The sequence below is a fragment of the Lineus longissimus genome, chromosome 19 (genome assembly GCF_910592395.1).
Source record: "Lineus longissimus chromosome 19, tnLinLong1.2, whole genome shotgun sequence".
In the NCBI taxonomy this organism is placed as follows: Eukaryota; Metazoa; Nemertea; class Pilidiophora; order Heteronemertea; family Lineidae; genus Lineus; species Lineus longissimus.
In genome coordinates this window covers 5,267,750-5,339,838 of record NC_088326.1, presented here as the reverse complement: position 1 = coordinate 5,339,838, position 72,089 = coordinate 5,267,750, and the positions used below count along the sequence as shown (strand labels likewise).

Genomic DNA, 72,089 nt, shown 5'->3' with positions numbered 1-72,089 from the left:
TACTGCATCAGTCACGACCAACTTCTCATCAGAAAGCGTCACCACCAGCATATTCAATGTTCAGTTCCAACCTGTACCAGTCCAATGCACGCCTGTCATGGTCAGCAGTGGTCAGCTTAGCAAGATATGGAACATTCTTCCGAAACTCAAGCGAGGGAAGTCTGCTCATTAGCCTATCTCGCGCACTGCTCCTTCTTGTCAAACATCGTAGTGAAATCGTGGTACAGTGGGGCGTCCTCGAGGATTGCAGCTGGTCGGACAGACGTGAGGTGGAATGTGGGCGGCTGCACTTCTTCGTTGATGTGCGATGGCAGATAGCACAGTTGTTGGTTGCATGACAGCTGAAAGTGAATGTGATATCATAGAACTGAGGCGTTTGCAATGATATTATAGGTGAAGTAGAAGGAAGGAGTGAAATGGGCCATCTTCCAGTGACTAATATACAGAGTAAGGGCACTGGGTGTTGTTAGATTCAGCATTGAATGTATTCCTCGTACAAGCGTGAATAGTGTGGACATACAGTGAGAGGTGAGAGACCCCTATTGACTACTTCTTGTAACTTTATCTTGGATATTATATTAGTATTGAACTTCTAGCCATGGAATATGAAGAAATTGAAGTTGTAGGCATGGAATATGAAAAATTATTCAACGGTGAAAGACATTATTCCATGAGGCTTTGCCGTGATCGCAAAGGACGCGACGTGATTGGTTCACATGCTAATGAGGTATGACTATGATAATGATAATTACCTCTATAATGCTACTTGGATAGCGACTGTGTCGTTGACTGCAACAGTGGTCAATGTCAATGTGTGCCTGTAATGTCAATGAAGTATGATGAGGTGATGACGATAGTGCAATTATTAAATATTGGCAAGATATCATACTGCAACATAGGTCTTGTTTTTGACAGATGACTGTGCGACATTCCCATTGGGTCTTGTTAGAGTCAGCGCTGCATGTATTCCTTGTACAAGCTTGAATAGTTGTGACGGACTTTGAGGGGTGAGAGACCCCTATCGGCTACTTCGTCTAACTTTATCTTGCCTACCTAGCTGCTAGCAATAGTGCCCCTTTATCAAGACTGAAACCCACTGTGCGGGGCTAAGAAATTACCTTTATAATCCTAGATGGATAACCACTGTATAGATGATTTGAAGAGTGCTCTGTGGATGTGTGCCTGTAATGTCAATGAAAGTATGATGAGGTGATGACGATAGTGGAATGACGAAATATTGGAAAGAGATCTATTCCTAGAAGAACATATGTCCTGTTTTGACTAGGTGGCGCATTTTAGAATCAGCAGTGAGCACTGTGTGTAACATGGTGGAGGCAGCGGAGATAATAACTGTGTCGAAAGTATTGTTATAGGGCCTTCCCTAGGCCCATGGGGTTAAATTTACAATCCACGATTAAAAAGACGTAGTTTGATCGCATTCAACTATAAATACATTGAACAGTTGTGTTCCTTTAGTCAACCGATGACCTTTTGTTGGGCCATGATCGGTAAACTGTAAATGTATTATGGACTGGGAGACGGGGGAAACACAAGTGAAACTGAAATGGACCAAAACAAGTGATTTTGGGGCTTTGGTTTAGACGCATGCCCCACATGCGCCATGCTGGATTATACGGTTCATGTGAACTTGTTGACATCTACATGATCTAGTGCTGTTATTGGTCATGGTACATGGTAGGCCTAATCATCATGGCTATATGTTTCAGGAAAAGCTCGGAGTAAAATGAACTGCCGATGAATAATGATGTTGTTCATGTTTACCATGTTTACTAGTACATAGCCATAGGGTATGCACTGGCCAGTGCACTTTCTGCACGTCGTCATGGTCATGTAGATGTACGTGATACCTTGCATATTTTGTTTTTTGAATGCGCATGCTTTTTGGGCAAAATCACTTGTACCAACACTAATGAATAATGTCTTCTTATCCCTATGACTCCATACACAGTGAGGGCATTGTCCCATTCCCATCAAATGGTAACTTATTGTACCGTATTAGGGTGGAAGTTGGGGAGCAGATACCTACCGTTGCACGCCTGTCATAATCAGTAGTGATGAGCTTAGCGCGATATGGAACATTCTTCAGAAACTCAAGCGAGGGAAGTCTGCTCATTAGCATATCTCGCGCACTGCTCCTTCTTGTCAAACATCGTAGTGAAATCGTAATGGAAAACGTCTGGCTTTGCGCCAGACGTTGAGACTAATAAGTGAAGAACTAATAGGTAAAGAACTTCTACTTGCGCGAGACTGCTCTGATAAAATTATCATTGCAGAGACTACGGTGACGTACACATATATTTTTTACAATCAAAAATGCCCTCAAAAGACGAAATGGAATGATTATTTTATTGATTTTTCCTACTATATGACTTCCAATTATCACTTTATACAAATAGATCGGCGTTAGGTCGCATGCTTTTCTTTCCTGGTGACACTATAAAGCAAAATAGTTGCAACCCCGTAAATGCGCTATAAGTCCAATAATAAGTGACGGTGACCCGTTATAAATGTTTCGCCAGCTTCGCTTTTTTGCCGCTACGCGGCGCGTTGGGCCCTTGCGTCAAGTGCATTTGATAGAAATCAAATTCTAGACAAAATGATCCAATGATCATGTTAACCGCGACTCTAGCGACTTGTTTTCATTTATTTGGCCACCAGTCGACTCTCGAATGACACCGCACGTTTTGACATGCTAGACCCGTATCAGATGAAATCATCACAGGTCTCATTTTCAATGAACACCCCTGAAAACCCCCCTCGACGTGCCTAATCTTGCACGTTTGAAAATGGAAATGAGACAGCTAGCGAAGGGAAGCTGGTCATTATGTTCAAAAGTAGTCCATATTTGGCCACTCTTCGTGCTTTCTACTTCCTTCGTCATTGTGCGACGCCAGGTGTTTTTTGTCCGCCCACGTTTCTGTCTCCCTTGCGAAGTCCATCTGGGGGCCACTTTCGGTAGGCATTCTTGTTGCATTCTGAGTACATGGCCTAACCATTGGATTCTCTTTCGTCTGATATCATTTAGGATACGCTCTGTATTGGTCTTTTTCATACAGGGCCTTGAATTGTTCGATACCTTGTTTGTTCAAACAAAATTTCATGCAGATGTTGCGAAGGCATCCATTATGGAAGAACGCCAGCTTCCCCATGTCTTCTACATGTCTTCTACAGTGGTTCTCCTGCATTCTGAGCGATATAGGAGTACGGAATTGACATTACTGCTACCGATATCGATGGCCTAGAGGTTAAGGCGTCCGCCTCGTGAACGGAAAGTCGAAGATTCGAGGCCCGCTGGTAACCTCTTTCCGATGCGGCCGGTTGGTTAGCCGCCAGCAAGTTAAATATAAGGGACAAACTGCCTTCTCGCCAGGCGTCTGGCATTCGAGATAGGAGTTGGGAGGTAAAGAGTGTCTCATAAGTCAAAAGCTGGCTGGCCCTTTCATTAGGGGTGACACTATAATAAACAAAACTTTACTTCACTATTATAGTTTGGCTTTTGTTCTTATGGAATAGATGGTTCGTAGACTTCCATTTCGGATTCAACTTCAAAAAGGCTGATCTTGCCTTGTTGATTCTACATATAGCTCTGATATCCTTCTGCGTACGGCTGTCCTTGCTGACCGAGCTTCCAAGATAAATGAAGTCGTCGACCTCACCAATTGGCTCTCCATCACTATTATAATTGACGAGTTGCACTTAGCGTTGAACACCTTAATAAGCCTGGTTTTACCTCTACTGTCATCCATTATCAACTGACATGATGTAGTTTTACACAAGTGAGGTTAATAGGTATGTTTGAGTACTTTGAAAAAAGTCATTGCGACAATATCATGCATTTTGTAGTCCAGTTTTCATGACCACATCATGTACAGTAGTTGGTAGTTGCAGTAGTTGTTTGTTGTTGTTGTTAGAAGTATAAGTAAGTAGGGGATTCCGGTAAGGCCGCATCATAGTTTACTGTTAGCAACAACAACAACACTGGAGACATTTTACACAGAAAAACAGTGGACATTTTATTACTCTGAGTAACATATCATCTATCAATATCATTATACCACTGTCGCCATTGACGTAAATATAGATAACGCCCGGAGATTTTACTCACAAACCAGCACCCCATTTACACCAAACCCACAACATACCAGCACCCACACAATCCGATTTTTATACCTCGAACAGCCCGCGCCACGGGTATATGCTAGTCTATAGTAATTGGTGATGGTGATGGTGGGGTGGTGTTGGTGCTCATGTGTTTTGTCTCGAACCAACTATAGGGATGAATTCATGATTTCAAACACCGTTTTTACGGACTTCAAACGGCAACGAATTTACATCTACATGGAGCGCGCCGATCTTTTCAGGCCAAAGGATATCCACCTTGGCCTCGATCAGGTATCGTTACGTAACCTTTCTTTTCAATCTTCTTTTCTAGGTAAAGTGCTTGTCCATGAATGGGCCCATTTTCGTTGGGGAGTGTTCGATGAGTACCCTCACTCTGGCGATCGCCATTTCTACCTCGACCACAGTGACGATGCCCAACCGGTCACGTAAGCTTATATTATTACTCTGTTTTGTTTACGACTGTATATCTGTCTAGTTTATAACTACTAGCATATACCCATGGAGCGGGCAAAGTTGAAATGTAATATATTTATAACTATGATACCACACAATAAGTATGCCCTTGCCTTTGCCGCTGCATGTAAAAGGGAATTTCGCACGACCAACGTTTCTGCCTACTCTTGACATTTTCCCGGGCGGTGAAAATGAACCTTCTCATTTCCTGTTTATAAGTCCGGCGCAGATCAGTAAGCTACAACTCAGCCTAATGAATATGCGGACAATAGGGCCCGCAACAGGGTTCCATTCAGAAACTCGCGTTTGACTTGATGATGAACCAAAGTGAAGCGCGGCAAGGGCATTGGGTGATATGAATAAAGACTAGCAAATGCTTTTACCTAAATCTCCATGTACATTTACACTAGGCCTTCCTGTACAAAACCGGAGTAAAAGCATTTGCTAGTTTTTATTCATATCACCCATTGTATTGCTCGTACTCTAGAAATATTTCTTCTGCATCACATCATATTACCATTGGACAGGTAAGCTTACTGTTGTTACGATTTTATATCCATCCAGAAAATAGTGTGGTTTTTACCGTGATACCACGCAATAATTGATAGTATGACCTTGCCATTTACAACTGCATTTCAAGGTTTGCTTTGAAGGTCTCCATTCGAATATCTAAATCTCTTTTCTGCATTATAAAATTATTTCCTTATGCTGCGTAATTCATTTAATTTACCAGGTGCAGCAGCAGCATAAAAGGCGACTGGAAACATAACGTGAGCAATGATAATTGTGTCCGTGACCCACATACGGGTTATCTGGAGGAGAATTGCCGCTTTGTACTTAAACCTGAGCAAATGACAACAACGGCGTCTTACATGTACAATCAAGCGCTGAAGAATGTAAGTCGGTGTTTGGTGACTTTTTAGGTCTTCACGAAAAAGAACGTCGGCCAAGACATACTCAAGTTTCACTGGTGTAAAAGGAATGGACGTCCTAGGAATGCAGGACCCCATACAATATCTGTGTATTGTCAACGAATGTGGTTAATGGTTTGGTTAGGGTTAGCTACATAATCTTCAACAAAGGAACTCGGCGACTCTATTCACTTTAACAAAATGACCGGACTTAGATTCCGGTGGGACACCGGTTCATTTTGAGTATATGTATAATATGCATTGAACAGCAGGCCAATGTTCCTTGATGCTGATTGGCTGAAACTTGACAGTCCTCAGGTTGTGATAAGTTGAGTGGTTGGCCTTTTTTATTGTCAGCGGTTATGGTGTCTATAAGCCTTGGCGGTCTATTGGCAACGTATCGTAACTAGCAAAGTGAAATCGTTATACCATGAAACTGATGCAAAGACGAATTGCAAAATCGGTGTCGCCCACCCATTATGTCCAACCCGATTGAACAGTGATAAAAGGAAAGAAACCGCAACGCACATCGGCGGGGGCTATTGATTGTTGCTACAGTAATGACATATTCAGAAACGGTCTCAGACGAGTGAGTCGAGGGTATTTGTATCTGACATTCAAAATTCAAGACGAGGAAGTTTTGTAAAGGCGTTCTTGTTGTAGCTTCACGCACAGTATATGTTGCGTCGCCAACATCTGTTGCCTTTTTTAGATTGAAGATTTCTGTGATGAAAAGGGTACCTTCGTCGATGGAAAAAGTATTGAACACAACAAGAAGGCTCCAAGCAGGCAAAATATCATGTGCAAGGGCAAGAGTGTCTGGGAAGTGATGCGGTCGACCGATGACTTTAGGGATGGTGAGTGGTACTTTATTACTGTAACTCTTTTAAATCAAAATAAGGCCACTTCCACTAAATGTTGCTTCATATAAACCACCGTTAGAGAATGGATTCTCTAAGATAAACGTAACAAGACTTCTTCACCAATTGACATTTCTGGGAAGAGAGATAGGCATTGCTGGGAAAAGAGCTAAGCATGCTTACATCTGTTACGGTTAAAACCTATCTACAGTCTCTTAAGCCTTTGATGCATACTCCCAGTTATGTGAGGGTTCTTCATGATGATCAATCTTCCCTCCCCTGGCCTTAAACAGCACCCAATTGAGGAAAGTGATTACGTGAAGAAATAAGACTTGAGTACTAGTATCCAACCCGGCATTTCTTTTTTATTCCAGACAAAAATGCTAAAAATGATGTAGATTTGAACACTTCCCCAAGTTTCAAACTTATTCAGCGAAATGAAACGCCAAAACTTGTTCTTCTGTTTGATGTGTCCGGAAGTATGGCCGTAAGTATTTTGCACATAAAAAGGTTTTCTATACGGAAATCCCAAAGCAACCCTTCTGGTTCCCTTGCATGTCTTTGAAAATTCCCCGATTCGATTACGACCGTAACATTTCCCGGATGTTTCTTTGATATAACACAAATGTATCATAACACTTACTAGGTATTTTTCACTTTTTGACAAGGACTGAAAGGCATTCATGACTAGCCAAATTGCCATCATGATAGGTGTTCGTTGATTTGATTTCAAATCAAATATTTCGATGTGCTCAACAATTGATGTCCACCCTGAAAAAGACTGGTCAAGACCAAAATCTTAGTCCTGTTTCAAACGATTTTAGCCTGAATGCGTCACTACGTCTAGTTTGCACTGGATGACATGTATGCCAGCCTCTATAATATGACATGGATTGATCATAAGGTTATACATTTATATATATTTATATTGGATTCAGGTATTTAAAAGAAACATCAGCTGTGCATTGACTGAGGGTGTTTGCACGGAGGGTAACATCATTGATTCATACAGGGCATTTCATTTATATGGGGGGGGGGGGGGGGGGGGGGTAGTTGCCGTGTATGGCAAGCAGATGTCTTGTTATTCTATCAATCTTTATTTCGTCAATGAAACTTGGTTTAATGGCTGATAAACTAAGTTTATTCGAAAGAAATATTGTGTTTTTAAAACAACCTATATCTTCTCCTAATAAACCAGGATGGTTGATAAAACCTATATTCTTTCCTAATAAACTAGGTTTATGTCCATAAAAGTGAAGTTTCGGAAAGAAACCAGGTTTTATGCCCTAAAATATAAGTTTTTCACCCATCGGTAATAAGCTTGTTTTTTTTTGGAAAAAAATATTGTTTTTCAGCAATAACTTGACAAATGGCGGAGAAACGGATATTTTAGGGTAAAAAACCTAGTTTTTTTTGCAAATAAACGTGGTTTTATTGTAAAAGTATAGTTTTTTTCTGAATTACTGGACAAACGGCATGCGTATGGCAAGCGGAGTGTCCAGTTATTCAATTAACCTAGTGTTGTAGATAATAAAAACATTTTTCGAATTTTGAAAATGGAAATGAGCTGTTAACCAACTTGAGCTTGTCTGATAACCGCTGATTTGGGGTTTTTAAAGTAGATTTCCGCAATATCCGAAATAGAGAAATTCTATGGAGTAAAAGCTATACTTTGTTAATTATATGCATAATTTTAATTTTTTTAATAATCGGCGGTTATACGGACATGCGCTAGGAATGGCTGCGTCCTCTCCAACAGAGTGTGCTTCGATGCGACACAGCATGTTGACATAAAATTGATCAAGGTGATTTTTTTACCTTCCCAAAAAAGTAATTTTTCTGGATAATTCAGAAATACGATCCAGTTATTTAGGGGAGAGTTCACTAAGATGTTTCATACGTTACGTATCGTACCATGATTTTTTTAAAATCATTGTTATCAATGAATTATCACGAGTTGAATTTGGGCAGTTTTGCGCCTCGCGTGGGTATAGATCGACCTTAATTAGTCATGTTAGTGGTTTTGAATAAGTGGTGCCGCAGCGATAGAAATTAAGATCATCTAGGGTGACAGTGATCTTACCAGTCCGATTACTTGGGCACGCAACTTCTGGGCGCAGTTCAACGCTGAACTTAAATGTTTGCGTTTTATGTAATTCATTTTATGGTGAACGTAAAATAACTTATGTTGAAGGTAAATTGCAGGGCGTAATTCATCATGATTTTAGTTACCCTTTGGAGATGATGCTTTGGTGATTTTATGACGTCATATTCTGTGACCTTACCGTGTCACCACCCTCATTTAAGTACAGGTTTGGGTTTTTTTTAATCGCATGGTGCTCATACCTGTTGCAAGGATTCCTAGCCATTTGCAGGGGTTGCTCTTTAAGATAAGACCATTACGAACAAATTGATACCTCTCACATCGTCATACTCTAATGGTAATATCGGTCATGCACAAAAGGAAAAAAAGTATTGAAATCTTTATATTCTCAATTTTCTTAGTTGGTCACACATATGGGCATTTGCCTTTTTTCTCCAAAAAAATAATTTACACATTGTTTGCTTGGAACTTTATAATGTATGATGTTGTGATATTATACCTAAGGCAAAAGCAATCCGATGAGTTCAAAGGTCAATGAATAAGAGTTAATTTAATCACAAAATACCCTATGTAAAAGATCAGAATCAGAATTAAGTACTAGTCCATCTATCATCAAATGCTAGTTAAACATTTTTCTTAAACATGTTTAAGATGTTTAATCCACACTTGATATCATCAACAATTGTTTTTTTAATCTTAGCCGCAGTTGAGTAGGCAGGGGATTTTGCATTTATTTTTGTTTCTTGTCTTTCTTACTTTTCGAGGGTGATCCTATAAAAATGATGTCGCAGGCAGCAACCAACTTCATCAACCAACTTATCAAGAATGGCACTTACCTTGGCATGGTAAGTTTCAGTACGATGGCACATACCTTGCTAAACATGACGATGATCAAGGCAAATGACAGAACATTTGCGACAGATCGCATTCCAACAACAGCCTCAGGATTAACTGGTATTGGAACTGGAATGCAGCATGCCATGAATGTAAGTTACGTTTTTTTCCATGATTGCCCGCTCTGCAGCTCGACTGCGCACGCATGAAAGGGAAGTTGAGAACAGCGACTTAACAAGGATCCTTATACGAATTTTCTGTTCATTTTTATTCGTATGCGTATACGCATCCGTGATCAGTCCATGACCTCAACCTCCCTGATGCTGCCGCGGCGGTAGTATTTGTCAGCAAAGAGTATTTGATTGGCTAAAACTCGCTCACGATATGTACTGTAATTAACATGATTAAGCGGTTTCCATTGCTTTTTTTCTCGGTTTACGAAATACTTGAGAATATAAAAGCAGCTCAGTACAGGAAATAAAGCCTGTAATGTTTGGCACTTCGTACAGAAGATTTGATGCGTAAGATAAATCGCGCAATTTCGCCTCAACAGAAATACAACTATGTAGTTCTGTACAATCACTACTATAATGGACGTAGAGCTGAAATAGTTTGTCACACATCTCCTCCGTCAGTTCAGATCGGATGACCTCGAAACGTTTCCTGAAGTCGTGGTTGATATGGAGATGGTCCTCGCCGGGTTAAATGGGTAAACTTTGAAGCGATCTCGGAGAAATAGCATTTTTGTTCTTTCTATATGTGGGCATACTCATTAACATAAGGGGCCATTTCAGCAGGTCTGGTTTGCATATGGGACCATCTATTACATCAAAAGTGCGGGATTATACAAAAATAAGCCGGGAAAGCATTGGGGCCACTGTATGTTTATAGCATTCATCCATCTCCGCAATTTTCCCCCTTTATTTTGGTCGTACTCTTTCACCTTACATTGTTAATCGCTCTTGATTTTTCGAAGTACCGTATGGGAATTCATCACGTGATACACGTCACATAATAACAAACCGCCTCACCTGACCCAAGCACTTGGCGCAAAGTAGCGTACAGCTCCCTATATGAATACCCAGGGCAAATATAAAATATAATATAAAATCCCGATTAACATTTCTTCACTGCAATAAAAACAGGCTAACCACTGCAGATTAACAAATAAGTGAGTGTTCCGGAACGAGTGGAGTCCGTGCGGAGGGTGTCGAAAAAACCCTAGGCGAACTACTTCCTCCGTCTGGTGCTGCCACCCACTATGCTCGCGGCATTCGTTGTACTAAGTTCGTAACTTCACGCCATTGCCTCTTCACCATTCGCGAAATAGTTCGTCAAAATGGAGTGGAGTTAGATTTTTTCGGTCACAACCCCTCAGACCAATCAACCCATATCACCCAGATTGTCCCAATCATCAAAATCAAGACAACATCACAACCCCCAGACATATAATTTCATTTCAACCAAATTGCCCCAACCCCACAGTAAGCCAGTACCCTAAAACAACCCGCGCCACGGGTATTATGCTAGTGTATTCAATGGAAGCCAACTTGAAAGCTCGGTTGAACTGGCTCTGGTTTAGTGATTAAAAAAACGTTACAGTAACAAACATGACAAATAACATACAACTTTGTTTGAAAATATGATGAAAACGGACTAAGAAATGCTGCCTATTTATCAATACCTAAACCGGGATCTAAACGAATGCCTAAATCATACACTTTTAGGTTCTAAATCGGACGTTAGCTGGTGACAAAGACTGGCCGGCAAGAGGCGCACATGTCATCCTTCTGACCGATGGCAAGCACAATACTGGTGTTCCTCCATCGTTGAAAATCAATTCGTCAAAGGAATTGGGAATTACTTTCCATACCATTGGATATAGCAGCGATGCCGATCCAGTTCTCGAAGAAATAGCCGAACAAACGGGAGGACACTATTTCTTCTCGACAGACGTTGCCAATAAATCGCATGCCCTTTTCAATGCATTTTCTGGCATTGCAGAAAGCATGTACGGGGGATGCTCGGAAAATGCCAGTTCTTTGCCAGTAACGGTAGGCTATCTATTCATATCATTAGCCGTCTCCGGCGATCTGTGAATTCGTTACCAGCCTGCACCATCGCAGCTTTTCGAGGACTCTCGTAAAATCGAGAGGGCCAGTGTGTATTTTTATTGTTTAATTGCTTTTTTGGCCCTTACAAATGTCACTTTATCGCAAAACCTTCTCTGTGCAAAATGATTATCGTTTCTCTAAACAGAAGCAAATGGTAAGCAGATTCCAAATTTTTTGAACTCCAGCTAGAGCAATACTTTTTTCATGGTAGTAATACCTTTTGAAAGTTGGTAAAATTCCCGATCTTTTTCATTGAAACTGGCAGCCATTAGTATATTTTGATGACGTCACGAAGAATGACGCCGGGCTGAATGGGACCAATATTTTCATTGGAGCATTTTCAAATTGTTTCCAATTTGCATATTGTCTGTTGCAATAAGTATGTTTTGGGTCTGTTAATCCATATCCGGTAGGATGATTTCTCGAGTTATCGAGATTCTTTGATAACCTAGATGGTGCAGACTGTCTATATACTCCCAATTTACAGAAAAAATAATTTGCCACTGTGCTCAAGCGCTACCTCAAATGCTCAAGTATTGGCCAATTAGAAGACATATACATAAAACCATGCTTCTCCGGCGCAGAAAGCATTCCCATGATTATCTAGATGATTCTGATTTGCCATTATACGACTCGATATACCAAAGCCTGCTTGGGGAAATTTGCAAATTAGCGAATCAAATGTGTCAAAATATTTCTTTCTTTAGGTCAAGAGCTCTGTAGAAGTTGTGACAAGAATTGGGAATTATACCATTCAGGGGAATTTTGCTATTGACAACACTACTGGTAAAGACACTACCATTACGTTCAACTACATGTACATGTATATGTCCCAGCAACCTTGTTTGGTTGAGATTCGTCTCCAGAAACCTGATGGATCGGTTATCGACAAGAATGACACAGAAAACTATCAAGCTAACAATGAAAGTCAGATCATTCAGATAGACATCCCTGGAATAGCATTGGTAAGCATTTTCCTTTTATTGCAGCTCAACCATTAGTCCGATCGGTTGACAAATTAAAGAGAGTTGCCATGCTTAAAGCATGCGCACCCCACCCACAAGCAAGACGCACGACATGTGGCTTGAATCACATGGGACGATGCGTAGCAGTGGCTTGTTTGCGGGGCGCTTTACCTACAGCATGCCAGTTGTTCAAAGCCTGGGTACAGTTAAGGGACTGCTAAGTTCTAGTTACCACTACTAAACTTAGCGGTGCCCAATGGCAGAGCCTTTGAGGTTCCGATAAATTAGCGGTAACATAGGGGTAGCTGAACCTACGGCACAAACTTGCCGGCTCGCGAAGATATCGGTGAGCCACCGCAGGCAGGCACATAGCGGAGCTTTAAACAACTTTGCCTTGGCCTCACACGGTAAGTGGTCGCCTAAATCCCATCCTGAGTTAAGGTACATATCCCACGATCCCAATCAAGGCAGCTAAGCGTGAAACTAGTATCCATTGCGCGCAGAGTAGGATAATGAAGAACTACCGTGGTTGGTATTGATAGGTTTTCTTCAACCGTATTCAACCTGAGTTTCGGTCTTGTGGCTTACATCTACGTTGAGAGGGGGGTGTGATCGACCGCGAAGGGAAATTACCTTGGACATGCCCACATTGTTTAATAGTTCTTTGGACTGATAATGAATGCATGCTATCATGATCAGCGATGAGAAATGCCTTTTTGGTGATTAAAGGACAATAGTTTGGGCTTTTCAAGAAGTGTCCCTAGACGAAACAAGTCCATCATGTATTCGTGGTCGAGACTATGTCTTTAAATAAACCAAATCATTTTGAATTAGTGCACCTACATTTTGTATTTTGGTTTTGAATACGGTATTCCCATAAAGGGCAGGTACATATTCTAAGAGGATTATAATTCCGTACGGGCAAAGGTGTATTTGGCTTGATGTGACATTGTCTTCAAGTAAATCAGACCGTTTTAAATAACTTCTTCGAAAGGGGTATTCCAAACAGGGCAGGTGTTTATTCTAGGTTAATATGACATTGTCTTCAAGTATATCAACCACACTTTCTATTAAATGTAATACAACACAAACCAGGACAGTGGTTATTCTGGTTAGATGTGACAAGTCTTGAAGTAAACCGAACTGTCCGTACGGGGCACGCGTATTCTTGTCGGATGTGACATTGGGTGATATGAATAAAGGCTAGCAAACGCTTTTACTTCAATTTTGTACAGAAAGGCCAAGTGTAAATGTACATGGAGTTTTATATAAAAGCATTTACTACTCTTTATTCATATCACTCATTGTCTCAAGTAAATCAAACCTTTAACATCTTCAAATGCGATATTCCAAACAGGGCAGGTGTATTCTAGGCGGCTGTGACATTGTCTTCAATTATGTCAATGTCTTCTTATATCATATATCTTATATCATTGTCTTCAATTATATCAAACCACTTTCTATAAAGTAGGCCTATATTAAAATATGGTATTACATGTACACCACCAACCAGGATAGTTTGTATTCTGGTTGGATGTGACAAGTCTTGAGCAAACTGTGCGACTTCGAAGACGGTATTTCCGTAGGGGGCTGGTGTATTCTCAAAAGCAGCGATAGGATTCAAGCATAGCGTAGGACCGCTTCACCACACTACTAATATCACTACTATCCACTGCGCGCCGGAGAATCCTAATCCGTAAACAGGGGATCGGACCAGGAGAGGAAAAACTGAAAAACAGGGAAACACAATGCCGACTCGACGGCAGTGAATGTCAATCCTAAAGCCTCCTTCTTTCACCGCCGACACAATAGTGCGGGAAATCTGTCAGATTCACACACACACGGGTGACAATGAAATTGCTCGACACAAAGTAATTGAATGACGGCCTGAATTGATAGTACCAACCTCAGGATCAGGTTACCCTTCTTCTATATGCAGCATGCCGCGTGCATTTTGGTCAGGTCAGCATCCCTTGAACACCTCGTCTTCCATTATTATGGCTTTTAGTGCGTGTCTCGTACGACAACCACGAGTGAGTGTAATGTTAGTCTTGTCGCGACATGGACGCGTGGCAAAGGTAGGGAATGCAGGGAGATCTCCGACAAAAGTAACGGATCTGACGGCCAAACGGGGGGGGGGGGGGGGTTATCGGCGGTGTAGGATGGATATTTTGACAATATCGACGGTCGCTCGGCATGGGAAACACCCACAGATGATGTGATATTTCTAATCTAGACTCTCATATTTTTAAAGTAAGATTTCCACTTTAGGAAGGCGAGTGGAATTACACGATTTTCTGTCCCTGCAACACGTCAGTCCTGGTTAACGTACTCTCGAAACCAATTGGTGACAAGGAGGCAATAAGAGTTCAACCTTGGTTCGGAGACAAGAATTCTTCCCTTGAATCTAATCCAGGTGCAGAAAAGTCTATCTATGCTAAGGTTAGTAAAATGGTCGACCCTGGTGTTAAATTAGAAAGCATGTTACACTCTCAGAAAAAAAGGTTTTTCAGCTTTTAAAAAACCTTTAGTAATTTTTAGTGGTTATTGGCAAACACAATTGTGTACCCCGTAGAGGAGGTTTTTCAGCAAAACGAAAAACCGTTTTGTTGTTTTTTATTTTGCCAAAAAAGCCTCGACGGGTTGCATATTTGTGTTGGCCGAAAAACCTTTAGTGGTTTCTCAGAAGATCGAAAGTATCCGGCGGATTTAGTGCTGCTAAAAGTACTGAATTTCAAATCATAAATATTTCGATTGAGTTGACCGTAAATCTAGGGGTGAGTGACCCTGTGTTGGGGTGTACTACTATGGTTGACATTACTGGTTTTTCACTAATTTGATTAGCGTGTCGGAGTCTCAACTTTTCCGATGACTCTCCTGATCTGGGTCGTGTTAGATGCAGTGCGTCACAGTAATGGAAGACAGTGCAGCTCCTATCTACATACTCTAAATGGTGGGAAGATGTTAGCAAACTAAGTCCTAGACGATCGCATTTGCTCGAACAGCCTGGTTGAGTTTTGTGTCTAGAATCGCATTAAAAAATGTATTTTTGGTGCGCTTTTTTTAGTTAAGTCTGGTCAGTTCACATTTCACATTTTCATGATATATGGCATTTCAACCCGTAGGTATCGCAAGGTTACACCCCAGTCATTGGCCTGAAAGTTACTGGAGTTATAGAAGGCAGCACTAAGGAAGGCTTTAAGACGATATATGTTGACCTACAAGACAACGGAATTGGTAAGCTCTAGCTCACACCGGCTATTCAGACCTCCAAACTGACGAGCAATTCCCATTCTAATGAGCTGCCAATGCCAGATTATGTGCACCCAGTGATGATTTTCCAGTATAGCACCATAAAATCACTTTCTACGTCAAGAAGAATTGCCTGACCGCGAAAAAGTAATGCCTCTCTTCGGATCTCCGAACATTAACCAAGAGATTGACAATTGACACATAACATTTGATTCAATTATAAAGGTAGATTAAGGCAAAAAGCATACTCGCATTAAACGATCGATAATACTTATTTGTTTACTTTTGAATCGGCAAAATCCACGATCATTTGAATGATTCACAATTCAGCGCCACACGGCGTGAAAGTCAAGATACTGATGACGCGCTTACATGCCACCAAAATGGTGTGAAATCATCAAATAGACACAAAAAGGTACATTTCCTCCCGGCACTTTTACCGAATCACCTCTCGGCCACTCATTCTAAGAGAATTTCATTAGTCTGTTCATTCATCATGTACTCAATTTTCCTTCCCCAGCGACTGACTTGCTTGCAAATGATGGCATATATTCCGCCAAGTTTGGCCGGTTTGTTGTTAACGATGAGGGCCGATACAGTGTCACGATCCAGGTTGACAATCCTAACAACACCGCCAAGATTGCCAAGTATTCATACATCATGGTATCCGGTGCAGCGAGTATTGGAACAGGTAGGAAATATAGTAGTGAATTTGTCGAACAAATTTATGTTCACGTACTGTTACTGCTTGAATGAGAGATATAGGCTGGAGTTATGGTGTTCACATTTAATTGTCATGTTCAACTTGCCACGAATTGGCTGACTTAGTCTTCAAACACGATGTGGGGGTAAAAAGGGACGTCGTGAATCGTATATAGCCCGGTCTTTAGAAATGACGTATTCGTTTTTCATGTCACGCATGAAATGTAAACAGTATACATGTGACACTTGTCCATGGAGCTAAAATATTGGCCAAAACAATTGGCTACGCCTCGGTTTTCGTCTACATTTTAGCTCCACCCTCGCGGTTTGGGTGGGACAACCAATAGGCCTACCTCCAGTTCGGTATAAATTCCTTAAACCTAAGTCAGTTTACAAATGTACTCTTGACAAGCGTGGACTGAAACGTGAAGAATAACAATTGACAACGTGAATCATGTGATGGGAGATTTGTTAGATTTTCACAGAGACAAAAAGGAGTCCAGTCGGACAATGGCTTATCCACCGCAGGATCCTTAAAAATTATCTGACTGAACTAGACGAACGTAGCAGTAGGCCTGACTAAAATACGACAACACATCATTTTAAACTTGGCAGTTTTAGATGACAGGCTTGGAAATATAAACGAACATGCTTCTTTTCGACAGAACCTGTTAAACCTATTGCAACATACCAAGCTGTTGGACCAATACAGCGTGTTTCGGCCGCTGGGGAACTGAGGGTTGAACGTCCAGATTACGCCATTCCAGTGGATGTCATTCCCCCGCCAAGGATTAGAGACCTGCAGCTCGTCCGTCTTGATATTGAAGAGGCCAAGGTGACTCTGAAATGGACTGCTGTTGGCGACGACGTCAGCCATAGTAGCAGTAAGTGAACTTCCTTATCCCTCGTTACCATAGGTTATACATTGTTTTCAAGATAACTGAAACCTGATCGAGCATGACAGTTTCATCCAAACTATACACTTACCAGCTGTGAGTACGAAATATTGTATTTCAGTTGGTTAGAATTAGGTTATCCACAAGCACAGCGGTTTACAGAGGGCTAATATCAACTTTTAAACATCATATACAGCGTTAGTCCAGTTTGCAAACAAGTCGAAACAGGGAATGATTTTGATGAGCTTACTTGGTTGCAGGTAGTTGCGCTATTTATATATCTCTCTATTTTTCATTATGGTATTTGTGATAAATGTAATAGTAGACCGCACAGCCTAGAACAATACTTATACCTTACGTTATACATTATGTAAAATACACTTCTCATTTTAATATCATTGGAACTACACAGTTACTATTTGAGAATGATGACGTCATTAGAGTGGTAACCAACCAGGGCCCGGTTGTTCAAAGGCACATAGTCGGTTGTGTTAAGTATCCTCAAGGACGTTATCTCTTTCAGTTCAACCCACTAAAATGTTCATGTTAAGATTTAACGTCTCCGTTAAAGCTAACGTTGTATCGAAAAACTCACAGTCCTGATGTTTAGTAGTTATTCCGAGTCATAGACACCCAGCACATCACAAATAACGTTCATTTATTATTAATAGTTACCATCAAAACTTGACCGTCAAAGTAATTGACACCGTGTGGCAGGAAAATTTGGATAAAAATAGGATGATGCTTCTTTAACGGGACAATAGGCAGCAGCTAGGCAGGCAAATAAAGTTACATGAAATCGCCAATAGGGGGTCTCTCACATCTCACAGTAGGTCGAAATGATTCACGCTTGTACGAGGAATAGGTTTAGTGCTGAATCTGACATGATCGACCCAGGGCCCTTACTCTGCATATAGTCACCTGAAGATGGCCAAATTAGCCCCATCTGCGCCTGCATATAGTCCTCCTTTTTATGAATAACCCGACATTCGATGTTTTTCTTTTAATATTTCCTTCTTCCCTGAAATAACAGTGATTCCCTGGCGAATTGGCAATATAAATATAATCATATTGTCGTGCATTTTTTACCCGATTTTTACTACTAAACTTGTTTTATTATCAACCAAGTTATTTTTTGTAGACACAAAATATGACCTCCGCTTGGGAACGTTTGAAGAGGTCAGTGAGAGGTTCGAAAACAGCTCTCAGATCCATTTGCCGGTTACCCCAAGGAAAGCTGGTGAAGGAGAGGAGCAAGAGATAGACATGGCAGACTACAACAAGACCGCAACCTACTTCTTAGCCATCCGTGCCATAGATGCGGCGGGCAATAAGGGCGATCCATCTAACATCATCAGTCTCTCAATGACTCTTCCAACCAGGTTTTCTAATGGGGATCCAATTGTAACTAAATTGCCTAAATTGCCACGGGCCGTAACACCACCGCTGCAGATGATGATCATACTCGCTTGTGTGGGTGCTGGTGCAGTCATTCTTATGTCCGTGAACGTTGGGGTTGTCTATTACTACAAGAAGAGGAGGAATTTGAAGACAACTCCAGCCGGCATGGCCGGGGAGCAACGGGATGTCATCAACGCTGAGAAGGGTGGATCGGCTGCAAACTCTCCACAGGCTGATCAGAAAGGACAGGAAGCGCCTATTTACCATGTAGGGCAGGAAGGAATTGCACCACGACCGTCTGCCTATGACAACATGGGTTTCGGAAAGGTTGCTAATCTCGTGAAGCAGTTTGAGGTGTTGTAATGCGACCCACAGCCATGTACATAATGTAAACACTATAGTACAATGTCAATGCACGTGTCATATATCATGCAACTATATACATGTAGAGCTAAGCAGTCGACCATGAATTGGGAGCAGCTCCCATTAAGTTTTTTACTCACTTTATAATTGACGCATAGCCTATATAGCCGTTTCGTACATGAACATGATTTTTTTCGTACGATTTGAACGATTAGACAGGAAAAATGTTTTATTTATTATAATTAGGAACATCCCAGGAAAGTTTGCAAGTAAACTATTGCGTTTATGCATATGCAAAATGCCGTTAGTGCAAGTGGAAAGCTGAGAAAACAATCTGTCCAATCATATCACCCAGTGTACGATTGCTGTTGTAACAGAAAAGCATACGCAATTTTTTTTTGGCAGTCCTGAGCAAAAGTAGCCGAGCATAGATTATTCTTTCACTATTTAGACAGTGTTTTTAAAGTTGGGAACTTTTTATAGGTGAACTTTTTAAAGTTGAACTTTGGAACTTTGGAACTTTAAAATCTAGCTGAAATTGTTCCAAAGTGTTGTGGCGAAACTGAATCATCTTCGTTGCTTACATTTCTATCTAGGACGACGAGGTCCTCATTGAGTTTTATTCACTTTTGCTACTGGCCAAGTGTTTTCTAGTGTTTACCTGATTATCGGCATTACTGCACATGCTCAGTAGGTTTTCGCCACCTGGGTACAGGTAGCAGACTGACTTACTAGCAACTGGGCATGCTCAGTCTAGTTCGTAGGGTTACAATGCTTTAGGTTTCGCCGCAGTGCCCCAGGCCAGAGCTTGCCGAGTCAACAGAGAAAAGATCACTCGCTAGCTGTATTGTTTTCTTCTGGTTGAAAAGTGACCAGAACGACTCCCTTTTAGCACTCCGGACAGGATGATACCCGAACTCTCAAAAAAATCCCGAAGTTTTCGCTTCTCAACTGGCTACAATGCTTCTTCACCCCATACAGATGGCGGTTGTGTTGTTTTAACAGTGAGGCATTCAGAGAACTACTAAACGGCTGGAGGGGTATTTCGGGCCGAAAAGGTGATATAGTACTTCTCTCATGGATCGCTGACTTACAACTATCATTTATGCATAGCGTTTCTCCACAGATCCTTAGCATCAAACATTTATGACATCATGTTTTTAACTGAGATATGTGTGTGTACAAGTACAGTTTAGTCATTCATGACCTGAAGGCAATCCGCGCAGGATCATTGCAGAAACTTGGTGCATAAACCATTGTTAAGTCAACAATCTATACAAGATATTCTAATAATTAGATATAACTACTGATAGAGTTTTATTATCGCCACAAATTTATTGGTAAAATAAGACTTGCTATAAGATATCAATAACAAGAATCTTATAAAATCTTAGAAATAAGTTTTTAATTCGTCGAAGTATGAACTTGTACGACAAAAGGCTACCGGTATGAAAAAAAGTAATTAGAATAACGCAATATTTTCAAAGATTAACATAGACTAACGTAAGAATGATGTACTCCCCCTTGAAATAGAAACTGGTCGTTTCAGTGGCACATCACCTGCACTTCGTATTTGTAAACTCTGTAATTTAAACACTTGTGAAGGCTAACAGCACTTTCCGTGTTCCTGTTCACGGTTTAACGCATTGAGGTTTACGTTTTTTAATTCCATTAGTTTTTCACACCATGAATTTGTAACAATGATCGAGGAGGCCAAACTAATTTTTTTTTTGTACAAATAGACAAATCCAAACCTCAAAACTCATATCGGAAGCATAAAAAGTACGAACTTATATTTTGTTTAAATAACGGTAATAACATTTATTCCCGTCATATTGTGTATTTTTCCTGAATTGTATTTGTTTTGGACATTCAAATCATTATGTATAATCTCGATCAGTTTGAAGTGACAAGCCAAGGAGGGCAGGGTGTATAGTTACTCTGTTTTGTGTTGTATGTACCGTTGTTTACTTGTCCCTACAATAAATGAATTAAACTAAACTAAACTCTACGATACAATGTATTTGTAATGCTGTCTTACTTTATATCGTTCAAGGAATATCTGAGTAATATCAAGTATGGATTAAAGAAGAATGTTTAACTAGCTATTGGTTAAATAGTTAGACTAGCACCTATTCTGATTTTGAATATAGGGCGCTTTTGTAATTAAATTTGCTCTAATTCATTAAACGTTGAACTTATCGGATTGCTTCTGCCTGAACTTCCAACCCTGTACTAAAAAATCGGTTTATCGGGCTAATCAAAAATTGAAACTTTTGAAGAAGAAAAATGGCTGATTGACCATCTACATGTACGTGATCTATGAAGATAATAGAGTATACAAATTTGCAAAGTTTTGCCCTTGCACAAAAGTCAAAGTAGCTCAGTTATCAAAGCAAGTATGAAGATGACGGAGGATCAATTTGTTCATAACTGGCATTCCTTTAATCGGAACAATTACAAATGGTTTGGGGATCAATTGCAATTTGGCACTCAGCGATTTTAAAAAAAGCACATTTCTTTTTTATTGGGTTATTATAAGTTGTTCATTCTTCTCTAATCGATACTTGGTACATTTTGGAAGCTTATTGCCAAAAGTGTGACCCATCATTATCAGAATGCTGTTTTAAATCATGCAACTGGCATAGTGTTATAGCTATTCAATATCTTCTGTATCAATCGTATCAAAACAAAATACAGCTAAGTTGAACAAATCATGAACTTTGGTTGCTCGCTTCAAACAATGCAATACGACACATCATTTTAGAGCGCCTTTTCAGCATATGCACGAACTGAATATTCTGATACTGGCATTTTTGACGTGGCATTATAATCCCCAAGCCACAACAAAGCCGTGTGTATATGTGTATGGTAAGTATGTCACTATTACAGTGCATCTATTTGTGCACGCTGAATACATGCCAATACACTAAATAGACTGCGGTCGTTTGAAAATGTCAGTAGGCCTTGTTGGCATGAATACGGCAATTATCATAATTATATGCTGTCTCGCGCAGTTCTCATGATTCATTTAGTTTTCGAGCCGACGAGGAAGAGCTTCGAAACTACTTTCTTCCATGCTCCCTTGACGACGTTAAATCCTGCCTTTCCATCTTGTGACACGTCCTGTGCCAACTCCTTCCACGGTCCGGTCACGTCGTACTGCCCGGCGACCTTTGCTACCAGCCAATCAAAACATTCGTTGATGCCCTCACCGGTGTCGACAACTACGGGGAAAACCTCTGAAATACAAGGAGAGTTAAATCAAGTTAAATTCTACCGGTAAAACACCTGGATTTAGCATGAACCGCACTTGAACTGCGCTAATGAAGCCTCGTCTTGAATTCAGCGGTTATGTTTAGGCAACCATAACCGCTTGGGATGGCGCAAAATATGGAAGCAGTCGAAAGCATTTAAACCCACATCATTCGTCATTTGATTTGTGAGGTTTTAGAATATAGTTATCTGTCTACACACAACGGCAGTGCTGACATTTATATTCAGTAGGTATTTACACAATTTGAAAATTTTCAAATGTAATCACAAATTTCAAACTTTTAACGAACGACGTTTGCCTTTAAAGCCGGACGAAGAAATAAAATCACACTTACTTATTGGGCTTACTTGGTGGCGTTCGTTGATGATTTCTTCAAGCTGTTTAGGCGACTTGGCGTCAGGGTTGTCCTGTTTGGTCGCTATGGCGATGATAAGGACATCCTTTAGGTTCCTGTGTCTACGGTACGCAGCAAGTTCAAATTCTGCACGTTCAACTTCCTGGCTATCGCTGCTGTCGATAACGTACACCACTGCCATGGCGTTCCTAAAGAAATCGTGCAAATAAATTCGCTGAAAAAAAGGATTCGAAACATTCGTGAACCAACTTCATACCTACGACAGCTGTAGTAAAAATACAGTTGATATCAGGCGGCCAAATAAAGGTAGTGCACCGAACGTGCTCGGCCGTTTTGATGCAGATATGGGTGATTTGGGGTGATTTTGAGGAATTCCAAGGCATTCAGTGCCTTCAGCTTTATTTATTCATCAATTATAGTTCCTTATGTGAAGATTCTGGCGTCTGTAAGCGCATATAGCTGTAGGATTGATGAAAAATGACCATAGACCTGCAGCGTCTCTCGCGTTGTACATTCATATGTTAACTATGTGACTATGTTTTTACAAAGTAAACTCTTATCCACAGCGGGTTTCGTATTTTTTTCATTTTTTCAGCAGTTTTCAGTCATTTTGGCCAATGTTCCACCACATAATAGTTTTTTTTTTGTTTATTCAGTTTTAAAAGCCCAGGTAACCTACTTCTCCTGTCATGAGAAAATAGCCAAGAATCGAAAAATCCACAATGTATAATTTTCCCCCCAAGTCGTCAACGGTTAAGCCCTCGATGATTTTCCCCAAAAATCGTCAATGGTTACGTGGAGGCCTTCGATGTCAACTCCCTGATTACCCTATTTGATCCTCAAGTGCTATATATATATCTGTTTATTCCTCCTATATAGAAGATTACAAAAAATTCAAAGCAACATATAACAACTAATGTACACTATTTACATACTTCTAGCTGTTGTCAAAAAATATGTAGTCTTAGGCAAGGAAAACATTTTAGATAATTAGCCTAAACATTCCAGCACTGTGCTGTGATCCGAAAAAATGCTACATTTTCTTCATAATCAAAAGCGGAAAGTTGTTTCCCGAGCAATGTTTCTGTGAGTTCATCGTCGCACATGTTCCACAATGCTGTGCTGAGTTCAACTGGGCATTCATTTTCAATTTGTTCCCAAAATTTCTCACGTTGGGAGGAAAAACCTGAACATCCACAGAAAAAATGAAGTTGCGGATCGGTATAACATTGAGTACATCGATTGCACTTTGTTTCTGTGATAGTTTCTGGTAGTGTGTTTAGCTTAGCTAGGAAGGCATAGTTGCTTTTGTGTTTCCGATCAGTTTGAGCGGTTGTCCATATTAAGGACGGACAGTCCAGAGACTTTTCAATGTTCAATATTCTGAAAAGATTATTGCGTGTACATTCTGCTCTGAAGTTTAAGTTTTCTTGGTTGAGAACAGATTCTTGAACTAAAGACTTCCAGGGGGTACCAGTTGGCACACTTAGTTGACCACTTTCAGTGAACTCTTTTAGGGAGTTTGAAAGGTTATACCTGTCCATTACTGTCATTAAGTTTGGCACATACCCGAGACAAGTTTCGGAACTATTTGTTCTGTTCAACATTGAGCGGAGCCGAAAATTGAAAACACGCCTGGGGAGTAGGTGCTCAGGCATTCTTGCTAACTGTCCAAAGAATAGAAGACATTGTTTATCGATGAGTGCTTTTAGGCTTATACTTCCTATCATGGCTTGTGTTGTTACAGTTCGAGTGATTTTGCTAAATCCTTTGCATTCGTTTGAGACAAAATCTGTGTGCACGCTCTAAGATCATTAAGTCACGTTCAGACATATTCGACGATAGTTCACTGCCGTAAAGTGCCTTCGGAAGGCATATTCTACAGTAGATATGGTAACTGGAGATGGGATTAAATTTGTTGGGTTGCATCCCCGGACCTAGTATGCACATGAGAGTTTTCTTTAGCTTTTGAGCGGCGGAAATTGCTGTTGTCGTTGTTCGGCTGTATTTGTTCTGTATTACACCAAGGTCTATGTGCGAAGCGGCTTCCTTAACCGGTTTGTCTCCAAGTGCTATAACTGTGGTTCATATCGTTGGTAGAGAAAATACTCGACGTGGTACCGAAAAATATTTCCCCCTAAAAATGTTTCTACGTTTGATTGGCTGCTTTAAATATGACGTCATCATCTTTAAGTTATCGTTTTTGTAGTGTTAACTGCTATCATAAGTGTTAGTGGACCCCCGTTAGGAACCGCACACTCACGTGTACCTAATGCTTTAATGCGCTAAAGCTCTGTACACACTGACAACATTTTGGGAAACATGTTGGCCAACATGTTGTCCAGGTGCGATGTTATCGAAAATTTTGCCCTGTATACACATGACAACATTCGACAACATGTTGGGCAACTTGTTGTCGAATGTTTCCGAGAAATGAGGATTTTTGAGGGAATATTTTTGAGGGAAATTCATAAACAATCGAAGATTCCAAGAAAAGAAGATGTATTGTCGGTGGCTCTGCCATAATTTTACGTATCCTGATTGAAAGACGGCGAAGAAGACGTAAAGATGAGAAAATCCGCGTTTTATAACAGCCGAGAAACGAGTGTGGACAAGACCATGGATTTATATGAGACACCAGCATGGGGCAAATTTTGTAGCTATTTCTAGAATAGCAGCTTTCTTTTTGTTCTTGTCTTTATATTCCCTGGATGTTACATCCCATAAACAGGCACAACTTTCTCATACTGCAATAAGTTGTTCAACTTCACTCATTAACCATTCCTTGCTTGAGGCTGCCATTTTGACTACATCACATGGCTTAAGGTAGATCATGTGATTTGTGGCCTATTTCTGATTGGATAAAACTCGACAACATCATTAGCATCTCGGCAACAAAATTGATTTTGTATTATTTCGACAACATTTGAGCAACATTTGGCCAACATGTTACCGAATGTTTCTGAACTGTACACACTGCCAACATTTTCGATAACATCGCACCTGGACAACATGTTGGCCAACATGTTTCCCAAAATGTTGTCAGTGTGTACAGAGCTTTAGACACTGCATTCACGACAGATCACCGTGTGATGAGGAGATGATTGAACTTTAGATTTTGACCCCTTAACTAGGACTAAGGGATATGAAAGGGGCACAAACGTGTGAGTAAGAATCCGTATTTCGCTATTTGTGATTTGGACTATCAGTTTCGATCAGATATTCAGACCAATTGTTCTTTTATGCAGATCAGACCAACGAACCCTACTCGATGATGCCAGAAGCTCAAAGCAGATGTTTATGTTGGACTCGATATTAAAGACCCCACTTTAACACACCTTTTCATCGTCTTCCGTGTGTTCATCCCTGAGTTTGAAGGCTAAGCCATCCACACTGATACGTTTAGAAGACGATGAGCAAGCTGACGAAACCAAGAAGTCTACAGTTTTGATGTAAAAGTACCGTGAGTTAGTCCGATTTCTGAAGATTTCGACATTGCCGAGTCCCCGATTCCTGGAACCGAGGTTGTTGCCGTATTGATATTACGTACAACACACTGCCGCGTCATTGAATTTTGTGACCTGGAGACGAGGTTGCCTGCCAGCCACACCTGCAAAACTACGCCGCTATAACAGTGAGGCTCCAAAAGGGGATTCCCGTCCAAGATGAGTGGAAAAGAGAATCGAAATACAAGCGCGGGAAATGATGATGGCGCTGAAGATGAGTTCCATTTAGGTGACGAACCAAATCAAGATGAGTTTGAAGAGGACGATCAACATCCTAGTGAAGATAAAAGACAGTTAAGGAGTGGTTTCTCAGCCCAGATGAAAGGAGTTGAGTTGAAGCAGCTCGGTCGTAGCAGATCCGCTTTGACCGGCCGAATTACTGCTAAGAAGAATTGTTTATCAAGACTAATGGAAGGTACCGATACCGATAAGGTGAAAACAATATTGCGGCCAATGAAAGAGCTGATGGACAAGTTTCTTGGCTGTCATAATGAGTATCAAGCACGACTTCCTGTGAAAGAGAGAGAACGGGACCAGGCCTACTGCGACACCAGATTGGACGATTATGAACAGTTTGAAGCCGAATTATCGGGTTGGTTGGATACATAGGGATTGACTCAACCTGAAACTTCGAGAGGAGTATTTGGCCGAATTGACGTCCGTGCGTCGCCGTTTACACCAGCACATCAGTCAACGAGAATGTCGGATCCGTTACCACCAGATCTTACACTGATTTCAAATGTAACACAAGCTACCGAACGAGCACTTTCAGCAATTGCTGACACGCAAAGGGATCTGACGAAACAAATGAGGATTCCTAGAGCCGAACCAGAGATATTTGATGGAGATGAGACCAAGTTCCGTGAGTTCTTCATTGACCTCCAAGAGTACGTAGCCAAATGGACCGACACGGACAGAGAGAGGCTAACACAGTTACGAGCATACACGTCAGGAACACCGCATGAATTAGTGCGTGGCTGTGTCCATCTGAGACCTGAAGAAGGGTACGCAGAGGCTCTTAGACTACTAGAAACAAGATACGGAGCACCGTACGACACCAGCAGAGCATATATCAGGAAAATATCAGCCTGGCCGAAGTTGAGTATGAAGGCTGCAGAAGATATGGATCGATTTGCGATTTTACTACGGGATAGCCTAAATGCATTGACTGGACTTGGGCGACTGACTGAACTGGAACATCCGTCCATGATGGCCCAGATTGTGGATAAACTATCTGACTGCTTAAGATATAAGTGGATTAGGCAGGATACAGAAATTTTTACGAAAACTGGTAATCCGGCTAATTACCAGAACTTGGTTAAGTTTATTGAAGCACAGGCCAAGGTAGTTATGAACCCCAGGTATGGCACCAGACAAAGGACCGAAGAGGGACCAAAACCATCTCAAGGAGAAAGAAAACAAGACAAGTCACGATCAAATCCGGGAAAGCAAGCACCGTCCAAAGCTGCTTTTAGAGTAACATCCAGCAGTGAAAGGTCCAATGACAAGCCAGGAGAAAGAGAAGATCATTGCAGTTACTGTAAGGAATTGCATAAAATCCAAGATTGTATGAAGCTTAAGAAGTTGCCAAGACCTGAGAGAGGTGAATTTCTGAAGAAGACCGGGCGTTGTTTTAAGTGCTTGGAGCGGGGCCATATTGCTAAAGACCATGGCAATCAGTCAACCAGCCAGACAGTTGTGAAACCTGAGACCCCCAGTTCTGTAAACAAATCAGAAGCTGTAAAGTCAGGAGAAGCCGTGAAAACTGTGAAAACAGAAGAAGTAACTTCAAGAAGAATTGGAACCACTGGGAGAATTGCAATGGCAGTCTTACCAGTCAAGCTGAGAAGTTTGGATAATGGAGTAGAAGTTACTACGAATGTATTCTTAGACAATGGAGCCGGAGCGAGTTTCATCACTGATGGATTGGCGACCAAGATGGGACTTACAGGCCAGTCTGTGAAAGTTGACCTATCCACGATGCTCCAGAGCTGTGCTAGTGTTGATTCAAGAAAAATCCAGAGACTTGAAGTCAAAGGCCTTTCCAAGGGAGATGAGTAGATCAAATTGAATGAACTCTTCACACACAGTACGATTCCCATCAAGCCTTGGGAGATTCCCACAGAGAGTGATGTTAGGAAATACCCAGAGTTAAAGAAAGTTGATCTGAAAGTTGTCGATCACCCAGTTGAGATACTCTTTGGAGCTAATCAACCAGAAGTCACACGGCCAGTAGAAATCATTCCCACAAAAGAAGATGGACCCTACGCTATGCGGACCAAGATCGGCTGGACGCTACTCGGACCTGTTCAGAGGGGCCGGATGAATATTGCTTGAAGGCCTCTCCACAGACTTACCGTTGAAGAACTGAACAACAACATGAATGCTCACTTCAGCAGAGAATTTATGACGGACCACAGGGCGAAGAGATTCGTATGTCCAGAGAGGAAGAACGCTTCATGACTAAGCTGCGAGGAACCACCGCCTACACTGGAGAACGATATCAGGTTCGCTTACCGCTGAAGGATCAACTTCCAGCAGTTCCAGAGAGCAGACCAATGGCTGAACGTAGATTATCTGCAGTGTTGAAACGAATGAAAAGAGACAAGAACTATGCGACTGCTTATCAGAGCCAGATGAATGACCTTAAGAAAAAGAGATACATCGAACGTGTTCCAGAGAATGAACTTGATGTAAAAATCAGATGGTATCTACCACATCATGGTGTAATCAGCGAGAGAAAGCAGTCCAAGTTGCGAATCGTGTTTGATGGTTCAGCTGAAATTGATGGAATTTCAATCAACAACCTGTTGATGAAAGGGCCAGACCTGACAAACAGGCTAGACGGAGTACTACTAAGGTTCAGAGAGTACCCAGTTGCCGTTAGCAGTGACATTCAAGCCATGTTCCACCAGATACAAGTACCGCCAGAAGATCGAAATTGGTACCGATTTTTATGGGTCGATGACCAAGGCCAGATTGAAGATTGGAGGTGGACAGTACATCCTTTCGGATCGAAACCTTCACCAGCCATAGCATGCCATGCGTTGAACCACGGGTTGGAAGAACAGGCTGATGACAGAACAAGGGAGAGTTGTATCGCTGCTAAACAGACATTTTACGTTGATGATCATCTCGACAGCTTCATAGACACTGAAAGGGCAGCAAAAAACGTTAAATGTGATGACGAGACATGCCAACGCTCAGGATTTCTGTTGAGAAAATATGCCAGTAATCATCCAGAGATCATCAACTGTATACCGCAGGATCGCCACGTTGAAATTGGGAGTGAAGTTAGCCTAACAGAAGATTGTAAAGAGATGCCAACACTTGGTATGAACTGGAAGCCTGAGAGTGACAAGTTGACCTACCGAGCTCCAGATCTCAAGGAAGTTAAAACCAGACGCGAGCTTTTGTCAAACATGACGAAGCTGTTTGATCCGTTGGGGTTGGTGTCACCATGGATACTCAACTGTAAATTGATTGTACAGAACCTGTCAAGGCTGAAGCTAAATTGGGATGACCCTGTACCAGAAGATGAACTTCGAAAGTGGATCAACTGGAGAGATGGAACTCATGCAGTCACGGAGATAGAGTTTGAGAGATGTGTGACCACTTATACACCTGGACCACACGATGAACATCAGCTACACGTGTTCGGCGATGCATCCAAAAGAGCACATGGTGTAGCAGCTTACATTAGCACCCAGAGTGAGGATGAGATTGACTCCAAGCTGATCTACGCTAGATCCAGAGTAAATCCGCAAAAAGGAGAAACCATGCCAAGAGCGGAGTTGGTTGCAGCTACGTTGGGAGCAAAGACTACTGCAAAGTTGAAAAAAGAACTACGACTACCGCTGCAGAAAAGTGTTAATTGGACAGATAGCACGATTGTCCTTGAATACCTCCGAAATGAGACCATTCAAACCTCAGTCTTTGTCAGAAACCGAGTTGGGACAATTTTGACTCTCACCAGAGTCGAGGATTGGAGGCATGTACAAGGCAGAGAAAACCCAGCTGATATTGCATCAAGGGGCGGGACAGCCCGGGATCTAAGATCAAGCCTATGGCAACATGGGCCAGAGTTCCTGCGACTGCCTGAGGAGATTTCAGTAAATCGCATAGAGGGACAATCAGCAGCAGACAAAGGAGCAGATCACACCATTTCAGTACTGAATAGACTATCCGATTGGGAAAGGATCCTAAACATTGTCCAGTGTATGCTGAAGCCTTTCAACCCTGAGGATGAGGTTTCAACAGCTGATGCAAGAATTCATGCCAATGTTGCAGTCCTGAGAACCATTCAACGAATGTACTACAGTGCGGAGTTACAGAGTATGCGTGAGAAATTGACAACTCCAAGATGCAGCAAAATTCGTAAGTTATGCCCAGAGATCGACAAAGATGGCTTACTTCGCGTCGGGGGAAGATTGAACAACAGTCTGCTACCACATGAGGGAAGACGACCAATCATACTGCCAGGTAGAGAGCCATTGGTCCGAAAACTCATCCGCAGGATCCATTGGATGGAAGGCCACGTCGGAAGAAGTCATGTGATCTCATCACTGCGAGAACGATACTGGGTCACGGATGTCACAGTAGCTGTCAAGCAGGTTTTAAAGGATTGCGTGTTATGCAAGAAATACCAAGCAAGACTCCAGACTCAGAAAATGGGAAACCTACCTATCGACAGAATATCTGCCACAAGAGCTTTCGAGAATTCGGGAGTCGACTACTTCGGACCGTTGGAGGTGAAGATATCAGGTCGTTTGTACAAACGGTACGGAGTACTCTTTTCATGCAACTATACAAGAGCCATTCACTTGGAGCTGACTCGAAAGTTGGACACTCAGTCGTGTCTCTTGGCAATCAGCCGATTCACGAACCGCCGGGGGAGACCAAGGAAACTCAGATCCGATAATGGAAGTAATTTGGTTGGAGCTTCCAAGGAGCTGAAACAGGACTTACTTAAATTGAACAAGGAGTTGCGGCTCCAAGAAAAACTAGCAAAGGAGGAGATTGACTGGGCATTCAACCCCCCTCTTGCAAGTCACTTTGGAGGACACTATGAACGGCAGATAAGATCGGTCAGAAAGATTCTATATGGACTAATGAACAAACAACGATTGGATGAGGAGGAGATGCAGACAGTTATGGTGAAAGCAGAGTGGATCATGAATAGCAGACCACTAACCGCATGCAGCGCTGCTGACACTTCGGTCGTCGCAATAACTCCGAATCATTTAATGGGATTGAACACGGTGGAAACAGACACTAGTGTAACTGAGGAAAGTGACATGTACCGAGGAAGATGGAAACGCGTGAATTACGTGACTGACCAAATCTTGAAGCAGTTTAACAAACTGTATGTTTCATCATTGCAGGAGCGAAACAAGTGGCAGAATGCAAAATCAGACATGCAACAGGACGATATCGTTGTGCTACAGGACACTTCAGTTGGTAGAGCCTATTGGCCAGTTGGTAGGATCGTGAACATTCACAAAGGAAGTGACGGTCATGTTAGATCATGTGAAGTTCGCACTCAGAATGGAACCTACCGTAGACCAATCACCAAGTTAGCCAAACTGCTAGAAGCAGAGGACTAAGTTCAGGTTATGGAAAGATACAGTGACTTTGTGTAGAATTCGATTACTTCGTTCGTTGCGCTTTAGAACCTAACGTGTACTATCGCATTAATTCTTTGGACTGAAAATTCAAGGAGTTCTAGTTGTGTTGATGAGCAAAATCAGATGCGCTATTAAGTTCAGGAGATTTCTTATTTATGTGTTTCATAGTTCGCGTTAATATTCTATTTAGAGAATCCGTTAAATATAGTTAGTTACTAGTCTTCGTACACTCTTTTGGACTTGTAAATCCAAACGCAGTCGGATTTAAGGGGCCGGTGTTAGTGGACCCCCGTTAGGAACCGCACACTCACGTGTACCTAATGCTTTAATGCGCTAAGACACTGCATTCACGACAGATCACCGTGTGATGAGGAGATGATTGAACTTTAGATTTTGACCCCTAAACTAGGACTAAGGGATATGAAAGGGGCACAAACGTGTGAGTATAATCCGTATTTCGCTATTTGTGATTTGGACTATCAGTTTCGATCAGATATTCAGACCAATTGTTCTTTTATGCAGATCAGACCAACGAACCCTACTCGATGATGCCAGAAGCTCAAAGCAGATGTTTATGTTGGACTCGATATTAAAGACCCCACTTTAACACACCTTTTCATCGTCTTCCGTGTGTTCATCCCTGAGTTTGATGGCTAAGCCATCCACAATAAGGATCACTGACTTACCTAACTGAAATGTTCATTTTCAAATTTGGGATAGATTGATGCACAAGGCGACAGTTTGCAATAAAAGAGGATTTATTTCAACATAAATTTCATGGTTTTGAGACCTTTAGAAACACAGCAATCAGGATATTTCTTTCAATGACGTCATATTGATGACTGACACATAATCAAGCGTTAGTTTTTTCACCTTGCCTAGGTTTACCAGACGTCTGGTAGTTGGAATATTGTACTCACAATGCTGGTTTACCGCAGACCTTTTAGTGTAGCGGACATATTTCAGATTGACATTATTGGATAAAAAACTTTTTCTAGGTATTTAGTTTTTGATTGTTATTTTGTTTCTTAATGTAGTCGGTCCAATGTAACGTATAGACACATAATAACTGTACCACTAATGGAAAAACTCATTGTTTCTTTTCACTATCTTGAGGAGTTTATCGTGGCGATGCTCGTGGAATGTTTCAACATGCAAATCTCCTACTATTTACCATTCGTTTTTGGGTTTGAGCAAGACAAAAGAAATTGATTAGATCAATTTCAATTAACTGTTTTACTCTAATTATTGTTTTGGCCATGGTGTCATCCATGCAAGTTTCAGAAAAACTGCCCGATAGTTTTTTCCTACAATTACAATCCAAGGGATGGATACTTAAGCACTTAGCCCCTTTCTGCCATGTAAGGCCAAAATGGTGACCATTCCTTGACATGAATTTTTAAATTGCCATAGTGTGTCATATCTTTTAAATTTTAGCTTGATATTTTATGTCTTTGAAATACATGTCAACATTTTCGAAATGTTGTTTGATAACTTATTAAGGGGGACTATAGACAGGAGCAGAGGGGCTAATTTGGCCATCTTCAGGTCACTAATATATACACAATAAGTGCAATTGGTCATGTCAGATTCAGCACTAAATCCATTCCTCGTATTGCAAACTGTTGCCTTGTGCATCAATCTATCCCAAATTTGAAAATGAACATTTCAGTTAGGCAAGTCAGTGATCCTTATGATAGCAGTTAACACAACAAAAACGATAACTTAAAGATGATGACGTCATATTTAAAGCAGCCAATCAAACGTCGAAACATTTTTAGGGGGAAATATTTTTCGGTACCACGTCGAGTATTTTCTCTACCAACGATATGAACCACAGTTATAGCACTTGAGGATCAAATAGGGTAATCAGGGAGTTGACATCGAAGGCCTCCACGTAACAATTGACGATTTTTGGGGAAAATCATCGAGGGCTTAACCGTTGACGACTTGGGGGGAAAATTATACATTGTGGATTTTTCGATTCTTGGCTAAATTCATGAATCATTTCAACTTACTGTGAGATGTGAGAGACCCCTATTGGCGACTTTGTGTAACTTTATCTTGCCTGCTTAGCTGCTGCCTATATCGTCCCTTTAAATCACAATTTTCAGCCTAAACTATGTGTACTGAATGTACACACACTGTACAGTGTTTTTATTATACCCTGGCCTACAGGAAACTGAATGTTGGAACTCACATCACTCAATCGACCACCTGCAGTTATTCCTGGGGGATACCACACGTAAACACCCTTGTAAGAGATGCTCTTCTCCTCAATATCAAAACGCCTGTAAGGACTTTGTAACAACTCTATTTGGTCCTCGCCTTTCTTCAACCAATCAAGAATTTCGGACTCTTCACCATTTTGACTGCCTTCAAGAAGAGAAAAAAAACTGGTATAAAGCGTTATCATGTAAGGAGCGTTTCTTAAAAAGCATGCTTGGCTGAAAAGGTGATATTTTGGCATTAACTGTGATAAAGCATATCAATCACCAAAGTTTTAATTCTTTGATAAGTTATAAAGGAACAGACGAGAATAAAGTGTTGGTCGTGGAAACAAAAGTTTCGTTTTTTTAATGTGACTTGTGTTATTGCAAAAACATTTCATTATCCCAATAACATTTTATAAAACATACCACTGAGGCCTAGCACATACTACATCGCCATCTATTAAACTCGTTTTATAATATTTTCGGGAATTTGCAATGATGACGTCTTTCCCGTTGTCGTGAACAAACGAGCATGCTACATTTCCCGGAAGTAGAGTGCATTGATCACATAATTATGTTACGAAAGGGTTTTTCAATACGAATCGGCTATTTTTCAATAAGCTTATACCCGGTCAGCATTTATATATACCCTTGCCCACCCTATACAACAACGAATTGGGCCATTGGAATATACTTCCTGTTAACAGGCTCTGCTTATGACGCGCTTGTACACAGTGTTTCCTTGTGATGTGCACCATCCTGACGCGAACCATTACATACCTTAAAGGGACAACTTGGGCATGAGGTATTTTTATGTTGGTTTTTCATACAAAAATGGATTCCAATAGGACCGTGACCTCTCTCAACATGTTAACAGAACAATTGAAATATCATTGAACTGCAATGAATACAGCACAATAACAGGCTGTACTAAACCATATAGGCCTGCATGAAATTGGCAATCCTATGTCCAAAACTGCATTGCAACACTGGCGAAAGATTAGTATTGGGATCAGCATTCGTGTGATACAACAAGTGGCGGCACATGGTGGCAAACAGGGGTATTATCCTCCTGGCCAGGTATAGCCCACGCCGAAGTTGTCCCTTTAATTACGATGATCACAATCTCAGAATATACAGCCTAAACAACTTCAGAGAACGTCTGTAACATCTAAAGGGTTTATTTGAATTATATATACATACCGGTATTATGGCTCAAATATGGATCATTATAAAATACATACCTAGAAGCAGGATTTGCTCCCGCCTTGGTTCAGGATGTTTCTTACTCTTGCCCATGTTCTACCGTTACACAATGTCCGCAACTGATGTGTCAAAACCGGAGAGAATCCGTGGTAAGCCTTGAATGATAGTCGACTGCGTATTAACTGCGTACAACATCCATTTATACCAAGCGATTGGCAATAGTTATTTATAACCACTGGTTACACATGACGCAAGCTTGCATCTGGTTTTCCCGGGAATACCAGTTCCATCTGATGGTACAGGTACGAACCAATCTGCTATACACAGTGCATTCACCAAATATCGAGAGGCGGAGTATAGGCCTATTTAAAACAACTGGTTATGTCAGGATGCCGCTCGTGTGCCACTACCTGACAGTTGATTTTTTTTTAGAGTCCCGACCAGTTACACATCACTGCCACTGCAACTGCGAAAGGTGATCAAAGAGAGTCCTCCCAAATCATGCGGTTTGGACCCTTTGCCTACTTGGCTACTCAGGGATGATGTTGTGCTGGATGCAATTTTGCCACTGTTGGTTCGTTGTGTAAATGAATCGATTGGGACCGGTCAGGTACAGGACTGCTTAAAGAATGCCTTTGTGACACCACTGCTAAAGAAGTCAGGTTTGGATTGCAATATCCTCAAAAACTATCGCCCTGTGTCCAATCTTCCTTTTCTATCAAAAGTCATTGAAAAGGTGGTGGCGAAGCAGCTCGTGTTGCATATGAAGGTGCATGGCCTGTATGATCCGTTACAATCTGCTTATAGAGTTGGACACAGCACGGAGACGGCATTACTGCGTATCAAGGCAGACATCGATGTGGCTCTTGACAGGGGGCAGGGTGTGATTTTGATCCTCCTTGATATGTCTGCTGCTTTTGATACTATCAGCCATAAGCTTCTGATCTCACAACTTGAGGACAAGCTTGGTATCAGGGGGACAGCCTTGGAGTGGTTTAAATCCTACCTCAGCTCGAGAACTCAGTCGGTGCTCGTTCAAGGGCAAAAGTCTGACAAAATGCCTCTCCTCTCTGGGGTGCCACAGGGCTCCGTGCTTGGCCCTATACTCTTCTCTATATACATCAAACCCCTTGCGGCAATCATTGAAAATCATGACATGTGTCGTCATGGCTTCGCGGACGACATACAATTATATGATACGTTCGATGTCACACCAGAAGGGCTCCGCCTTGCCATTAAAAAGGCTGAATCATGTGTAGCAGATGTTCGGGAGTGGCTTGGCCCCAATCACTTGAAGGGCAATGATGATAAAACTGAATTCCTCATCATTGCGTCGAAGAGAAAGCTGTCAAGACTTGAGCCACTTCCTTCAATCCAGATCGGATCATCCTCTGTTACTCCCTCATCTCAGGTTCGAAATCTTGGTGCTGTTTTTGATGCAAACATGTCTATGTCACAACAGGTGTCCCAAGTGGTGAGGGGGGTTTACTATCAGATCCATAGAATAGCAAAGATCAGACGATACCTGGACAATACCACCTGTGCCAGAGTAATAAATGCGCTAATAACATCTCGCCTGGATTTCCAAAACGGTCTTTTGCTCGGATTACCGGGCTGTGAAATCCAGCGCCTTCAAAAAGCACAAAATGCTAGTGCTCGCCTCTTAACCAGGTCCAAAAAGAGAGAGCACATAACCCCTATTTTAAAATCTCTTCATTGGTTGCCGGTGACATCACGTATCGACTACAAAGTTCTTCTCACAACCCACAAGGTCATCCATCATGAGGAGAGCCCACAGTATATGAAGGAACTTCTCAGTCTCCGTGCGCCCGGCCGCAGACTTCGGTCCTCGGATGACCCTTGGCTCCTTGCCATCCCACGTTCAAATGGGGTCTTCGGGGATCGATCTCTGTGTGTCCGGGCCGCGGGGCTGTGGAACGCCCTTCCAAGCTGGTTACGTGATGTCACTGTGCTAAACACTTTTAAGAGTAAACTCAAAACTCATCTTTTTATCCTAACATATTCAGAGTAGGCCATACATGTTTTAAATATTGATATTTTCCGGATGTTTTTAAACTGTTTTTTATCCTCATGAAATCACCACTTTTAATGTACTCATTTAATATTATGTACAGTGCTTAGAAAATGTATGCACCATTATTTTAGCACTTTAAATCAAATAAATTATTATTATTATTTATTATTATAGGAAAATAAATTCAAATACCGCTGTCTCCCAATGAAAAGGCAATTACTGCCAAAACGTACAGTGTAGCTATCTATACGTCCACATGCTTGGAAATATCAGAATGAAATAGCAACAACATCCATTCTTATAACATGTAGGAAATGAACAGTGAGCAGGATATCAATCAAGAAAATACACAGCTCAGCATACACTATTTCAAATCCTATAGCCAGCTGAGTATCCAAAACAGACTATATGCTACAGTGCGATCTATCTATGCGGCGCGTACCACTTCACATGCTCGCAAATGTCAACGAGAATAGAATGGCAAAGTACAAGATGCGTGGTAAAAAGACACTGAGAGAAATTGACAGGCAGGCGAGAATACATAGTGGAATATCCTGTGGTAGAATCGAGAAGCAGCTTCCCACTCCAATCCGCTGAAATGTCGGCACATTCCACGGTAAGTCAAGTAAATCCCTGCCTCAACAAACATGGGTACAAAATGGCCGGGGAACATTGGGAAATCGATCCAGCCTCGTGCAGTGACATGACAACCTTGATAAAATACCCAGTTATTTATGTAGCGCATACACACTTGTGAGTATATACATTATGCATATTGAATTACATGACTGCAGCCTGTTCATTTTCCCATAACTGGACATGACATCACGTAATGTTTGTGGGTCAATATGTTGCAGTGCTATGACGTCAAAGTGCCCACATCCTGAGATACAGGTTTTTGATACTCCTACCTCGTATACTTAGATGTTATCATTGAGCAGAGCCGTATCAGTCAGAGAGCCCGTATCAGCCAGAGAGCGTGGCCCGAGGGCTGATACGGGTTCGATAAAATAAAAATCTATTTGAAAGACTCTGCAATACCCTACAACAGTATCTTAACCAAGGGTAATTCTTTTAGTAGGATCGAAGTGGGATCTCTCTCAACTCCTTCTGATTGCATGCGTTCCTTGAAATTTCAAGCCCTTCTTAGTCCCGATAGTCCTTTACAACCTCAATACAAGGGCAAAGACAGACCTGTCAAGGTGTCAAATGCATGCAACCTGTCGAATTTCCGCATGAAATTCCCGGGAAAACCCATATCCGTATTTGGTGTGTAACATGTCGTTGTTTAATTTCAAGATGGCCCCCTGGCGGCCATTTTGGTTGTCAGATTTGACTGCAGTTCAGTTATGTTGTGGACAGTAAATAGTATAATCATATAAAATTTGGTTGCAATCCGAGTAATAGGACTTTGTTTAATTTACAAGCGAGCGAGCCAAGTTTTTGGGGTAGAGATTCCCTAGATACATGTCCACGCAAGTTTAGATGATTTATGTTCTAGACCATAATTCCTGTTCAGTGATTGGTTGATTAATGATCTAGAGCAGGATTTCTGTACTCTAATTGGCTGATTTATGTTCTAGACCATAATTCCTGTTCAGTGATTGGTCAATTAATGGTCAAGAACATAATTCCTGTACTCTAATTGGCTGATTTATGTTCTTGACCATTATTCCTGGTCAGTTATCGGTCGATTAATGGTCAAGATCAGAATTCCTGTACTGTAATTGGCTGATTTATGTTCTGGACCATAATTCCTGTTCAGTGATTGGTCAATTAATGGTCAAGAACAGAATTCATGTACTCTTAATTGGCTGATTTATGTTCTAGATCATAATTCCTCTTCAGTGATTGGTCAATTAATGGTCAAGAACAGAATTCCTGTACTGTATAATTGGCTGATTTATGTTCTGGACCATTATTCCTGGTCAGTTATCGGTCGATTAATGGTCAAGAACAGAATTCCTGAACTGGGATTGTCTGATTTATGTTCTAGACCATTATTCTTGGTCAGTGATTGGTCAATTCATGGTCAAGAACAGAATTCCTGTACTGTAATTGGCTGATTTTTGTTCTGGACCATTATTCCTGGTCAGTTATTGGTCGATTAATGGTCAATAACTGAATTCCTGAACTGGGATTGTCTGATTTATGTTCTAGTCTATTATTCTTGGTCAGTGATTGGTCAATTAATGGTCAAGAACAGGATTCCTGTACTCTAATTGGCAGTTTTGTGTACTAGAACAATATTCCTGTTCTCCTATTGGTCAGTCGGACGCCACGAGGTGAGTCAAAAAAACGCCATTTAGTTGGGAAACCATTCGCCACTGCCGCCTGGTAGATGGCAGGACAGGGAAAAAATTGATCAGAGATAGCTCAATAAGATTTTTGCAGTACACGTTGCCCGAGGCCAAAGCTTGCTGAGTCAAAAGAGAAGAGATCCCTGTGCTACCTACATATGTAGCGTTTTTCATTTTTTGGGGGTTTAAACGCGACAAAAAGTCAGCAGGACCCCTTTTTCAGCAACCCCCGACCCCCTAAAAAAGACCTCTCGAAGTTAGAATCGCTTCACAACTGGCTTCAAGGCATATCTGAGTCTTCTCTTCATCACCCTGAAGATGGGCGTTTGTAATGTTTTACTGAAAAGCGGCTTGAGGGGATATTTTTGGCGGAAGAAGTGATATTCGATCTACGTCGGATGGCGCTGGAAAGTACTACACTGAAGTGTTTTAAAAGTCTCTTGAAGAAAAGATGTCTTATGGATTGTTGACTTTTTACTATCATCTTTGCAGAGCGTTTCTGCTCGGGTTCTTGGCATCAAACATTCATTGCATCATGTTCATTAAGATATGTGTGTTTAAGTCAAACGTGCCTTTCAGTGATTCGTGATCTGAAGACCCTTCGAGAAGGATCCTTGCAGAAACATGGGTGTATAAACCATAGTCAAGTCAACAATCTATACAGAACATTCAAAAAATTAGATAACTACTCATAAGGTTAATTATCACCATACATTTATTGGTAAAAAAATTTGCAAATATATCGATTACAAGAATCCTATAAAATCTTAGAATTTGTTTCGAAGTATGAACTTGTACGACAAAAAGGCTACCGGTATGAAAAAAAAAACTAATTAGAATCACACAATATCTTTTTAATATTAACATTGGTAAGAATGTAAATAAAAGAGTATCGTTACAAGATACAATCATCGTTATAAGATACAATTGTCTTACTTTTTTTCATTCAAGGTATATCTGAGTTATTTCGGAAGCTAAGTGCCAAAAGTGTACCCCATCACAGCTACCATGATCAGAAGGATTTTTAAATGATGCAACTGTCATCTGGTTATATCTATTCAATGTTAGTTTATGTATAGTTGTATAGAAAGAAAAAAAAAGAAGCTTTGTTGGACAAAGTATGAACTTTGGTTGCTCGACTTAAACAATGCAATAGGAATCATCATTTTAAAGCGCCTTTTCAGCATATGCACGAACTGAATATTCTGATACTGGCATTTTTGACATGACAATCGACCATTCATTAGTTATCCTATTACAATCTCCAAGCCACAACAAAGCCGTGTGTATATTTGTATGGTAAGTATGTCACTATAACAGCGCATCTATTTGTACACGCTGAATACATGCCAATATACTAAATAGACTGTGGTCGTTTGTAAATGTCAGTAGGCCTTGTTGGCATGAATACGGCAATTATCATAATTATATGCTTTCTCGCACAGTTCTCATGATTCATTTAGTTTTCGAGCCGACGCGGTAAAACTTCGAAACTACTTTCTTCCATGCTTCTTTGACGACGTTAAATCCTGCATTTCCACCCTGTGACACATCCTTTGCCAACTCCTTCCACGGTCCTGTCACATCGTACTTCCCGGCGACCTTTTCTATCACCCAATCAAAACACTCGTTGATGCCCTCACCGGTGTCGACAATTACGGGGAAAACCTCTGAAATACAAGGAGAGTTAAATCAAATTACATTTTACCGCTAAAGCACCTGTATTCAGTACTTATTTACACAATTTGAAGTTTTCAAATTTAATCACAAATTTCAAACTTTTAACGAACGGCGTTTGCCTTTAAAGCCGGACGAAGAAGTACAAACACACTTACTTATTGGGCTCGCTTGGTGGCCTTCGTTGAGGATTTCTTCAAGCTCTTTAGGCGACTTTGCATCAGGGTTGTCCTGTTTGGTCGCTATGGCGATGATAAGGACATCCTTTAAGTTCTTGTCTCCACGGTAATCAGCAAGTTCAAATTCTGCACGTTTAACTGCCTGGCTATCGCTACTGTTGATAACGTACACCACTGCCATGGCGTTCCTAAAGAACATGGGCATAAACATTCGCTGAAAAAAGGATTCGAAACATTCGTAAACAAACTACTAATAATACAGTTTATATCTGGTGGCCCAAAGCTAGGTAGTGCACCGAACTTTAAAATGAAAACCAAAATATAGCTTTTCATGTTTTTTCTTTTGTCATTGACAGTTAATTAACCTACTTGTCTTGTCATGAGAAAACAGGCACCAATCGAAAAAATCCACAAGGGATGACTTTCCCCAAAAATCGTCAATGGTTAGGCCCGCGATGATTTTCCCCGGAATCATCAATGGTTACATGTAGGCCCTCGATGTCAACTCCCTGATTACCCTAATTGATCCTCAAGTGCTATTACTGTGGTTCATATCGTACTCGACGTGGTACCGAAAAACGTTTCCCCTAAACATGTTTCGACATTTGATTGGCTGCTTTAAATATGGCGTCGACAATTTCAAGTTATCGTTTGTGTAGTGTATGTAACGGCTATCATAAGGATCACTGACTTACCTAACTGAAATTTTCATTCTCAAATTTGAGATAAATGTATGCACATGTCAACAGTTTGCAATAAAAGGGGATTCATTTCAACCGAAAATATCTTTTTTTTATGAACTTCCTATTATCATGCTTAAAAACACAGGACAGCCTAAAAACTATGTGTACTGAATGAACACACAATGTACAGGGTTTTTATTACAATACCCTGGCCCCTACACGAAAAAGTAAATGTCGTGACTCACATCACTGCATCGACCACCTGATGATAATCCTGGGGGATGCCACACGTAAACCCCATTGTAGGAAATGCTCTTCTCCTGAACATAACGCCAGTAATGACCTTGTAACTCTATTTCGTCCTCGCCGTTCTTCAGCCAATCAAGAATTTCGGACTCGTCACCATTTTGACTACCTACAAGAAGCAAAAAAAGCTGGTATGAAACGTTAGCATGTAAGGAGCATTGTCGAAACATCCTTGGCTCGAAAGATTTGGCAAAAACAGTGATATAAGATATTAATCACCAATGAAAGAAGTTTTAATTCTTTGATCAGTTATAAAGGAACAGACGAGAATAAATTGTTTGTCGTGGAAACAAAAGGTTTCGTTTTTTTAATGTGACTTGTATTATTGCAAAAACATTTTATTATCCCAACAACATTTTATAAAACTAGCATTGCAATGAAAGTTATGAACGGGTATTTCAATGCGAATCGGCTATTTTTCAATAAGCTTATACCCCGTCGGCATTAATATGTGCACTTGTCCACCCTATGCAAAAACGAATTGGCAGGCTATGCTTGTGACGCGCTTGTTCACAGTGTTTCCTTGTGATGTGCACCATCCTGATGCGAACCATTACATATTTTAAAGGGACAACTTGGGCATGAGTTATGTTGGTTTTTCATCCAAAAGATTATTCCAGCAGAAACAGGACAATTGAAATATCACTGACCTGCAATGAATACAGCACAAAAGCAGGCAGTAACCATAGGCTTGCATGAAATTAACAATTCCATGTCCAAAAACTGCATTGCAACCCTTGCGAAAGATTAGTATTTGAGATCAGCATTCGTGTGATACAAGTGGCGGCACATGGTGGCAAGCAGGGGTATTATCCTCCTGGCCAGGTATAGCCCACGCCCAAGTTGTCCCTTTAATTACGATGATCACAATCTCTGAATATACAGCCTAAACAATTTCGGAGAACGTCTGTAACATCTAAAGGGTTTAATTCATAATGTATACAGTGGAACCTCAATTAAGGACAACCTCTCAATTAAGGACACTAGTTTTGATCCTAAATTGGTGGTTTCCATTCTCGCCGCATCGTTCAAATGCGTAATTATTTATAGAGTATAGGGTAACCCCGGTATACCTTCGGTGTCTAAAGACCAATTACTAGTACCACGCCCTGCATGCACCACTGTGCGACTGGTTATAGGTTTGCGTCTACGAGCTCGTATAATACATTTCGTGAGTTCATCGTAAGTGTCCTCTGCAGGGTATTCGAAAACCCTCCTCTGCATGTGCATGCACAATATTCAACTGCGACTTTTTTTCAGGTGAAAGGATTGTGTTGCAGAATGTCATAAGTTTTTGTCACTTTATATAATACGTTTATATTCAAGAAATAGCACGCTTTGTTTCTGTCGGTACAAAAAATAACAAAAACCCGTGTTAGAAAACAATCATTTGTTTCAGGCAAACGAAGCCCATAAATTGTTGTTAGATACGAGGAAAAGGCATCTAAGGCACTTAAATTAGACTCCCCGCTCAAAACGCGCCTTTGGCGCATGTACTCGTATCCAGCAAAGCTGGATTTGCCCTTAAAGATGGATCATAAACATATACATACCTAAAACAAGGATTTGCTCCCGCTTTGGTTCAGGATGTTTCTTACTCTTGCCCATCCTCTATCGTTACACAATGTCCGCAACGAATGTGTCAAAACCGGAGAGAATCAGTGGTAATCAATGCTGTTAGCTGATGCCTGCCGCCTCGAATGATAGCCAACTGCTTACAATAACCATTTATACGAGGTGATTGGTAAGAGTTATTTATAACCACTGGTTGTTCATGACGCATGCTTTTATATATAGTTTTCCGGGAATATATTGCCAGCACAGTCCGATCACAGTTCCAACTGACGGTACAGTTAGGAACCAATCTGCTGTACACACTGTGCATGTCAAGAATCCTGTCACAGGTAACTACTCAGTACTCACCGAACTTTGACCGTTTCTGATGCATTGACGTTCGATACCACTGAGCATTGTTCTAAATTTGGGATGGACAATGAGTGGGTGACACCAATTTGTCTAATGGTTATGTTCGCCATTGTTTCCAATGCAAACCACTGTCAATCAATTTACCACATCCAGAAGACCGACAAGTGACTCAAATTATCACGAAAACGAAAACATATTTTCGATTGGTTTCGTCGCAGAGGGTCTTGGAAAACTGGCCCATCGTCATTGATTACCTCTATAATACGACTACTGTGGCAATTTTGATGTTTTTCATTGCATATCTGCCGGATCAGTGCATTTAGAGTATATGATAGACATGTAGTACTAACTAATATGTATATTGTCTGCAGGTCGTACTATCGGGCTGACGTAGGCGGACCTCTGGACACACTGTGTTTGACCGCGTCGCGTCAAATAATGCGTATGGTTTTGAATCTGTAATTTGGATAATATTCTGAACAGTCTGTCGGGTAACTAATGGTATAGTTGGTCACACTGATAATTAGCCAAGCGGACCAGTTGGAGAGACGTTGATATTTCGACTCGTTACAGCCAACCTGAAGAAAAGTATGCTGCCAAATGAAAATAATTGTTTTCACGAAATCTTAGAAAAACCACAGGAAATATATTTTAAATACCTCTCCAAATATGGACTTAATTGTTTAATAAATCTAATTTCGCATCTAATTGATAAGTCTACCGCAAACATATGAATATATTTAGTGGTGGACGTCTCGTGCTCTATCTAAGAGTTCAAACAAAATTGGAAGACTTTCAGAACAAAAATACGAACAAAACAAGCGAATAACAAATTAACAGAGAAAACTATATCTTTATTTAGTCATGCAGGAACCGTGGAAAAGTTGAACAACTTTACCTTTCGTGACAGAACTAATCTTCTAGTCATGTTGATCAAAAGATGCGCCTGTGGTATCGTCTCGCGCTGACAAGCACTTCGAGATTGGCATCATTAGAGAGGAGAGGTTTACCTACTATTGACGAGTTCCACCTGCTAGTTTAATGACAGCAAAACTCGCCAACTAGTGAAGAGTGACACCTGCTGGTTATGACACAAAAACACGCCAAGGAACGAGCCGTGCCATGGTAAAAGACAATAATGAGGACGCTCAATCGCTTGGTATATTGCTTTAATTCCTTCACATTTTATTAGTTATTCATACTATTTTACGGTTTTACGAACAAAGGGACAGGGCAGAATTTCCCATTTGCCTTTAACCCTGCTAAAAATACCATTGTGGAAGAAGTTATTTGTGGCTCTAACATCTTACCTTGGTTTGGGGGAGAAGGTTAGTTAATTATTTTGGTCGTTTAAACGCATCTTCTTGCAAACAGGGCCTAGAACATGACTCCTCCTTTCGCATGTTTCCGATGAGGAAGTAAGTATGTATCGACTGCATGAATAGGCCTGATGTCTTGGGATGTTTTAAAGCAGCTCAATAAGAATTGCGTTTCTTGAAACAATCAGAAGTAGATTGGCTGCCTTTTAGCACTGCAGGGCTCGATCATGCGACGTGTAAAAAGATACAAGAACAACTACGACAGCATTACAGGTCTTTTGATTATACATATAGTTAAAACGAGGTCGTTGGCCTCTTTTTTAGGTATGCCTTAACATTTGGTAATGCTTGCACAGTTGCCCTATTCTTCTGGATCGTCTTTGACATGGCCGCTACAGCATCTTCTGGCAGCTGGTCCAATACACTGAGAAGGTACAGATCGGCATAGGAAAGCTGTAATGACATTGATAACAATGATGTTAGCCAAATAAAATTAATAACAAATGATGTAGCCCAACGAAATGTATAATGAAATACATATCAAGCCGAATGATATGGTTAAGAAAATGATCAATGCCAGATTTAATCATTTAAAAAATACGGTAAGGCCAGTGTTGTATACATTCGAGATTATTTGTTTTTTTAGCCAGTGTCAACGTCACACGGAGGAAGTACATTTTACTATCTACCTTGGTGAAGATCAATATTTGTCTAGCACTCATTTCAAGATTACATCTAAATAACTTGGCTGTTTTAACACTTTCGCTGCGGGTGACATGTACACTACCTCATGTTCATGGTATTTGCTGTGCAGATGACGTGTATACCACGTCATGCCGTTCTATGATATTTATTCACCAGCACTAAACGCGCTCGGGAATAATTAGTTTCATCCTAATAGTTTAGGTGGCGACACTTTCAAATAGTTTCGACCGTTCACAGTTGAAAATTAGCTCCACTATTTGTTATTGGTATCAAGTGCTAGCGCCGGGCGGCGCACTAGCCGAAAATGGCTGCCGCAGCGAAAGAGTTAATTAAATATACTTGATGTTAATCAAATGATGATGATATCATAGGCACTTATCAACCGAGGGGGCTAAGTGTTTCAATAACAACCAAGTACAGCTGAAGTTCCTGAATGAATCGCCCTACAACAGCAGCAGTGTATGACCGGTCATACACTGCTGCTAACGGGGATTGCTCTTCATCATACGCACCTTATCCCCAACGATGAATCCAGACGTTGACTTGTTACGTGCAAAGACCTTCTCGATATTTTCCACCATTTTTGGTAAAGTATCTTTTTTGAATTGGGCGAGAGCCTCAGCCTAAAGGAAGAATAAAGCTTAAAAGAGTAAGTAAAGGCCCTGGATAAAAATATAGCAATTAAGCAACAAGAAAAAGAAAAGACATGGGCAACCTAATGATTGCTTTATGTTCAGATGTGGCGGAGTCGTGGTACTTTACGTTTTTGGCCCCTTTCCTCGGAGTACGGGCCATGACTGACTGACTCCACTACACAATATGTATAAGGGTGTGCTCAAAAAGCATGGCACTTTTCCACATGTAACCGTCAACTAAGTCTGTGAGAAAACGTCCAAACTGCGACAATTTTCAGCCGCAGTAAAATAGGACATTCACTTTTCGGTACGAAATTGAAAACAATTTTATATCTAGGACAATTTCATATATCATTTCAGTTGGTTAACGTCGTATCTTACAAATAGGAAGCAGAGAGTTGTGATTAATGGCTCGGAGTCATCACTTTTAGATGTACTGTCTGGTGTGCCGCAAGGGTCAATTTTAGGCCCTCTTTTATTCTTATTGTACGCAAATGATATTGCTGAGGTCGTTAGTGACGGTACTGCCATGGATCTTTTTGCTGATGATTCCAAAATGTGTAGGGAGATAGAGTCTGTAACCGACTGTCTGCTACTTCAGACCGACCTTGATAAATTGTACGCTTGGAGTAAACGGTGGGGCATGACATTTAGCCCAAGCAAATGCATGGTCATGAGTGTTACTAGGAAGTTAAATCCGACACACTTCTTTTACAATATCAATGGTTTTGCATTGTGTCGGGTTGATAAATTCAAGGATCTTGGTATTGTCTTTTCTTCGGACCTGTCATGGTCATCTCATGTCAATGGTATTGCAAGCAGTGCAAGTAGAATGTGGGGTATGATCAGGCGTGTATGCGGGCGTACTGCAGACGTTAATTTGAATATCATGTTGTATAAATCACTTGTGCGTAGTCGCCTTGAATATGGTACGGTGGTATTCGACACACATGTGCGACGTGATCTTGAAACTTTAGAGCGTGTCCAGCGGAGGGTGACTCGTCACATTTTAGGCCCTGATATGCCATATGTGGAGCGTCTGCGAGCGTTGTCTCTGCTGCCCCTGTCGTACCGTCGGGAAATCAAGGATCTAGTTTTTATGCACGATTCTTATTATAATGTCCTGGATTTTAATGCACGTTTTTATATAACCCCGGCTGTAAGGGGCGACGGTTTACGACTGGCGCAGCCGAGATTCCACTCGGAGACGTTCGGTGCCTAATACTGGGTGAGGACACCGAAGCTGTGGAACAGCCTCCCGGTCCAATTACATAATTTGAAAAAAATGCATTTTAAATCGTCCCTTAATGTTTATTATTTTGACAGGTTGGATCGTTTGGATGTCGACGACATGTGCACTTTCGTCACTTTCTGCCGTTGTGCAAACTGTCGGCCCACTTAGTGCGCATGTCGCCGGCACCCCGACGACACAACCCATATTATCTGGTGCCATATAATAGGTCTCGACCTACATGGTTACCAGTGTAATGCATGTACGTTTTATTTTGTTCATAATCCAATGTCTTGTCATGTTATATCAAATATTGTACATGTATTTTACACGAATAAATAAATAAATAAAATATAGCGATGTGAGCGCTTTTGAAGACTGCCTTCCTAGTTTGAAAGCCTCTTGATTCAAGCTGTTAAAACTTTCAGGAGTACACAAGATTAGTTTAGCGAAAATTTCTGATATCTCTTTCACTCACCTTTTTTGATTCTTCTGTGAACATGACTTTGATATGAGCTTCGAATAGTTCTTGAACAAGCTCTGCCGCTTCATCGACGCATAATTTATCCGTCCCAGATTTACCAGCTAAACCTAAAAAAAGGAAAATTCAAAATGTGTTCGAAATGATTTACTTTAAAACTACTTCTTTTTTCGAAAGAAGCATGCGCACATGATAAACTGTTATCTCACGCCTTGAAGCACATGCTCAGTATGAATTGAGCCCGAAAGCCCTCGCGCCAGGCCCGACTAGTAACTTTAGGGTAAACTAGTTTTAAAAGAATGACCAGACACACTACCGGGTATGCGTAAATTACAAAAACTTCTCACTAACATTATTGAACAATTTTTTCACATTCTAATATCAATTTCTTCCAACAGCTATTCTATGTTTGCAAAAAAAACTACAGCCTGATGCAATAAACACATTTGTGTATTTCGAAAAGCCGGCATTTACAGGATCGTTTGTCATCTTTTCTCAAAAGTCACGTGCGGTGGCAATTTTAAGCCGAAATAACCCACTCCCAGGGTCGCTCCATCACTTCGGCCTGGGGCGAGATGATCGGAGGCGCCAGCACCAAAAAGAACGAACTTGCGCTTACTCCCGCAAGCGCCGCGCTAGTAATCGAACATGCTCAAGATAAGCCTTTTTGTACAGGCAGCCCTTTACCGGTTTAATAGTGTCGACACAGAATCTAATTCATTTGTTATGCAGCACACATACACAGCAACAGCTATACACAACGCCATGGTCTTTGATTGCTGTTAGTATCTTAAAGGAAACCTATCTCAAAACCCTTATAAAAGTTGGGAAATTTGAACGGCCGAGCTAAAACTTATGGCGGGAGTAAGCTTCCAATGATAAATCTTACCAGTTTCAATCTCCCCTCAGGTACACGTAGTTGATTATTTGAGCTGGGCGTCTGTGTAACATTGCATACGTTGCACAGTTATTTTTTCTACACATTCAGCTAGTCCAGAGTCTTTCAAATTTGAAAGACTCTGTGGCTAGTCTAAATAAAGATTTAGTGCCACGATGATTTAATGAAATTAGCTCGCGTCTCTTCTTGGCGACTAATAACATGCTACAGTTTTTTTATTCCAGTTAATTACTAAGTATGAACGCCAGATTTTGCTGCGTTGTCGTTATCAAAGTACAGCCCATCATTTTCTTACCGCCTAGGAATTCTATCTGCTTGACACGATTTTTACATGTAGTATACTATCACTATCATCAGGTTACAAAGGAAATAAATCGAATTGAAACTTACCAAAAGTGTCGGCGAGGTACCTGGCGATGGACATACTCTGCGCAAACTGCTGACCGTCAACCACTAGGACAGGCAAGCTTCCAAATGGCGTAGCTGGAGACAGAATTAGAATCAATAGCACATTTTCTTAGGAGTTGGTAAGAGGGTTTTTTTTATTGGTGAGGTCTTGCTAAGCCCCGAAACAGGAGCGCGAACATTGCCGACGCTTGTGTCATTCATTGTTGTGATGTTGTGATCTGAAGGTCGAACAGTGGGGACCAGAAAAGCCGACCAGAAGTTTGACCACAGAGCCCCAATCGTGGCGGGCAAAACGTTTACGAATAGACCTTTGGATAAAGGCGGAGTTTCAACAATTTTAATTCGTATATTGGGTCACTTATGGGTGTTATCCATGATGTTATATTCAATCATGATCATCTACTGGATTTCTTTCTCCGTAGAAAAGTTTAAAGAGGAGACAGGGGCGGATCCAAGGGGGGGACTCGGCAACGTCACCTCCCCTTATTTCTGCCGACTTGAAAAAAAGAAGGTGAAAAGTAAAAAGCTTGAAAAAGGTGCTCTTATAGTGTTCATGCTGTGCCCTAAGCGCAACGCCCCCCCCCCCCCCCCCGGGAGACATCAGTCCTTACTTCGTCAGGTGTTATGGACGTACTGTAGTCAAAATTATTATTGTTTTGGACGCGTATAAAGTAGTCAACATAAATCAACTATTATATCAACTATTTTTCGCGCAAAAAGCCGTTGAGGCGAATTTATTTTTAGCTAATTTTCGCATAAATTTGTCGAAAACGTCATTGGACGGTTCGAAAAGAAGTGCTCAGTGACACGTAGGAATAGGATTCTATATGCTGCGAGTCCTCTATCCACATTAGGTGATTTATACCAACCTACCTGCGCATGACCGGAACTATTCATATCAATGTCGTTCCGTCCTTGCTTGAAAATCTGAATATAGTGAAATATTCAGATACATTCAGAAATATTCAGAAATATTCATCCACGAAACTACAAGACTTTTTGTGGGTTTTTTTATTCCAAAAATTCAAACAGGGTTGTCATTTTGCATTTTATGTCGTTGTCTGAAAAACAATCCTCCTTAAACAAAGGTGTTTATGCGCACTATTTTGGTAGCATATAGAAAATAGCTGTTTAATCAGGTTTGTTTGTGCAGACGATGATTTGTATCGAGGTCAGTTTGGCCCTTGAACAGTTTTAATTGCCTCAAAATGGAAATGAATGTTCACTTTAGTAATATTAAACAGGGTTATTATTACAGCAGCGGATTCGAAGATCTTTTAGTAAATCTCCACATTTACAGCATTTTGTTCGAGCATTCTTGCTGCGTACCGAAATCTTCGTAACATCGCCGACGAAAAGTGGTCCATAAAGTGACCCCTTGGACGGAAAACACCGCTGAATAGTTCAGACAAGCGAGCGTTGTATAAGATCATAGACTTATATTACATAGAATCAGCATTGGGACATTTGCCTGTTTAAACAGGTCCTGTCGATTTGGAAATGCTTAAGCTAATATATAAATAAAACTAAGCTAATATATAAATAAAACCGTATAACGTTAAGCCTTTATTAAAACCCGTGAATAATTGTTTTTTTTCAGACCCTGGAGACATTATCAATACTAGCATAATACCCGTGTTTTAGGGTGTGGGCTTACTGTGGGGTTGGGGCAATTTGGGTGAAATGAAATGACATGTCTTGGGGTTGTGATGTTGTCTTGATTTTGATGATTGGGACAATCTGGGAGATAAGGGTTGATTGGTCTGAGGGGTTGTGACTTTGTCTTCTGATGATGATTGAGGCAATCACGGTATATGTATTGATAGGTGGGGGGGGGGGGGGGATTTGTCTTCATTGGCTTTGGTTTGGAGGTGGGGTCGAGTATGGTATGGAGCAAAACGACCGGAAAAATCAAACTCCACCACTCTTCAAAGTGGTCCCGAATTATTTTGACGAACTATTTTGCGAATGGTGAAGAGGCAATGACGTGTTACGAACTTAGTACAACAAATGCCGCGAGCATAGTGGGTGGCAGCACCAGACGGAGGAAGTAGTTCGCCTAGGGTTTTTTCGACACCCGCATGGACTCCACTCGTTCTGGAATACTCACTTACTTCTTAATCTGCAGTGGTTAGCCTGTTTTTATTGCAGTAAAGAAATGTTAATCGGGATTTTATATTATATTTTATATTTGCCCCGGGTATTCATATAGGGAGTTGTGCGCTACTTTGCGCCCAGTGCTTGGGTCGGGTGAGGCGGTTTTGTTATTATGTGACGTGTATCACGTGATGAATTCCCATACGGTACTTAGAAAAATTAAGAGCGATTAACAACGTAAGGTGAAAGAGTAGGCCCTACGACCAAAATAAAGGGGGAAAATTCCGGAAATGGATGAATGCTTTAAACATATAGTGGCCCCAATGCTTTCCCGGCTTATTTTTGTATAATCCTACACTTTTGATTTAATAGATGGCCCCATATGCAAATCAGACCTGCTGAAAATGTCCTCTTATGTTAATGAGTACGCCCATATAAAGAAAGAACAAAAAATGCTATTTCTCCGAGATCGCTGCAAAGTTTACCCATTTAACCCGGCGAGGACTATCTCCATATCAACCACGACTTCAGGAAAAGTTTCGAGGTCATCCGATCTGAACTGACGGAGGAGATGTGTGACAAACTATTTCAGCTCTACGTCCATTATAGTATTGAAGAGCAAATTCCATTATTAGCTTTCATGCATTGTTATAGCAGACCGTCACAAATAAAAATTATGTAAGATAGGCTAAAGTACAGTCCAGGGCAGTTAACTTGAATTTGTTGAATATATTAAAACGTTGGGACATGATGTAAATATCAATTTGAGGTAGGTTTGATGAAAATCCGATAGCAATTGTGAAAGTGAGAGAGATATGCAACATTTCTGAACATCTTGAACCGAACTATACATAGCAAATAGCAGTTTTTTGTTCAGCTCGTTGTCACGCTTTACATAATATTATGTCGTGTGTATCACTTTAATCGATATTGACGTAAACGCCTGAGTTTACTTTGATAGTCAGAGCAGTAAAATAATCTTTTTAGATACCATTAAATAGGTTAGCCACAAAAAGTTCCAGATACCATTAGGCGTAACGATAGCCGTCGGTGTGCTTCTGCCATTTGCTAGAGGGAATCAACAATCATGATGAAAATGAAAACGACTTACTTGATTTTATCTTCGGCCAGTCTTCCCCGTCGATCCGTTGGTCTTCAAAAGCAACACCTGCTGCGGCAAAGATCAAACGAGAGACCTCGGCCCTCCCTCGTCCATCAAAGTATTGAAGGGTGTACTTAGGCATTTTGTTGAGGAACTGCTGGTACATGTACGCGCTGAGAACGGAACTTTGGGTGGAATGAGAAGGTCGATTGGCTAATTCCCTTTTTATGTCGAGGGTCGTGGAATATTTTGTCGAGTCACGAATGCTAACATTGCACGTATACGAAGGCCAAGCAAAATAGAAAAACATTTTCTCAGTGTAAGGCCCCACTTCGTCACAGAAAGGGCAGCCAGAGTCACTGTGTTGGATTATTATGGTTGTGTTTTTTGTCTTCAGTTATTCTAGACTTTAAAATTGTATACTCTAAATCGCCGAATTTTCGCTTATTTCCCTAATAAGCTCGATTTGCCAGAAAATATAAGTCTCAGTTTTCTCAAATAATGCTGAATGTATATATGTATATGCTGTGTCGTGGAGCTGCGGTAGTCGGAGAAAAACCCACGGTCTAATTCATTGCTTCACTGTCGTGCTCGCCCACCCGGGGTTTGGGAGATGTATAGCGAGGTACGTATAGTGCCTTAAATGAAACGGCCAGGGGCCATTGTGCTCACCGTAAGTATTTTTAGTAGACAGTTACAGAAAGTGCTACAGTATGTAGGCCTCTCATAATTTATACATGCATCTGTGACCAGTTCAGAGCCGGCCCTGGCCAAGGGGTGAATCCGAGACTTGTGGTTCCAAGCTTGTAGAGTCTAGGTGAAAATAATAGTGAAGAAACGTGCCACTCCATGACAATGGTGAATATATTTTTAACTTTGACCTCAGTGACCCTGACAGGTAGGTCAAATAACAAACCAGGGTGATATGTGATGTAGATACATCCATCTGACCATAACAATTTCATCACTGGTTACACTACAGCAATCGGCAAAAAACGATTTCCAAGATGGCCGCCTAATTAAATCTATGGCACCAAATAAATCAAAAAATGAAGAAAATGTAAGATAGAACTCAGAAAAGAAAAAAGGAAAAGATGAAAAATAAAAATATTTTTGGCTGTCCTTGACCGGGGTTTGAACTCACGACCTTTGGATTGCCACAATACGAGGAAAAACCCACAAAACATGCAATTTCGGCCATATTTGAATTCCGATCTGGCTGAAACTTGGCATACAAATAGTAGCTTCTTAGATGCATCATTACACAAAATTAAAACTCTTTACATTGAACAACGACAAAACGTACCAAGAACGGTAAAGTTTTCAACTTTGACCTCTGTGAACTTGAAAGGTGGGTCAAATCAAAAACCCGTAAGATATGTGATGTATCCTTGCTGGGAGTACCTACCATGAAACTTTTATCAAAAACAAATCAGTAATAAGCGAGAAATCACACTTTTTGAGTTTTGAGTTTGGGCCCCCTGGTGGCCAAGTCAATAATCAGACCGAACCAAAATTCAGTGTAAAAGGTCAACTGACCTAGGGGGTCATTTGTTTAAAGTTTCAAGTTCATAACTGTTGCGGTTGAGAAACGTGCCATAGTTACACTCAAACGGCAAATTTACGCCATTTGACCTCTGCGACCTTAAAAAGTAGGTCAAATCCGAAAAATCGTGCAACATCTGAGGTAACCTTGCTAGGGGTCACTGCCATAAAAATTTCATCAAAAACAATTTGCTAATAAGCAGGCTATTGCACTTCTTACTTTTTCTGTTTTGGCCCCCTGGTGGCAAAGTCAAGAATCAGATCTGGCTGAAATTCAGCACCAGAGGTTATCTGATATAGAGGGTTATATGTACCAAGTTTCAAGCTCATAGCTTTGGTGGTTGAGAAACGTGCCATAGTTACACTCAAACGGCCAATTCACGCCATTTGACCTCTGCGACCTTGAAAAGTAGATCAAATTAAAAACCCGTAAGATATATGATGTATCCTCGCTATGAGTACCGACCACAAAAGTTTTATCGAAAACAAGTCATTAATAAGCGAGATATCACACTTTTTAGATATCCACATTTGGCCCCCTGGTGGCCAAGTAGAGAATCAGATCGGACAGAAATTTAGTGTCACGGGTCATCTGACCTAGGGGGTCATGTGGACAAAGTTTTAAGTTCATAGGCCTAGCGGTTAAAAAACGTGCCACTGTTTTTGAACAAGGATACGACGGACGACGACGACGACGACGACGACGACGACGACGACGACGACGACGACGACGACGGACGACGACGGACGACGGACACTGCGGTATCGTATAGACTCTCCTACGGTGAGCCAAAAATGAAAACCAACGTATATAACATGAACTGGTTTAAGAATTGCTAGACATTTAAGAAATACTAGTATATTCATGATATTTTAGAAAATTCATATGAAGGTAGAAATTACGCCTCTAATTATTTCGCCATTTACCCACATTTCTGGGTTCTTTGCAGCGCCTGGTTATTTTCACACGGAACACCCCCTCTTATTGTATGGGAATCATTCAGCTGGTCTAATACGGGTCTTATACAGTACAATGCCAAGGTAAGCATTTTGGTACCAGCCAACTCGCGCGCTACACGGCGCAAATCCCCGTGAGTGCGTGTGCGACGTGAGTTACAATCATTCACTGATCGAACCAGATTTTGAGCTGTCCACAACTGTTATTCATTCCTATTGGTTTCTAACCGACGGTTATGCCACCATTTCGAAATCGCCTATGACGTCTAAACGTTTTGTTCATGATATATTACATGTTCTGCAAAAATCAACTACCACTACATTTTGAACCGATACTAAAATGTCACATAGAATTACGTGCTGGTTATGTATGCAATTCAATTGTGCATACATTTTGTGTGTATTGCGTACACATACTAGTATACATATTTACCAGACTTAAAACCAGACAAAAGAAACTCCTGTAGGCCCATTTCATACTTTCATACCTTACTGACAAGACAAAACTGGGAGTGTAATCAAATCCCAACGATTCTAAAGCTGTGTTCTCACTGAATCCGATCTGAAGTCGTTCTCCGTAAAACGTCCGACGGAAAACGTTTAAGCAAAAACGCACAGGCCACACTAGATTTTAAAAGCGTTCTCAAAGCGTCTTCAAAACGTTTTTTTAGCGGGTCACACTGTAGTCATTTTTGTAAGTTGACTGGCCTGCCATCTATAAACAACATAATAAACTACTATTCAAGATGGATGAACGAGAACGAGAACGAGAAAGTGGTATTGTCTCCCGGACACAAGACCACTAATGAATATTCATAGGTTGGAGGGTCGAGGCCTATCAATTAGACGAGTGAATGTTTTTAACTCTCAAGTACATATTTGGAGAGGTATTGAAAAAATATTTGCTGTGGCAAGTCTACAGATATAAAGAAATTATTTGATGAAAAAATTAATTTCGAATTTTGCTAACTAGGTAATAGGGGGCGTGTTTTGAGTTTTTTCTGCCAGTTGGCTGAAAAGAGTGGAAATATCAAAGTCTGTCTAATTTGTCGATTATCAAAAAATTTCCGTGGTCAATCACCAGTTTATTTTTCACCATTTACTTGCCCGACTGTCCGGAATAACATAATCTAAATCTAAATTTCAGATTCGCAACCGCACGCAGTATTTGATGCGTCGCGGTCAAACATTGACAATTCAACTGCTAAAAGACTTAAAAAATAAATTGTGGTCTTGCCTCACCGCGAACAAAATGAGCTTTTTCTATTAATTATTATACGTCTAACGGCTGATAGGCATCGCAGAAGGATGATTCGTCACCAGCAGAACGGAAGTAAAGTAAAAATCACTAATGCGCATGCGTACAACGCATTGATAGCACCACATTCGAAACGCTACAGAACCGTTTTAGCTGAAACGGTTTCAAGAAGACTTGGAAGCGCATCATGAACCGTTCTCGTTAAAACGGTTTCAAAACGTTTTAAGGACCCTCTAATGTGGCACCCTAAACCGTTTTAAAGACTTAAAACCTTTTCAAGACGTTTTAAAGGCCCAGTGAGAACACAGCTTTAAACACTGTATGGCCAATCGGTGAGCCAGTGTTAGTCGAAAATGACCTCTGAAAAAGCGACGGATTAAGGTTGTGGTTATGTAGAGACCATGTCCGTGAAATCCTCCGAGATCAACAGTGCATGAAATAAACTTTTGCCTCCCGACAATCTTTAGGATTTCAAGTTCTAGCCAAAATTGTGGTCACGCTCAACAGTTTGCCCAAAAGTGCGTCACGTCAGGATGTTCTCTCAATTGTAAATGACACCCATTTCAAAATGCGTTTTGAAGGCGCTTTTCAAAGAATGACCAATTGGCGCTGTACGCCACTGGAAAGGCCGTGATCTTCTCTTTCTACACGTAACCAGGTCTTTTAAAACATTTTTTTCTTTGGGGGGGGGGGGGGGGTGACTGAGTTTCATCAACTTTAGTAAGTGTGATAAGTAGAACACAGCAAGATTATGATTTGAAGCAACAAAGGAATAACTCTTTGCAAACTTCGCGTAAATCTTTTCTGTATTTCGCACCGCCCCCTATACAGTACATATAAAAATTAATTGCATAATTGAAAAGCCACAGATTGAACACAGCAAAGACCTGGACTAGATAGCGCAGGTTCCAATAAACATATTCCATTTTATAAATCCTCCCAATAGCTGGTATATCCATCATCATATAGTACAGTCGATATGGAAGTGACGTCACACAATATGCCAGGCTGACAAATATGAGCATGCGCGTTAGGTGTTGTTGATCCTTCAGCTTCTCCTGTCCCTGACCTTGACCTTCTCTGGTAGTTCCGCTCATCTTTGCCCGCTGCGCCGATGCCTTTTTAACCGTGACAATAATGACTAGATTTGCCCCGATTATGACGACGAACGGGCCGAAAGTTGCCATAAACATTTGTGCTAATGAGGCGATAATCTCGATTTGTGGGTATTCTGGGACTTGGATGATGAGAACTTCAGTGCCTGAGGAATATATGATGATATTTTTATATATATTTACATATATGAGGAATATATGATGATATTTTCTTCGTAAACGTAAACAAAGCCACGTAGACTATACTCAAACTTTACTCAAAATAATACTCACTAGACTCCCCTTGGGTTCTCTGACTTATCACCCATGCTCATGTGAGAGACTGCATCGGGCCGGCTGATCCAGGAGTTGATACTGTGCAATTATGAGTGCAGCACGAGTTGTGATTTGGTTTGTGACATCCATCGCAATGCCCACGAACAAAATATTTTGATAAAAAACAAAATACGAAGGGAAACTGCAAACGATTGTCCGAAGGAACATCCCGGCGAATAGGTCATGCATTGACATGTTGGAGCAGCACCACTGGCCACGATATAGCTTTCGTAGCGATTTCCAAGAATGGCGCAGCTATATAGAATACACTCACCGGAAGCATATCGAAGTCGTGACAGAGAAGTGCGGGTATGTTCATGTCGTTCCGATTTCATGATGGTGCACGTTTGGCTACACATAATTATACGTTTTCTGCGGATTGATTGGTCCTTGGTAATTTCTTTACTAAATCTTATGAACAACAATGTACACTTAATGTGCACAGTATGTTTTAATGAGGGCTCTGGCTACCTGATGCTGCTGTTTGGGTAACCAATGATAACCATGTAACGTGCATATCGCGATTTCAGTTTTTTTTTCGGTGTTCTTTAAGTTACCATTGCTTTCTTTAGCTTATTGCTAGCGGTAGTTGATATTATAAATATCGCATGAAAACTTGAATAAGACATGGCATAGGATGTGTGAATTCGAATCCAGGTCATTCCAAAATATTGCACTGTCTTAATTTGGCATGCGAGAGGCGGGCTAAACTTCTTAAACTCCTACACTCATACCATGTCATCGAAGCTGCTATCATCGCCTTGATAAACCTGCCAGACATTTTTACCACATACTCTTAAAAATTATTGGTAAACACAACTAAACATCTTGTAGCACCTATTGCACCAACTGTGAAATTAGTAACAATAGAAGTGAAAGTAATCAGTATTTCGTTGTTCCAGCTAAAGAAAATAGCAAAAAATACCATTGTACGATTAAAATGGATAGGTATTATCATTTCGATTACTAACATGGTTAAAACAACTGATTTCACAGTCGGTGCAATAGCAAATACTAGTTTTAAACAGTAACGATAAAATAGCCCTTTTTACAAATCAATTAAAAAATGTGGGTCCTCTTGTCTCTTTAGGGTGGTAAGATTCACGATAGGTGGAGTGTTAATTTAGGTCCCTTGCAATTAAGTTTGCATGTCGCAGCTATGGTTCATCCGGCAAACAATTTAATCGAATGAGCCTAGGTTTTAATTAAAGCGTGATCGTTCATACAGCGATATGCGCGGATTTAGAAGTATAGGCAAAAGGGTTGTGCATTACGCGATGGAGGGGAGGATATTGTGTGATTGTGTCTATGTGATGTTGCTATTATTTTAAGTATTGACAGTGTTACGCGATGAAGGGAAGGGAGTTCTCCATACCAGCAGTTGGTTCACCGGATCAAGCATAGCATGGCTGATTGCATCCTGGCTCGTGCGGTATTTCTTAATCAAAGCAGTTCCAACAAACGGGGGAAATGAAAAATAGGAAAAAAATTAACTAGTATTGTGCCCAAATTAGGAGAATTACTTAGGCGCATTCTGGAGCTGATTTATAGAAAGACCGCCCCCCAAATGCCTTACACCTGGTGCGCGGCACTACCAAGGTAAAGGGGTGCTCTCTGATCTCAGGGACTAGGCCAACCCTCTACGAAGTTTCATCATCTCACTCATAATACCTGTTATTGGATTCTTGACATACACCATCACAAATGGAACTTGGAGATTGAATATTATCGATATAACCGTCGTGATTATGACCGTCTTGATGGCCCTTGATTTGGTGCAGAGTCTTGGGGCAGCCATCGGAAACCTCACCGCGATCAGACGATCAACGCTCATCTCTGCGAGGAAGAGCCCGGAGGCCACGGCGTACATGTATGCTGTACAGTAATGTAATCTGAAAGGAAAGGGTTAGTCTGATCACAGATCACTGAATCACGGGTCAGTAAGGGGTCAAAACATTTTGAAAGGGTTTAGGCAAAATAGGGAGCAAAAATCCAAAGAGGTCTGGAAGGAGCAAACGGTCCTCCCCGTTGCGAAGTGCATTGATGTACATGGAGCGAACTTGTGAAGTGATAAAAATACCGTGGAATCCTGTACAGTAATGCAATAATGCAGTAATACAGTGATGCAAAGGGAAGGGTTACTTGATCAAGAGACAGGGGTCAAAACGTTGTAAAGGGGTTCAGGCAGAAGAGGGGGCAAAAAATCCAACGAGGTCTCGAAGGAGCGAAATGTTGTAGCGAAAGGTCCCCCCACTTGTACATTGCGTTGTGCATTGATGTACAGGGGGGATTTTTTGCTGGTTCCTTCGGTCAAAACTGCCATCTAGTAGTACAGTAAAACCTCCCTTCGCTGACACCTCTCTAATAAGGACACCCTCTTTATCAAGGACACTGCATTTGGCCCAAAGTTGGTCATTTCCACTCAATTTGACATTTGTTATCAGGAACCCTCTCGATTAAGGACATCATTTCTCAGTCCCAAGGGTGTCCTTAATAGAGAGGCTTTGAATTTTCATGGCTGAATAACGTGGTAGACGAGTCTCACCTATAATATCCACGCAGTTACTACTTGCATACACCCGTAGCGCCAGGGAGGTCTTAACCACCAGATTTTATGACAGGGAATCATTCTTCCAAGCTGTCGCATGTTACCAACAATAGTGAGTTCGTTTTCCTACATCCAGATGCGGTACGGTACAATACAAAATCTCAAGCCACGTTTGAACATATTTTTGTTCATGTTCATAATGGTACACCTTAGAAACGATGGGCTACTAAAGGAATAAAACAAGAAAAAAACCTATATGAAGGTATTTAATGAAATGGCATGACCGTGTGTAGTTGAATCGTTTCATTAAGTGCCAAAGTCTCATCCAGTGATTACGAACGGCGTAACCCTTCAAATCCGTATTTGACATGTTATATTCCCTGCACGAGTTTGAGAGATTATGAATGGTATTGAATGGAGGTATTATTAAGAAGGAGAGAGAACGGGAGCCACATCAAAGGACACAATCATCCTTCCAATCTTTGCACAGCAATAAATCATGTGTATTCCAAACACCTCGCGTTAATCCGCTAATTACTCCGGACGGCTGAGTGCGTTCAGTCTGAAAGTACCGGAAACTACCGACCTAGTTTCCGAGTCGTAATCGGCTACTTCCGTGACTAGTCGGGCCCTGCTTCGTAATTTCACTGTGGCAACACATAAACAACATGGAAGCCTATGATCGAGATGAATTTTTGTTGCTCGACAATTTTGAAAGTTTCTTTAATAATACCTTCATGGAAATAGAGAAGGTGTCCATATTAATGTTCGCCAGACTGTGCCTACCTAAATAATGCCTCTCTCAAGTCTTCCTCGAATTGTCCCAACTCAAAATAAACTACCGGTTGAAAAACCGCGTGTTGAATGAGCATCAAAGCGTCAGCCACGGCCATCGCCTTCATGAAGATACACGGGGAGAGCGCCCGGTTGTGTTTCCTATTCGCCACCAGGATGGAAAGGATGTTTCCCGGCACACCCATCGCTACTGGCAACATCCACATGTAACGAGTCAAGATCTGGTAGGCCAGAAACAACATGGGGTACAGTGGTTGTGGTGTCTCAGTATTCTCGTAGTCTAGATGACCTGCGGTGATAGATGAGCTAGAGGGTTTCATTGCGGAGCCACCTCGAAAAAATTACTTGAGATGACGTAACGAAATAACAGGTTAAGCTGATAAAGGCCACGCTGCACAGGAGTCTTTCCGTGTCTCTCTGTAACCATTTCATGACACGCATTTCAATGACACACATCGTAAACTTTATATCTTATGTTAGAACTGAATAGGTAACAGAATACTTGTATAATACACTTGACACGCCAATGTGTTAATCTGAAGCTCACGAGTATTATATGCGACAGCATGTTTTTTTCTGGAACGATTTTCTTGCACAGCTTCTTTAGTCGTTAGTATAGATGTCTGCATTCGGTCGACTTCCTGCTGCTGGCAGTACCAAAACCAAAATTAATATAAAGCTTTTTATGACAAGGGCTGAGGTCAGGACTCCTATAGCTGGACGACACCGCGGTTACGGCGAAATTTTAAGTGCGTGTATCTAACTCGGGTACCAAACTCGAGTAGGACTTGTCCTTGGGGTCAGATGAACAACAAAAGTAATAAAGGAATACAATCCAGCGTTGTTTTCTTTTCAAAGCATCATAATTATTTGCTGGTAGGGAATAATTTTCCTGCCGTCCTGTTGTACATGGTGTATTTTAATTTTTTCTCAATCCGGGCAATGAGTACTGTATAAAAACGCCTTTCCTTATGCTATGGAACAATGTCTGATCATCACAGTATTCCTTGCATGGCCTTTCCAGTGTTAGGATTTGGACAGTGTCAGCAAATCACTGTCCGCTATGGTTACCATGACAGCAAATAAATTGAAAGTCAGGTAGATTCAACCGCGAATATTTCCTGTTCTACGCCATTCGTGGATTTGCTGGTTGGTATTTCTAGATAGCTCACACACATTTGTTAATAAGTTTATATTGACGAAGCTGTCCTAAATAAGCAGTGAAATCACTGTTTCTATAGCCCTACGCACAATAAAGGACAAAAATTGCGCTTATATACAAATTGCGCTTATGTCTACCATATCTGCCTAAATTGTGATTATCATTGCATGTGCTGTGTTGTGTAGCATGTATACACCGGAATAGGAAGATAATTATGATGAGAAGCATTTGTGGCTCAAAGTGTTTCATAACGTGACTTAAAATGCAGTTACAGGTGTCTGTCCGTTATATTTAAGGTGAAACCATAACGGACAGTCACACAGATGCCTAGGGGCAGATGCCTAGGGGCTCCCCATCTCCCATTTCACGTTGACGATAGAGTATGGGGGGGGGGGGGGTTTGGCATTTGTCAACGAGAAACGAGAGATGACCAACTGAACAGAAGGAGTAAAATGAAGGGGGGGGGGGGGGGGTCGGGCGATTAAATAGCCTAACGGCAAAAACGTTCCTAGTACCCAGAATATTATATACACCTTCAATGTTCCGAACCAGCTCCCTCTGTCGTTCCACTATGGCTTCTACCAAACAAGAGATCCACGATCAATGCTCGTTGCGCAATGTCACTCGTTACATATTGAGATAAACAGGGGGCTGAGACCTGCACCACACCAGAGAGTAAGTCTCAAAATCTTGCACCACTGCACTTCTTGTTATCTTTATATGGCCTGAATAAATGTTCAGGATGCTTCAATACCTTCTAACCTGTATTATTTGTACCTTGCACCAGTTTATTGCACTTCTCTGACATAAAATGTAACTTTTATAAGGCAACAATAAACTTATTTGAATTTTATAAATTTGAATTTGTTACAAAATTGATTCAGTGAATTTCGATTCAAAGTTTCCTGCATGTGTCAGTAAAATATCTGTTTGAAATGAATAGGAAGTTCAAATAAGCTGTCTGTTCATGCGAAAAAAACCCACTAACTCCCTCCAATTCGACTGCTCTATTGATGCAATCAACACTGCGCATGAGATACGCCACCCTCCAAGGCTACGCAATGATTGGTTTGTTTGAGTGCGTTTGACCGCTGATTCTAAAATGTGAGTCGGAAATCAGCCGGAATAGCATACGTTTAGTTCCACATTTCGGCTTCACTCTTGTCGCCTGCCGCGAATCATGTAACCTTGCGCAAATAGTGCAATCAAAAATTTGTTAAAAAGGCATGATATTGCTCGAGGTTGTGCATTCTTGAACTTCGAAGATTAGTTTTCCAATATTTTGAAAGTTTCTTTCGAGACAAAATGTCATTTTTTTGCTGGGTATAGTTTTACAAGTTTCTTGTAATAGTGATTACACATTTAGGGCCAAGCAATCATGGAGGCATCCTAAAATATGGGATCGGGAATGAATGCCAACTGACACGGCGAGGATGGCGATCTGAGAGAAGTTACTTCTGGATGGCGGGGAGCACGGCGAGGATGGTGACCAGATATAAGTTTCTTCTGGAAGACGGGGAGCAGCCTCGTTCAAATTCATTCCGCCTCCGTCAATTCCAGACGCAATGTTGGATTGTAGCTACGTTGACCGGAGCGACCGACAATCCAAGTCACGAGATCTCGCAGGCAGATGCGTGATTTTACCAGGTACGGTGAAATTCTAGTACATGTACATGCGCTCGCTTTGGAAGAATTTTGAGGAATAGACAATGTATAAGGACTGTCTACTTTTGGCCCAATCCCGATTCATCAGGTGGAGAAACCGGGTTTGGCCATCTCAGGTGAGGCATTTATCATGATTCTTTTGACTCAGCCACCACTGGCCACTGGCACGTTCGGTGGTAGTGGCGGTGGTGATGGTGGCATTCGCTAGCTATGGATCGTCCCAGTGGATCGCGCTGCTCTCGATTGGATATTCACGCTGTGTAGGGACGGAGTTAGGTTGGCCTGCACTTCCAATAAACTATTAAGTTATAAGACTCACTGTTGCCAAGATATCCGGCGTTATTTATAAGTTCAGAGAATTTTTCTTCACCCAATGTAAAAATACAAATTTAACCAGTTGACCTTGACTATTTTTTGAGTTTTTGATGGAAAATCGATGAAAATATAGCTTGTATGGTTTTTTGTACAGGTATTTGTCCCAAAAAGCCATAGGCTGATTGCTCTGGGACCAATAATCGTTACAATGGAATATATAGTTCATTCACAAAATCCAATTTTTTGCCTGAAGCAAAGATATATAGGCCTGAAGCTTTGCCACCAAAACAATGGCCGATATTTTATAACCATGCTGCTGTTGCTGATTTTTTTACCATGCCGTGCGCCTATGAAGAGGAGCCGGAGTTCGACAATGTATGTACGAGTTTTGTTACGATGTTTGGTGGCTAGAGTTGAGGAATACAAGCAAAGTTGTGCGTTTGTTGCCGAATCAAAAACTCCAAGAGGAAACTCGACGATTGTGGTGCTGATTAACCAGAAATGGTGGTCCACAATGATAACAAGGCTGACATTGTTTGAGGCCACGATTTTGTGTTGAATTATTTCCTGCCCTGCAACTAGGAGTTTCATTGAATGCTTCTGAGGGTGATCAACATGGTATGGTACGGTTTGGAAGAAGATGTTAAACCCACAACTTGGGTCCCCTGTAGAGGCTCATTAGTATACAATATAAGCGGTACTTGTATCTGCGTCCCCAGGTCAGTAATGTATCAAAGAATTACAACAATTATGCTTTTAGCAAAACAAGTTGTGACCAGATGAGGCCATTTCCGTGTAGCAATTGGATCAATTGTTGTGGCTACGGTTCCTTGTTCCCATCCGACAGATCTACGTTGCAATAGACCCAGGGTTGCGAGCAAGATACCTTGACGGCCAAAATCCGCTATGCTTAAGTGAAACAATAGAGTGCTTGTTATCTATTACGAGATGAAAGAAAATTTGCTGTGAAGTTTTTATATCGTCCAAGCCACACAGGCTGAACCACGCGCATACTTTAACTTTATTAATTACAGCCTTTCTTTAAAAAGATTTGATTCTTGGGCGCCTTTGTTTCTCACTGAGCAGACAATGTCTGTCTAATCGCATTAAAGCGACAACGATATCTAAGACCTCAGCATGTATGGTCTCATTATTAGTTATAAGCAAGACGATACAATTGGCCTCACTGTAGCACCACTCCTTGTGGAGGTGTAGCAGCCTTCATTTGGCTTTTTATTTAGATCAGTGAGAGGAGTAGTATAATTGGTATAAGGTCAAGGGGTCCTTTATTCATGTACCCAATGTACCAACTTCTTGATTGATTGCCCTTTACCCTTCTTTGACAACAACTTTCTTTAACCCTCCTAACTCGTCCAAAAAATGACGATTATGTACTGACTGCAAAAGGCAGTACCACATACTAATTTGTCAACATGGTTATTACCTTCACCGCGCAGACATCCCGGTACTGAAAGGGTAAGGTAAGCCTGATTGGTGTCACGCGTATGCACCCAGATGGTAACGATGTTCTGTTAGAAGTATTTACTTGCACATGCAGAAAAATTGATGTATCTATCACAAATGCGGATTATGTTTCTTTAGGACTAAGTGTCGATCTTACAAGGGAATAAAAGTGATTTCACAGAGGGAGCTATCTGGATATAAACGAGGTGGGCAATCGCTGTCAATTGGCAAGGCCTTTTTTACAATTTTCCGCAATTTCAATATAGTAAACAATGTCATCATATTTAAAAGTTCACGTCAATCTTTCAATGCATAGGCCATATCTTAACAAATATATTGCAACATCTTTACTGGCGTGCTCATCAGTTTGTTACGACACCCCAAAGTGTCAGACTCTCGACTGCGCCCCTACAAGATGGATGTGCAAGCTCAGCAGCTTTGATGCGGGGCATCAGACTTATCGAAGAAAAAACGGCACCTTGGTGTATTCGAGGTCCAGAAGAGTGAAGGTATGTGGTAAGACGGTTGTAGATTAAGGAATTGATACCGAACTGGAGGTATTCCACTGCATGAAATGGCTTGCAATACTGAGTTAATTTTGTTACTATGATCAGTATAGCTGTGGTATGTGTTATGATAATAATATACTGGGATATACTGAGGTGGTATAAATTTCGAATATAATGATCAGCATATCGCAGAATATTCTTTACTCCTAGTATACTGAGATGTTTATCCCAGTATACTAGATTCATTCGTATCAATGTGTTATACTGAATAATATAAAGCAAGTATATTGGATATTAATTGCGATGATACATCACAGTACCCTGCCATGCTATAGGATAGAAACTCGAAAAATGCTGCGTCAGTATTTTATAGGAAATGTAAGTATATCCTCCCCCATTTTTCCCCTGTTAATGTGCATTCTGGACGCAAGGACCCAATGCGCCGCGTAGCGGCAAAAGAGCGAAGCTGGCGAAACATTTATAACGGGTCACCGTGATCTCATTATGGACTAATAGTGCGATTATGGGGTTGTAACTATTTTGCTGTATATTGTCACGAGGAAAGAAAAGCACGCGACCTAACGCCAACCTATTTATGTAAAGTGATAATTAGAAGGTATGTAGTTCAGGAAATGTTAATAAATAATCATTCTTTATCGTCTTTCGGGAGCCTTTTCAATTGTAAAAAGTATACGCCTACGTCAAAAGCCCCTTTTCCACTATCAAAAATTGCCGGGCCTTGACCCGGGTCGAGCACGGCTCGGTTAAAAAAAGTGAAATGGAAATGGGTCGACCGGGCTCGGCACGGTGCCATTTCCATGTGGGCCGAACCCCCCAAAAGGACGTGAGCTCGACCCGGGTCGAGCACAGTTCGGCAATAAAAATGAGCAGTGGAAACGCGAACTGGGCCGGGCCCACTTATCTGAGTAATAGTGCGCATGCTTGCTGCCATCTTTAGAGAATTTTACTTACATTCCTAACTCCAAAAATAGGAGAGTAGCGCTGCTGACAGCGGCCGATGTGGACACCAGAATTTGGCCTGGATATTATTGCGCGCAATGGAAATGGTACAAAACAAATGGGCCGGGTCCGGACCGAGCACGGCACAGTTGAACAGGGACAGATTGTGCGGTAGTGGAAAAGGGCCTAAAGAGTCTCTGCAATGGCAATTTTTATCACAGTAGTCTCGCGCAGCCAGACCTTCTTCACTTATTAGTCTGGCGCAAGCTAGGCGTTCTTTGTACTAGACGTTTTCCACCACAATGTTTCTGGGCTGAAGAAACACTGCGCAAGATTACCTCGAGCTGGAGCTAAGAATAGATTATGCTAATGAGCATACTTCCTCATTGAGTTTTCCCAGAATGGTGTATATCGCGCGAAGCTACTAAGCCTACACCATTAGGCCCCGCGTGGTGACGCTGAGGCGGCCGCTGTAATCAAGAGAGTGGTTGAGTAACTCTAGAAGCTACTTGGTGATAACAAATGGCGGACCTCACCAAAATTGCTTACATTATCGCATTGCTACAACAAAAGACCTAATACTGAAACCACATGTCTGTTGACTGTGCTTTAAGAGAGACTGGCATCATGCCTAGTCTCTCTTAAAGCATGTCTAGTCTCTCTTAAAGCACAGTCAACTTTATTTCTTAAGTGCTATTTTCATTGATTTTTTATTTTCAAATCGGAAATGCTCTTCCAAAAACGCCATCTTGTGTATGTTTTGGAACTAGTCAGTAAAGAGAGTCTTTACTTGATACTTTAAACTACATGTATCTGCTCCTAAAGCCATTCGCGACTTGATGCCAGACCATTCGGTGTTCAGATTTTAGAGGTAGAAGAAAACCATGTTTATGAACAGGCAACGGCCTTCTCCAGCCTTCTGAAGAGCCGAGAACGCGTTCTCGCTCCAAATCACACACCATCATGGCGATCATTGGTGTATTAAAGGGAAACAGACCGCGAACAAAACGAGGCGGACAACTCAAGGGAACAGTCCTCAAAAAAGTAGCTTCTGTAGGATTTTAAAATGATAGCAAGTCGTGTTCGATCAAAATGATAAAAAAAGAAATATCAATTTTATTTTTTTGTGAAGAGGTAAAAAGCAAAATTATGTGAAATGCCATGTGCTAGACCTGAGGTTTTATCCACATCAATCAGCTACAGGGGGACACCGTTCAGAATTACTGGTGGTCCAGGAAAATAGAAATGCAGTTATACTCAATGCCGTAGGGCAGTTATTAGGTATACGAATTTGCTAAAACCTTGTGATATAGTATGTCGGAAATTGCATTCGGTAGGTGTTTACACAATTTCGAAAAATTAACGGAAATCTTAAAGCATTCTTACGTTTTTTGTACTCTAGCCTGTAAGTAGTTACATTCGCACACGAGTAGCTTTCAATGGCGACTACCTGGAATTCAACGGGATCCTCTTCCATTCAAAGATGGATGTCTTTACTCTCTACAAACGGATATGGAGGTTGGGCCAGACCATGTTCTATTTTTTCAACCTTTCCGAGATTAAACAAGGGATATCCATCGATTATCAAGACAAGCGGAATTCATGGAATTCTCAGATCGGTATTAGGAGAATATAGAAGCTTTTTCATTTCACAACCTGACCAGAAAACACCAATTTTCCGCTTCCATGACTTGGAACTTAAGCACGCAGGTAAAATGACCATTAAGCTGGGAAGGAAAATACCTGTTCAGACCATTTTTATAATCTATCAGTACTTCTTTCGTATGAGCAATATATGACAATGCTGGTCCACATCATTAACATGGGAAGGCCAGCACTCTTTCTACATTGTAATGTTTTAGAACAGTATGATTCCGAACGCAATCAAACATCTGTACATGTTAAGCTTAGGTGTGGAAAGGTGTTGAAAATATTCAAGCCAAACCAAGCTGTAAAGATATATTTTCACAGTTGTATGTTCGCTACACAGACATTTATCATAGCATATCAGGTGTTTAGCTTATCATATTATGATGCAGACCTTGAAAGATTTTCAATGATAACACTTAACTTTGATGTGGAGGACAGAGTTACCGATGTTTTCATTTCCAATAAAACACTGTTAATAATATCAAAGTGTTCAACATTGTTACATATGAATTTACACGAAGATCAAATGAATGCGACGAAAATAGAATTTGGAGGATGCAATACTGTTACGCTACGTAAAAATGATGACCTAATCCTTCATCAAGGATTTTTTCTCAGAAATGATGGAATTGCTCCTGGATATATGCGAATGTCAGAGATAGTTTTTTTGCAAAAATTACAAAGGAACGAATGACGAACTTGATAACACTCATGATTGAAAATATTGAGTTTAGAGCTGATGGATAACAAGGACATTATTACCTCTATAAACAACATTGGGCGATTGTAATGTAAGGACATGGATAAGGAGGAAACCGGAGACCCAGGAGGAAACCTAGACGCTGTCGAAGAGATTCGCCCTTCTATGACATACCGGGACCAACCGGAATCGAACCTAGGACCTCAGAGGTGACAGGCGCAGATGTTTCTATCGCATCACTCCGACAGCCCAACTCATGATCTAAATGGGTAAAAATGCAGGTCAGCGCGGAGAAATATTTTAATGACAAATTCAACACCTTGTTAGATTTAACTGACAACTAAATAAATGTCGTATACAAAGCAATTCGCATACATATTCCAAAATAGAATACGGGCTTCGGTTACCTTCGATATTTTTTTTCCAGTTGTTCAAAGAGTAACGCCTGGTCACTAACACCAAAAAGGGAAACCGTTTAACACCTCCGACAACTTCACTCTCTTCCAGTCCGTGCCAGAATAGAGTTCAAACTTTTAACTTTTGCTTTAGGGCTGTGTACGGCGGTGGCCATGACTATCTTCGGCAGCTACTTCTTTCGACCCATATAACAACCACGGCAGATGAAACTCCCAGTCCAAGAAGAAGACTGTTGGAGATCGGGCTTACAGTGTCAGCGCCCCCCCCCCCCCCCACACAGCTCTGGAACAATATGCCAGCAGATATAAGATTGTGCAATATTATGGTAGCTTTTGAAAAAAGGAATTAAAACTTATCTGAAACACTATTTTCAATAGGACTTCTACTACCACCTTTGAACTACTCATGTTTAAGACTGTCAATGTCTTATTAGGTAAACTAGCATTATGCCCGTGGTACAGGCAGGTTTGAATGGGCTATACCTTGAAGGTCAAATGCTGAGCTATTTAACCTGTATTTGTGGTGAATTTTCATAATATGCTATCTTAAAAAACATAATAAACCGGAAGGAATTAAAAAAATAGTGATTTTTTTGTGAAATAAGTGCTATTTGTTCAGTCCTTTGCGAGCTCGTTTTTGAAGGCGCTTTTGAAAAGACCGCCAGATGTGTAGTTATGCTATTCGCCGCTAGGTTCACATTGGTGACGTCACTAGTGCTGTCAAATCCACGATCATTGACCACTGCGCAAGTAAAAATTGCGGCTGCAAGCATGGCGAGCGAAGATTGTGCGGGAGATTTGTTTGATGACGATTTGGTTGTTGATGAAGGCAATGGTGTGATTCAACCCTACATGTACGAGCCAGTAGTGGAGAGTGCGAGAGACGATTCAGATTCTTGTTCTGAATCGGGCGAAGGTGATGATGGGGAGATGGAGGATGAGCGACTTGATCGCATAGGAAATATCAATTGAATTGGTGAGTTCCAAGTGCAGTGGCAGTGCACTGTGCATGCCATGTGTATAGGCGCGGCATCAGCTGGACATTAGGGGGCCTATGCTGATATGAGCCATGTCATCATGTGCATGTATTCATGTACATCTCTACATAGGGCTCCATCGTTCACGGATCGAGTGTTGTCAGTAAACAATTGGCGTTTTTCACCTCGAATATGTCGAAACCACAACGTATCTTGAGTTGAGTGAGTTCATTCCACGTGGTTATTTTATAGTAAGTAGGATCTCGGATCGGAATACTAAGCCTCAGGGTTTGGTAGTAGGCCTACTCGAATGGAGTGAACTCTAGGCCTAATAATTTGGATTATTACTGTACTGAGACTCTTCCATTGCGGAGCATTACCACACCAAATAGTGAAATACTACACCCGCGCAAAGACAACAGTTTATTCTCACCGTAACAACTTAAGGCGAAAGCCTTCGACAATACTACATTAATTGATTGATTGAAACAATGCTAAATCTTACTGAGCTGAGCTCCAGGGGCCTGCCTCTCACTCAAATTTGGCCTATCCTTGGCCTAGGCCCTGATTCATT

General features: G+C 41.1%; 4 protein-coding genes across 4 annotated transcripts; 1 reads left to right on the top strand and 3 right to left on the bottom strand.

Moving 5' to 3' along the window:
- Positions 1 to 11,507: 11,507 nt before the first annotated feature.
- On the top strand, positions 11,508 to 19,721 carry LOC135503428 (calcium-activated chloride channel regulator 4A-like). Its single transcript, XM_064797004.1, has 7 exons — positions 11,508 to 11,573; positions 12,127 to 12,384; positions 14,656 to 14,826; positions 15,510 to 15,621; positions 16,157 to 16,327; positions 17,004 to 17,222; positions 18,376 to 19,721. The coding sequence occupies exons 1-7, from the start codon at positions 11,508 to 11,510 to the stop codon at positions 18,996 to 18,998; spliced, it is 1,620 nt and encodes a 539-aa protein (XP_064653074.1). The 3' UTR covers positions 18,999 to 19,721.
- Positions 19,722 to 20,308: 587 nt separating this feature from the next.
- Positions 20,309 to 35,645, bottom strand: LOC135502853 (uncharacterized). The gene is made up of 4 exons (XM_064795972.1): positions 35,221 to 35,645; positions 33,964 to 34,139; positions 22,610 to 22,844; positions 20,309 to 22,240 (listed from the first exon to the last, which is right to left on the bottom strand). Exons 1-4 carry the CDS (start codon positions 35,273 to 35,275, stop codon positions 22,026 to 22,028), a joined length of 681 nt encoding a protein of 226 aa, XP_064652042.1. The 5' UTR covers positions 35,276 to 35,645; the 3' UTR covers positions 20,309 to 22,025.
- A 4,569-nt stretch (positions 35,646 to 40,214) lies between these two features.
- LOC135503279 (ADP-ribosylation factor 6-like) lies at positions 40,215 to 44,080 on the bottom strand. Its single transcript, XM_064796783.1, has 4 exons — positions 43,916 to 44,080; positions 42,302 to 42,471; positions 41,353 to 41,587; positions 40,215 to 41,187 (listed from the first exon to the last, which is right to left on the bottom strand). The coding sequence occupies exons 1-4, from the start codon at positions 43,968 to 43,970 to the stop codon at positions 40,973 to 40,975; spliced, it is 675 nt and encodes a 224-aa protein (XP_064652853.1). The 5' UTR covers positions 43,971 to 44,080; the 3' UTR covers positions 40,215 to 40,972.
- A 1,356-nt stretch (positions 44,081 to 45,436) lies between these two features.
- LOC135503172 (glutathione S-transferase-like) lies at positions 45,437 to 53,442 on the bottom strand. Its single transcript, XM_064796580.1, has 5 exons — positions 53,174 to 53,442; positions 49,948 to 50,040; positions 48,657 to 48,769; positions 46,825 to 46,935; positions 45,437 to 46,060 (listed from the first exon to the last, which is right to left on the bottom strand). The coding sequence occupies exons 1-5, from the start codon at positions 53,328 to 53,330 to the stop codon at positions 45,902 to 45,904; spliced, it is 633 nt and encodes a 210-aa protein (XP_064652650.1). The 5' UTR covers positions 53,331 to 53,442; the 3' UTR covers positions 45,437 to 45,901.
- Between the last annotated feature and the right edge of the window lie 18,647 nt (positions 53,443 to 72,089).

Coding starts and splice junctions, on each gene's coding strand:
- LOC135503428 (XM_064797004.1), top strand. CDS start 11,508: ATGTCACTTTATCGCAAAACCTTCTCTGTGCAAAATGATTATCGTTTC. Junction 11,574..12,126: donor TCTCTAAACAGAAGCAAATG/GTAAGCAGATTC, acceptor TTCTTTCTTTAG/GTCAAGAGCTCTGTAGAAGT. Junction 17,223..18,375: donor CGACGTCAGCCATAGTAGCA/GTAAGTGAACTT, acceptor TATTTTTTGTAG/ACACAAAATATGACCTCCGC.
- LOC135502853 (XM_064795972.1), bottom strand. CDS start 35,275: ATGGGCAAGAGTAAGAAACATCCTGAACCAAGGCGGGAGCAAATCCTG. Junction 34,140..35,220: donor GGAGCAAATCCTGCTTCTAG/GTATGTATTTTA, acceptor CTCTTCTTGAAG/GCAGTCAAAATGGTGAAGAG. Junction 22,845..33,963: donor CAGGTGGTCGATTGAGTGAT/GTGAGTTCCAAC, acceptor CCTTTTTTTCAG/CGAATTTATTTGCACGATTT.
- LOC135503279 (XM_064796783.1), bottom strand. CDS start 43,970: ATGGGCAAGAGTAAGAAACATCCTGAACCAAAGCGGGAGCAAATCCTT. Junction 41,588..42,301: donor CAGGTGGTCGATGCAGTGAT/GTGAGTCACGAC, acceptor TCCTTTTTTCAG/CGAATGTTTATGCCCATGTT. Junction 41,188..41,352: donor CCACCAAGCGAGCCCAATAA/GTAAGTGTGTTT, acceptor CTTGTATTTCAG/AGGTTTTCCCCGTAATTGTC.
- LOC135503172 (XM_064796580.1), bottom strand. CDS start 53,330: ATGTACCAGCAGTTCCTCAACAAAATGCCTAAGTACACCCTTCAATAC. Junction 50,041..53,173: donor CTGGCCGAAGATAAAATCAA/GTAAGTCGTTTT, acceptor TTCTGTCTCCAG/CTACGCCATTTGGAAGCTTG. Junction 46,936..48,656: donor TCACAGAAGAATCAAAAAAG/GTGAGTGAAAGA, acceptor TTCTTCCTTTAG/GCTGAGGCTCTCGCCCAATT.